Source organism: Dermacentor silvarum, chromosome 7 (assembly GCF_013339745.2).
Source record: "Dermacentor silvarum isolate Dsil-2018 chromosome 7, BIME_Dsil_1.4, whole genome shotgun sequence".
Taxonomy (NCBI): Eukaryota; Metazoa; Arthropoda; class Arachnida; order Ixodida; family Ixodidae; genus Dermacentor; species Dermacentor silvarum.
In genome coordinates this window covers 36,069,822-36,141,910 of record NC_051160.1, presented here as the reverse complement: position 1 = coordinate 36,141,910, position 72,089 = coordinate 36,069,822, and the positions used below count along the sequence as shown (strand labels likewise).

At 47.4% G+C, this 72,089-nt stretch overlaps 1 long non-coding RNA gene across 11 annotated transcripts; it reads left to right on the top strand.

Annotated features, from left to right (window-relative positions):
• The first annotated feature begins 57,864 nt into the window (after window positions 1-57,864).
• LOC125947293 (uncharacterized) lies at window positions 57,865-65,587 on the top strand. Of its 11 annotated transcripts, none has more exons than XR_007468163.1 (7): window positions 57,865-58,342; window positions 58,510-60,001; window positions 60,335-60,628; window positions 61,626-61,828; window positions 62,657-62,783; window positions 64,765-64,803; window positions 65,466-65,587. It is a non-coding gene; the product is annotated as an uncharacterized LOC125947293 (long non-coding RNA). The 11 variants fall into 11 exon arrangements; XR_007468159.1 differs by having other exon boundaries at window positions 62,657-63,611; XR_007468160.1 differs by lacking the exons at window positions 64,765-64,803; window positions 65,466-65,587 and adding an exon at window positions 65,260-65,447 and having other exon boundaries at window positions 58,510-59,006; window positions 59,171-60,001; window positions 62,657-63,611.
• Window positions 65,588-72,089: the final 6,502 nt, after the last annotated feature.

The window sequence follows — 72,089 nt, the reverse complement described above, 5'->3', positions numbered from 1 at the left end:
CTTCAAGTAGTGACTGGGACATGACTGCAGAAGCCGCACTGCAAGGTGTGGATGTGCTTCAGTTTTGTTATTTTAAGCCTCTTACTGACAAATTGTTGTTGTTTCATTTCTTTAGGGTCTGCGGCAGAGGCTTCGAAAAGCGGCTCCCACACATTGAAGTGCCCCGAGGAGCAGGGTGTGTACAGTGTCGACTTGTCTTTTTTCTCGAACTGAGTTGACTGTTGACCAAACCTCTACAGGTGGCAGCTCCCATGTAGCTGGTGAAGGAGTTCCTGCTGACTGCGTCTTGCTGGAGGAAACCTTGGGCAGTCGCTCAGTTGTCACAAAGGGAACATGTGTGACTGGTGAGTTTACTGTTTGCTTCAACACTTATGTTCACTTCAACAGACTATTGATATAGAGACTTCCGCAGGCTGCTCGCAAGATTGTTCCGACAGCAGTGTCCGAGGTACTGAACAAGCTTCACAAGACTCTCCAGAAGATGTGTCCTCCAACAGCTCCACGCCTGAGTGCCCTACAGCAAATGGTGATTATGCTGTTATTGCAGCTGTTTTCAATGTGCAATTTTATGTTTAGGACATTCTGAGCAAACTAGCACCAATATAATGTCATGGTGGGCTCTCAGTGATTTTCATTATTAGGGTGCCATTGTTAATGTTTTTTTTTTCAATTTGTGGAATCGAAAACTTTGCACCACAGAAAGTTGGGCACCTTGGGTAAAAAAGAAGCGAAGAAAGCGCTCGTACGGGATCAGTTGCTGTACGCTTTTAAATCAATTTTTGTTTATTGCAGTGCTTTCTTGTGTGCCAGCTGCAAGGTCTCCATCAAAGAAATACAAGCAAACCATTCGACGTCTGCAAGCCAAAGTAGCAGCACAGCGGAAAACTATCAAAAGACTGCTGAGGCAGCCTCACCGAGCACCGTCATCGACTTCAAAGGCCCTTGGCATTATCCGACCGCACGTCACCGAGGAGGTTTTTAAACTTCTTTCTGCACATGTTCGCTTGAGGCCCAAAGGCAAGGGCAAGCGGTTTCCCGCGTGGTTCAAGAAATTTGCTCTTCACTTAAACTTCCGTGGTCCGCGAGCATACCGATTTCTGGCTCCATATTTTTCTTTGCCCTCCCGGCGTTCATTAAGGAGGTGGCTAGCCAAGGTAAAGATGACTCCAGGCACAATTCCAGGAATCATTTCTTCCATTGCAACAAATACTCAAGCTTGGAATGAACGGGACCGAGTGTGTGCTTTAGTTTTCGATGAAATAGCACTCAAAAAGAATTTGTGTTATGATGCTGCACGGGACATTGTCCAGGGTTTTACAGATGATGGCACTGATCGCACTTCAACCATTGCTGATCGAGCAATGGTAGTTCTTCTTGTCGGTGTTTCGAAAAAGTGGGTTCAACCGGTTGCTTTTACTATAGGGCACACATCAACACCATCATCTGTTATGCATAACCTGCTGGTGTCACTCATTGTGGAGCTTAGGAGCATTAACATTGCAGTGAAAGCAGTCATTTGTGACCAGGGCAGTTCAAATGTAAGTCTCGCTAATCAACTAAGAGTGACTGTAGCAAAGCCTTTTTTTGAAGTTAATGGTGAGCGGGTATATTTCATCTTTGATGTTCCACATTTAATTAAAATAACGCGCAATAATGTGCAAGCACACAAGTTATATATTGGGGATGACATCTTTGACTGGTCCCACATTGTAAGCCTTTACCAATCCTCACATGAGTTGCGGTTGCGATTGGCTCCAAAGTTGACTGAAAGGCACATTCATCAGAAACCTTTTTCTAATATGAAGGTCAGCAGAGCAATGCAGGTCCTCAGTGCATCAGTTTCGATTGCTATCACGGCATTGGTGTATGCGAAAGTGCTGCCTGCCTCGTCCATCACTACAGCACAATTTTGTGATCGTATGGACAGGATTTTCGATGCCTTGAACAGCTCGAGTAAAAAGAAAACTTCGCAAAAGCTCCAGCATGCAATCGTGAAAGAGGATTCAGAGCTGATTGACTTCCTTCGAGGCCAGCCTCCCTGGATTGCATCATGGACGTTTGATGGCAGACGTCAACCACAAACCGTCGTTGGTTGGCAAATCACAATTCAGGCTATTTGTCAACTGTGGGACGACCTCTCCAAAAATTACAATTTTGAATACCTGCTAACACGCAGACTTCAACAGGATCCTCTGGAGAACATATTTGGCCACATAAGGCAAAAGCAAGGTTGCAACACCAACCCCAATGTAGCACAATTTATTTGTGGCCTGAAGCACATCTGCATAAGAAAACTCTTCAAACTGTCAGAATACGGAAATGTTGAGGATGATGAATGTGACCTCCTTCAGGAGCTCTCGCCATTCTCCCTCGCTAGTGCGTCTCTTGTGGATAATGAGGAGTGTGCACAGCCACAGCCTGACGACTTTCCCGCTCTAGACGATCTCTCTGAACTTGCGACCAACATTCACTCCCATATTATTGATGACTCCGCTACATATTATGTAGCTGGTTTTCTCATCAAATACTTTCTTCGGAATGCACGTGATACTTGCAGTTGCCCACAGATATTGATAGACGACAGTGAGACACTAAAGGGGACCCATCAGTATTTCACAATGCTCAAAGCATACCACGTCCGCAGCAAACTTTTCGGAAATCTAACTGTGCCATCGGAAGCAGCTTTTGAATACGTACAACAACTTGAATGTCACTTTCTTGCCATTATTGAGGCCACTGCACATCACCTGAAAGTGTCTGATGTTTTGTATCACCATCTCTCAAGTGTTGACGATTTTCATTTCTGCTCTGCTGGGTGTCGCGAGAAGTTTCTGAAAATGTTTTGCCGGGTTCGTTTATGTTGGCATGTGCGTTTTGTGAACCGAAACTTAGATAGGGTTAGGTTCCAGTCTTCAATTTCAGGTATACAGCTTGACAAGTTCAAAGCTTAGCAATTAGCGGCTGCTTTACACAAAAGCATTCAAGTTGAACCGAATCCTGCAATAGCTTTGTTATAGTCATTACTTCGTTACATCAGACCTCATTATGGCCCTCTATCAAGTTCAACGGGACTAACCACTCCTTCGTTATGTCCATTCTTTTGTTTACCCACTATGAAGAGTATGACCTTAAAAAGAAATTATGCTTGGTAGCCTCTCTGTATTTTTGTAGCATATGCGGGCGAAATCTGCACGTTAGTGTGGGTCGTCGGTCACTATGTGCACTTTATCTCTCCAGCTCAAGTAATATAACGATAGCAAAAGCGCGTGTTGAAATATATTCAAGCGGGTAAGGAACACAGTATGAAGTGGGCATGGTTCACATTTTCATGCCTTTCGTATATTAGCTTCTCGTCAACCTCCTCACCACGCCCATCAAAACTTTTCATAAGATTGTCCAAAACTGCAGCTGTTGATGGGGTTGCGGACGCTGCCCCTTTATTATCATAGCTTGTGAGTCATAGCGCACTGTGTACAGCCTTTGTGAAAAATAATGACAGTGTTAACGCACTGTGTACAGCCTTTGTGAAAAACAATGACAGTGATAAGACACTATGTACAGCCTTTGTAAAAAAATGAGTGATAACGCACTGTGTACAGCCTTTGTGAAAAACAATGACAGTGATAATGCACTATATACAGCCTTTGTGAAAAACAATGAGAGTGATAACGCAATATGTACAGCCTTTGTAAAAAATGATGACAGTGATAACGCACTGTGTACAGCCTTTGTGAAAAACAATGACAGTGATAATGCACTGTGTGCAGCCTTATTGAAAAATAATGAGCGAAAGTGGTTTTCTTCGGCTGTTAGCCCTCTGATACCGCTTTGTAGCACCAATTAAGGTCCACAATTTTGGATAAGTGATGACTACCATCTATTTCAACTTGGAAGCGTCACAGCAACGCCCAGACGCAAGTAACTTGGGCTCTAAGTTTTTGATGAGAGCGACACATAAGAAGAGGCAACAGGTCTGCAAGTGTTGTAGCATAAAGTCTGTCTTTCACATTGTGGGCAAGCTGCCCTACCTTTCCGAGGACGAACAGGCAACGTTGAAGCATCAAGTTCGCTTTTCTTTCTCATTTTGGGCAAGTTTCTCTTAAGAACAGCCAACACACTGTATTTTTGCTTTTCTGATATATTGTGTCGTGTGGTTTCTGTACGCTTTTTCTTTTCTGTGCATTACTTCTGTTAACCCGAGTCGTGACTCGGGACTTTATTGCTGTGTATACGTCACTTCTTCCTTCTTTATCAACTTTGTGCGCTGAGTTTTTGCCATAGATCCATATAGATCCTTACCCACTTGCCCAGTGCGTCATTCTTCACCAGCTTGTCGGCTACTGCCAACTCTAGCGATGTGTGCGTTGTCCGTGTTCTCACTCTATTTGTTAGAATTTATTTGTAAGTCTAGATGCATTTGTTGTCTACTTTCTATTTCTGTGCGATGTTCTTCTCATTTTGTGCTTTTTATATGCTCAGCCTCTACCTTGCCTTGGAATAAAAACATTGCGGGTACTTTGTCTCTTTGATTGATATATAGATTGACCGCTTGTTCCAAAAGAAAAGCGCGATGAATAAAGCCGTAGTGAATTATGATTACCTGCATATCTTTCTAATATAACTTAGTCGAAATAAAGATTACGTCATGACCTCAATTCGCACGCACAGTTTTGAGCTAAAACAAATAGGGAATCGCTAAATCAAAACGACAAACAATAGCATTGCTATTTGGGCGGAGAAAAGTGGTCTGAAATCATTAACTTTCGCCATAGCCAAACGTCGGTTGCGCACAGTAATCCAAAATTCGCGCCAGTGAAACCGAAACGGGAAGCGCAGGCCAGTTGCTCTCACCAACCACCAGGTGCGCTAGAGTCGATTGGGCCGCCGGGGTCTATGGGAGTGTCCACTCTTTACTTTTTTTTCTTTCTCTATGACTACGCCCCGAAGCGCACACGGACGCCCGCACCACGATGGCAATAAATACCCAGCCAATGACCCAGCATTAACGAAAGACTGCGCGTTTCTAACGCGTTTGTGCTAGCGCGTTACGGCCCGTGTAAGAAGCTGGTGTAAGACGCTGTGGCCTCTCCGCCTTACCCCCGTATTCATAAACGCTGATGGCGTAACGCGGTGCACGTTCCGGCATGTGTAAACGGTTGCGTAAGACGCTGTGGCCTCTCCCCCTTACTAGAGAGTACTGCACGTTTCTAACGCGTTTGTGCTAGCGTCCCCTTAAGCGGGAGATGGTGCAATTATAATGAAGGGCGCTGTTATAAAATAGGAATGACGTCACATATGGCGCGTGTCATTGGTGGAAGTCAATCGTTCGATTTAGTGCGGCGAGACTGGGCGAATTACACGGAAGATTCACGGTTTACCGATGATTCCCTCCGGAGCTTCGCCCACTCATCATCATTCACCCCATGGATATGCGGTGTTTTTTTTTCTCATAAAAGTAGACGTGGCTACCTACTACTACTACATACTACAGAGGAGGGACAGACCCACACCCTAAGGAGCTTCGCCCCTAAAATTATGGTGAGTGAGTGTGAGTGAGTATTCTCCCACACTGCCGACCTATGGCAGAGACACGCGTGCGCACCGTTGGCGTCCCCGCCGGCAGAACCATTTTCGCGCTTTCACGGCATTGCTGGTGCATACGGGACCCAAGATCTCCAAATACGCGCTGTGCACTTGGTTGCAAAATCGACCATTCCACGCGTTCACACCGTCGCGCTCCGATCAATCTGCTCTGCAGTGGAGCAAGGGCGGCGTTCCGCCTTCCGTTGTTAACATGATTGTTGGCTGTAAATTACCGTAAAACTTCGAACATGATCACCCCGTATAATCCGCTGTCTTTGAGAACTGCAACTTCCATTGAGATAAAATTTTGTGAAAGTTACCTCTGTGTGTAGCAACTATTGCTTTTGTAAAAAGTGTGCTCAAGAAGTGCTCGAAAGTGTTATATGCTATGAAGGTTTTCGCAGGCGTGAGTCATACGCGTACAGATTTAAGGCGTGTTTTTTATTAACAGCCCTATTGCAAAACCCAGTATCTAGTGCCCAGTGCCATGCGTGATTATGGGCCCAGTGTCGCGCGCTGGATGCTGGGACGCTGGCATGGCGCGGCATACTGGGAGGCACTGGACTTGTGGTACTGGGGCGAAATGCCGCTCTATAGCGAGAAATACGTGGTGCCTGGGTACCTTATATACTTTTTCGAACACAGAAAGAAGCAGAGAGCGTTGTAATGCAATAAAAAAATAAAAAAAGTAAAACTGCCCCGGCTTAAATTTAGGGTTAAAGTTGTAGAAAAGCACATCGGTTGATCACCATGCTCGTGCTTTAAAGTGTGCGGCAACATATATAGCGAAGGAATAGGTGAGCACTACCGTTCACGCTGTGACCCGCCATTTAATCTCACTTTTGAATCTCATATAGTCATTCGGATGTACCTACAGTGATGGAACTCGAGCCAATAATTTTGGCGCGAATGCAAATTTAGATACGCTGCTTACTGGCTTTCAGGAATACGATAACACACGCCCACTAGAAAATAACAGAAAATGTTGACCCACAAGGCTAACGCTCATCATATTTTCACACGGACCATTCAATTTTTATCGCTTTATTCCGCTTCATTATAATGATGTCAATTTTTAAATCGACAATTTGGGCATCCTTGTTTAGCTATATATGCAAATTTAGACTCTGTCTAATTGTGTTTCAGTACAGTGCATCTACAACGTCTTCCATAGATGTATATTTTTTGTTATTGCACCTCCGCATCCTTGAGCACCTTTAACGTAATTTCGCGAAGATAAGCTATTTTTTCGTAAAACTTCCTGCAACATTTGTAATATCGTAGAACGGACCCAAATTCATAAAGTTGACGAAAATTTTGGGCGAGGTGTTAGGCATGCTTTAGTCCAGGTCTCCAAACGCCGCTTCTACGTTCCGTGCCCAACATACCTGAGCGCGCAGCTCCCCCCATCATCCGACTTTCGTCACGCAGCACGACTTCCCAGTGTTGAGGAGTTGGCCTGCATCGTCGATGAAGTGCTTGCTCAGTAGCCGTAGCTTCCCTGATAAAATCCGCTACGGTGCTTGATGGACTGCGCACCAATCCGGCGAACGACTGTTCTTTTAGGCCGCGCATGAGGTAACTTAACTTCTTATCATCCGTCATGTTAGGGTCGGCTCTACGACACAGACGGAGCATGTCCTCAGCATAGGCGTATCTACCGGGGGGAAGAGGGTCACTTGCCCCCCCCCCCCCCCACTGTCAAAAGTGGGGAGGGGGAAAAGTTTGCCATCCCCCCCCCCCCACTTTTGAAAGCCGACACTGTCCAGCAAAACACAACTGAAGCAAAATTTAATTTCTTCTTTTCGGTAACGGGAGCCGATTGCCAATCAATACAGGGTTTTTTCGTGATGCTCCGCCAGTGCGTTTGAATCCGTGTACTCTTTGGCTACATCATTGCGGCGTTGTTGTGAGCTTGTTTTTAAGTTCCCAGTTCCGCCTTATAACACGCCTGGCAGTCTTGGCACGAATCTTTGTTGAACGATGCCAGGGTAATTTCTTTTTGTAAGGTGGTCTTTGACTCTGACGAGTTGCTGCGTTATTTTCTTGTAGAGGTGTGGCAGATTCGCAATTCGTAGCCTTTGAAAATCCTTGAAATCACTCGCCCGCCTCTCGTGCCTGAGGAAGTGAAGCCTCCTTCTTTGTTTTGCTTTCTCTGGCAGGAGGGTTAGCAGCACGCCTTTCTCCGTTGTTATAGGCTGGTCGGGATAGCCATTGTCGAGGAAGTCTTCAGCTCACCTTTTCGTGCGACAGCAGTGGAGCATAAAAGCGTAATGCGAAATATATAGGCGAAACTGAGAACTCAAAAGGAAGGATACAACAGCGCCGCTATGCTGTAACCAAGTGGCACACTGTGTCAAACGCACTGCCAGAGCATCCCGAAAAAACAGGACACGGTATTGATTGGAAATCGACTTTCGTCATCGAAAAGGATAAGAAATTATCATCCCGCTTGTTCCTTGGGCGCTATAACGTAAAATGATTCCAAACTATTTTGATTACAAACTCCTGACGTCAAATTTACGTAACAACCAACGCAAGCATCGGGCGGTGACCCGCAGCGTTGTCTGAACAACCCAAACAAACACTCACCTCGTGTATAGGAGGTCACCTTTGTTCGCTTTCAAAACCAATAACATTGTCTACACTCACCGGTTTTTCTTATCTAATTGGCTGCCAAGAGGCGAAGAGCACGCTCTAGTGGAGAGGGTTTCGATGGGGCCGAGCCAGCACAGTGAAAATAGATAACCGCATGAAGAGGGTGGTGCCGGGTTCTCCGATTGGTCCATTTCGCCTTACTTCGCTTGCAGTGGCTGGTCGAAAATCGCGGCGGTATGCAATGGAAGGATAAGAATGCCGCTAAAACGTATCCTCAGCAAGGAAGAGTTGGCAGAGCGATGTCGTATGCATGCCGAAAGGACTCAATAACGTTTTACTGCCCCGCAAAATGGTTTATCACGCACAAATAAATACATGCACCCCGGCAGGTGCGAGTAGCGAGGGCCTGAGCAATAGGCGGGCACCCATCTTCTATTCCTTTCGGAACGGGGCAGTCTGTGGCTATTCAGAAAAATTTTCAGTTTTGTTCGGCACATTAATGCATTTTTTCGCGTACACGTCACTTTAACGTGGTGAGTTTTCGCGGTTTTGTGAGGTCGCGTGGCAGACAGGCGAAGTGGGCGTAGCCAGATAACATTGGACCAATAGCAGAGGGCTAATGGTGAAAAGGCGTCGAATCAGGAATGATTATTTTTTTCTTTTGTGCGGTTGAATCATGCATAATCAGTGTGTACACGTTATATCAGATGGGGAGCTATCGCGGTTTTCGTGACGTCGCGTGACAAACAGGCGAAGTTAGGAGTGGCCTGAAAATGTTTTGACCAATCGTGGACGCTGATTGCAGAAATTGGAATCAAAACAGTTTGGGAATCATTTTACGTCATAGCGCCCCTTGAATGGTCTTGCATATAATCTACGGCACACACGATTGACCGGACACGGAGACTCCCCCTGAGCTATACGCAAACGCATTACGTCATTCGCCATGTATATAATAAAGACCGTCATGGTACCTCATTCATTGTGAACAAGGCACCCGTATTGGGTGCATAAACGCCAAAAACATTCTCGTTTTCCTTTTTTGTTTTTCGGTTGGCGAGTGCTCGTTTTCTTCAACCATCTCGCAGGTTTTATGCGTTATACACGGCATTTAGCTGTTTTTTTCCCGGTATCCTCGGCAAACTATGCGAGGAAAGTTGCTTATATTTCTTCGAAGTATGAAGCAATGTTTTGAGTAAAGAGCGATAAATGTTTATTCTGTGTAGGTTCATTACAGAGTTTGCAGAAAGTCACTCATTCAAGCATTCCAGGGTGCCATACTGCCACAAATGTAAATGTTTGCCAGACTCATAAAACAACTGCACGTTATAAGAACTTTAAATTTTGTCATAATATGTAGAATTTTGAGTGAGATGCGTTGCTAAACATTCACGTTCTTGCTTTAAATGGAATTACTGCAGATAATTACTAAACCCTTATTTTTCCATGTGCTTCTTGTGCATCATATGAGATTCGTAATTTGTTTCTCCGGTGTCCTCGGTGAGCTAAACAAGGCGTCTTCTTTACATCTGGGAAAAGCTAGGGGCATGGTATGGGTAATGTGTAGGGGATATTTCAAATGAGTAGGTTAAACGCGCCTTTTGCAGTAAATTACGTATGCAAGTGGTCCATAGCATTATTAGTGTGTTTTACCAGCGGTGTTAAACTTATACTGCTGCACTGGCATAATTACAACTGCGAACATAAGGGAACAACACGCCAAGTTTGTGTACGATGTTAAATGCGTGTTTATCAAACACAGTTTTGAAACATCGCGAGCAAGCATTTGAAAATATCACACTACTGTTATTGGAGCGGTAGCTATAGGTACAAACCCATAAAACGCCTGGTTCCGTCAATCTGACCTTCAAGCTCATCCAAGGTCAAACTGGGACCCCCACTACCGGCGGCTGCTGCATACGCCGCGTGGGCGCCCATATCTTGAAAGCGATCTGCGATGTGGACAAAGTGCGCCGAGTGCTGGTAGCTTCGTATGCGCTGTGCTCTCGACGCTTACTTCGTGTTGAAGCGAGACGCAGAATGAAGGTCAATTCGCTCGCTGCTGCTGCCGCGCCGAGCAACGTCTGTGTGTTGTCTTGCGGTGCAATTGCAAATGCGGTAGCTGCTGACGGCGCTCACCAGCATCTATGTCCTTTCTCAAAACAAGCAAAACTGTGCGATAGTTCGACAAACTTGGTTTAACCGCGTTGAACCACGGCAAATCTTTAGCCAGGTTTCCCAATGTCCCTAGAGAACTCTGCGTTTCAGAAATTTTATACTTTGAAGGAATAAGCAGCATTTTAAATGCAATGTGTCGCGAAGTTCTAACGTTAGTGGCTTATTTAGAAGCGTTACGAATAATTCTTGCACTCCCTTCTTTTTCTTGCGTGATATATTAGGCTCGCCTGGCGTTCTAAGAAAGGCAGCTTCTTTATGTTTGGTAACTGTGAGGACCAGGTAATGGGTGACGTGTAGGTAAAGCCTAAAATAGATAGGTAATCAAGAAATTCCCTATACAAGTGCTCTAAAGCGTGATGAGCGTGTCTCACGAGCGGGGCAGAATTGAGACCGCTACCCTGGCGAATGTTCTACGAAGTAACATGTGTGTTGATGAATTACTGGCTTTTTTAAAATTTATACCAACACGAAGAGCTCCAAAACATTACACGTGGGCATGGTTTCAAACGGAACGGTCATATAGGGGCAACGTTTTCAAGCATGCGATATAATTACAGGAAACTGAAACTTTTATTACAACTGCTCGAAAGAAACAGCTTCGCTGGAAATGGGGTAGTAATTCTCCAAAGTCGCACACATCTGCTGTCTTTTTTTCTTGTGAATTATTGCAAGTAATTTATGTGTATTTTGTTGCGTATGACCTCAACAATACTATTACGCTAACTAACGATACAATCGTGCTGTATACTTCAACACCAAATAGAATTCTTTGTCTAATTATTAAAATTGTTTGTAGAAAATGTGCTTTTTTATTATGGTGCGCCGTACTACTGCTACAGTGCGGGTTGAGAGACCTCCTTGAGGTACTCATTGCCTTAGTACCTGCATCATCTTGAAATTTTGTAAATTTCCAAGAAATAAATGCCAATTAAAGTAATTTCTCGGGCCCTCATGGTTCACCATGTGATTGATAAATATGCCAAATAAAAAAACTAACAGACGCCTTTTCCGGGCTCTATCACACAATATAATGATTTTCGCTATAATGATATATCTTGTGAGACAAGGTTTAGGCAGTCAGACTCTCATCTATTCTCTCGAGCGAGAGCCCCACTACCAGGCCCCAAAACGGTGATGGTGAGAATGTACAGATGCGAATATGAAGCGTATGAATAATGCTCCCACTAATTTCCCCGCGCACGCAAGCGGCCAGCTAGGCCGCGACTTAGCCAGGAGGGAGGCGCCGAACGAATCGCTTGAGACGTGAAACATGAACGATCTCCGAACCACGATAACGATGGTCGGAAGAAACCTCGATGGGACTAACGCGATAGTTCACTGGGGATGTTTGTTTATTAACAACGTAGGGGCCAAGGAACGCGATTCAAACTTCTCACACAAACCGGGTGTACGAATGGGCGTCCAAAGGAGCACTTCATCTCCAGGACGAAAGGTGACGTCGCGACGAGAGATGTCGTAACGTTGCTTGCGGTCTAGTTGACTGATGACTGTGTTGAAGCGAGCACAGTCCCGACATTCATCAAGTCGCGAGATGAACTGTTCTGGTATACTGGCCGAGGTGTTAGTTGGGGCAGTTAGAGAGCGGCGTCCATGGTGAATGTCGGCAAACGGCCGTAAACTAGGTAGAAAGGTACCCAGCACCCTGGGTAAAGGTACCCTGTACCCAGCAGTGTTGTGAGCAAACGTCACAAACGGTAAATGTTTGTCCCAGTTGTCATGGCTTGGCCCGATATACATTGATATCATATCTGTAAGCGTGCGATGAAATCGCTCTGTTAAGCCATTTGTCTGAGGATGGTATGCGGATGTCGTCTTATGAACTGTGCCACAAGCTCTGAGTACGTCTTCGATCATTTGTGACATGAAAGTCTTGCCGCGATCACTCAACAGTATACTAGGTGCACCATGACGCAGCACAAAGGCCTCCAGAAAGAAGCCGGCAACGTCTGAGGCCGAACTAGAGCGTAGAGGTGCTGTCTCTGTGTACCGTGTGAGGTGGTCGACAGCTGTAGTGCACGATCGATCGACGACCTGCTGGCGTTATGGGCAGAGGTCCGACCAGGTCAATTCCAACGATGGCAAAAAGTGTCTCGGGACATGGGATGGGCTGTAAAAGGCCAGCAGGAGGCGTAGTCGGTGGTTTCCGCCATTGACACAGGACGCAAGAAGCGACGTATACTTGGCCACAAAGGTAGACATGCCCGGCCAAAAGAAACAACTCCTAACACGGTGGTATGTTTTGTGGAAACCCAAGTGGCCCGCAGATGGGTCGTCGTGAAAGGCTTCAAGGATTTGTCTGCGCATCGAACGTGGAAGAACAGGTACCCAGCGGTGGCCGTCGGTGTTGTAAATGTAGCGATGCAGCACATCGTTGTCGAGCTTAAATAGCCGCAGTTGTCGACGTATGCATTTGGTGCAGAAATAGTGCCGCACAGGCGTTGGATGATGCTGCTGCAGTAGGGATCAGAACGTTGAAACGAGGCGAATTGAGTTCCGCTATTAGAAGATGACGCGTCAGTAACCGCTAGAGATAATAACGTAAGTGGAGACTTAGTCTCATTATCAAGTTGCGAGCAATGGAGAGACGTGCTCGAAGATAATAGTGGCAGGGGGCAACGAGACAGAGCGTCGGCATCTTGATGCTTTTTCCCAGACTTGTTGACAACGTCAAAATCGTACTCTTGTAAACGGACCACCCAGCGACCAAGGCGTCCAGACAAAGTTTTCATTGACGACAACCAGCATAAGACATGGTGGTCGGTTATGACTGTGAAGTGGCGTCCATAAAGATATGGTCGAAACTTTTGTATGGCCCAAACTGCTGCGAGGCATTCCTGTTCTGTTATCGAGTAGTTCTTTTCGGCAGCCGTTAATGCGTGACTGGCATAAGCAACGACTCTTTCTCGTGTAGTGGTATCACGCTGTAGAAGGACAACACCGATCCCATGGCCACTAACATCGGTGTGCAAACAAGTTGGTGCGTGCTCATCGAAGTGACAGAAGTGACTATATATATATATATATATATATATATATATATAGAGAGAGAGAGAGAGAGAGAGAGAGATGAGCAGGTGGTTTGCGGTTTGCCCCTTGCCCCCCCACTGGAGAAATAGTTGGTACGCCACTGATCCTCAGCGAACGTTGCTACGGTTTCATCGGGTTTCGGAACTGGTAACTCAATTAGCTGTTGGGCAAGGTCCCGTCGCTCGGCACACGCAAAGTTGTTAAGTAGATGCTGGTGTAAGTCACTGCACTTCGATAAACTGGCTTCTCGGTTTTCATACGACGTACAAACGCTATCGCGAAGAAAAAAATAAAAGTTGGTGAGCTTTTGTTTAGAATTCCACTCATTGATCCTGGCGACGCGCTCAAACTGGTCAAGCTAGTCTTCGACGTATTCAAAGGCACCACCGTGAAAGCGATCCGGAATACGTGGATGAAGAAGGTTCACCTGTGGCGGGCTGGACGAACGGATGCTTTCCGTATTCTGTGCCGGGCTGGTGTCGGCCAGCCCGCCACCTCCACCAGTGTCATGGTGCAACGAAAGTAGGAGACGAGGACACGTAATACAAGACCAGCTTGTTGTGGTTGCCTCCACACATGGCTCGTACCCCGAGGGCGGATTGGCCATATTGGGTTAATTGAAAAGTAAACCTAGGCCAACATTCAACGTGAAGTTATAGGCAACTAGTTGTTTTTTTAGTGCATGAGCGTAGAGACGTCTTCTTTGTCTTCTAATCTCTCCTAGGCTGACGCACGAGACGAAGTTTACAAAAGCCCCTGTCCTTGTCTTTGTCATCGACATAGAAGATACGCGGCAATATGCAGTACCCAGCAGGCGGACGCTGACATTTCAGCGTTAAGTAACATTCGAATGGCTCCATTTCCTGGGCACCTTCTGTGTAGGTGTGGTGGTTCGTGGGCCCAGGGACTCAGATACAGGAAGCAAACTCATAGACAGGACAAACATTTATCGTCGACAGTCGGCAACAATTACACTTACGAAGAGCTACAAAATACTGTACAGTTTTTATAGTGTCCACGCAGTCCACGACTCACGCGAGTTGTCACCGCGCGTGTCTCACTGACGATACGATGAGTCTGAGTATCTTCGTAAGGTCACTTACAGTACTTGATGTCGGAGGCGTCGGCGCTTGTAGACTTGAAGCGCTGTTTGTACGACGGAATCGTACAGGCGGCCAGCAAACGTGCAGATGATGAACTGCTCGTGCGACAGCACGGCAGGCCCACGCGGTCAGCAACGTTGCACCGTGGCCACGACCCCAGCAGGCGGTTGTGCCGGACCCTCTCACGTGGCTCGCCCGAGCATCACACTCGCGACAAAGGCCATCTAGAACCGCGGGGCTCGAACGCTCGTTCACCGCAGGAACAGCACCGACCCGTTCAGCCCGGTCCGCATCTCAGCTCTGGCCGCAACACAGGTTCACCGTAGGACACGCCAGTCTCGTCCCGGCTAGTCTGGTAGCACCGCCTCGGTCCGTGTTGTGCCTCAGGTCGAACCCGTACGCGCCCAGGCTAGCCTGGCAGCGCTAGCTCAGCCGTTTTTGTTCCGAAGGCCCCGAGCTCCCATGCACTTTCGTCATGAGCTCGCGCATTCACTTCTTCGTGGCTTCCGTTGGCTTCTTCCAGGCTGTCATATACTAGTTTCTTACTACACTTCCCCCAACTTCAGTACGTTGTACACACATATCTAACAGTTCCTGGACGTGCGATTCAAGTTCCAACACAAACTAACAACACATTACAAAGGACGAATCATCACACCATGATTATATGATGAAGCACAAGACGGTGTGTGTACAACGGCAATACGTCACGACTGTTCAGTGAATTCCGCGCGACTATAGTCTGCGCCGACATTGTCCACACCGGCTTAAATTTCGGCTTGTAGATGACACTCGGTCCGGACGACCTTCATGTTCCTGGAGCAGTCCTGTCCCTAAGCTTCGTGAAGACACATCTGTGCGTAAAACAAATGGCTTGTGTAAGTTTGTGGATTTCAGCACAGGCTGCGTCTTTCCTGGTGTTACATGTGGTACGTCACCGGTATAATCCAGGTTTGTTGCAATATCAATCGGCAGAGCTTTGATAGTGCCTGCGACCATCTGTTGGCTTAGTGACTTGCGCTCTACATATTTATTTAGCATATTTATATGAAAGAGCGTGACCTTATTTCCAACGCTGACGAGGCAATCGAGTTCACTACGTTTCTCAATAACTGGAAACGGGCCTTTCCAAGAGAGTACCAGTTTGTTTTTATCGGCTGGTAATAAGACTTACATCCGATCACCTGGAAAGAGTTCTCGCTTCCTCGCCTTCTTGTCATAATAGCCTTTCTGCTGCTTTCCCGCCTTCTCTAGTTCTTCGTGTACAAGTGCACATGTGCGTTCCAGACGTCGCCGAAGCTCGATCATGTAGGTATAAGTCGTCTTTGTCTCTTCGTCCAGGCGAACGTTTGTCCACAGCTCCTTGAAAACAGCCATGGCCCTCGAACATGTCGGCCATATAGTAGCTCAAACGGAGAGAACCCAGCGCTACTTTGCGGAAGCACTCTATATACGAACAGTAATGGCCCAAGGTAGCGGTCCCAGCTTTTTGGACGCTCTTGACACATGCGCCCTATCATACGTTTTATTGTGCCGTTAGTGCGCTCGACCAGACCATTAGCCATCGGATGGTAGAGCGTCGTAGGCAGTTGCTTCAACGACAGTAGTCGACTAAATTCTTTAATGACTGTCGACATGAAAGAAGCGCCGCGATCAGTGATGATCTCCCTTGGTATTCCAACGCGGGAGAACATTTCTAGGAGGCCCTCTGTAACCTGACTCGACTCAATTGTGGGTAGTGCAACTGCGTCGGGGTATCGCGTTGCAAAATCTACCATAGTCAGTATATAACGACTCCCTTTGTGAGAGGCTGGAGACAATGGACCGATGATGTCGATACCAACTCTCTTGAAGGGTATGTCGATGATAGGCATGGTGCCCAAGGGAGCGCGTCCCACCAGGTGACGAGGAACCATCCGTTGGACATACGTCACAATTCTTCACGAACCGTTTTGTGTCGGACTGGACACCGGGCCAGTAAAAGTCTCCGGTTACCCTGCTTACTGTTTTCGTGATGCCCTGGTGACCGGCTAGGATGCCTTCATGTGCTAATTTCAGCACTATTTCTCGCAGTTGTGTCACCACGAATTGCTCCAGTTCCTTTTGACAAGGTAATTTGTGTTTCCGGAATAGAAACCCGTCACGAAAGAAGAACACCATTTCCCGACGGTTCCACACGCTTTTCTTGCCAACAGCCTCGAAACAATTTTGGAGAGTCTCATCGTCCGCCTGACATTTCTTAAGCATCTCGCTTCCTACAAGGAAAGCAGGCAGTGACATCACAAGTAAGGTTGTGTCTTCCACGGTCCTTTGTGCCCGCTGCCCCTCCGTATGTTATCTCTGGTTCGGCAATCGTTTTTAACGCGTCATCTTGTAGCAACTCCTTGAGTTTCGCTTGGGTCGCTGTACGATCACCGGATACTCTCTGCGCCCCGTTATCACGATCATCTTTCACGCAGCTAATTCTCTGTCCTTGCTCGATCTTCATGCGAACATTAAAGTGAAGTTGTGACTCATTGAGTGGTAACGTATCCGGTAATGCCGCGCCTTTGATCTTTCCCAACATCACGTCATACATGGGGTCTGCCATGCATTTCACAAGTGCCTCACCTACAAAGAACGGGCTCCCTAAAAAGACTTCGGCTTCCGGGAGGTACCGCACACTATGATCCAGTAAATACACTGGGCTTGTTGTTCCAGTAAATTTCTCCTTAGGAACTAAGGCTTGTCGCCCGACAACCGTATTACAGCCGGGGTCCCGTAGCACTCTAACTGGGCTATTTTCCAGAAACCCTTTGGCAACGGGCAAGTTCCCGTTTCCACCAGCTGTAACACCTCGGCCCACCGTAGTGTTCACGACGGGAATCTTCTCGCCATCTTGTAGAACTACGTAACCCTCGTTGTCTGTTGAGCTTGCATCTGTTTTGTCTACAGAGACCATACATGGTGCTTCCTTCTTGTCTACCCTTCCGGTGGAAGACTTATCACGGCTTTGAGGCAACGTGTCATTTCGGTCATGCACTGGAAAACCTCTTCTGGTCCGCGACCAGTAGTCAGCTGCTCTATGACCTTTCTTGTCACACAAGAAACAACGGCTAGTGGTCTTCTCTGTTTTCCTCGCCGACTCCGACTTCGACGCTGACGGCCCTGTTTCTTGGGAATACGTTCTTTACTTAGGTGTGACAGCGTCTGCGCTTCCATAAAGTTGTCAGCGGTCTCACACAGTGAACTCAGCGTCTTGCAGTTTCTTTCCTTGAGAAATTTTCTGATTGCTGGAGAACAGCCTTTCATAAACTGCTCGCTTATTATTAATTCTCTCATGCTAGAATACTTTTCTCTGTCTTGCCCATTTCTAGCCAATGGTCAAAATAGCCGGAAAGTCTAGCAGCAAACTGCAGGCCTGAATCGTTTTCATCTGGCTTGGCTTGGCGAAATTTCTCCCAATAACCTTCTGCGGTGTACCGGAACCGCTGCAGTGACGCCGCAATTATCTGTTCATTATACAGCGCAACTGTCGGATCTAACCGGCCTATCACGGTTAGCGCCTCTCCGATCATGCATAGGCTCAGTGAAACAGCCCACATCTCACGGGGCCACCCTTGACACGTCGCGACTCGTTCGAACCGCTGCAGGTACGCGTCGAGGTCGTCGCGTGCCTCATTGAAGGGTGGTATCAGTTTATGAGGACTGCAGCCATCATATACACCTGTGGTGTTAATGTGAGATCCTCCTGGTTCATCAGCCTCAGTAGACTGTGACCTGTTCGTACTTTCCTGAAGTGGAAACTTCAGCTCTAGGATCTGCGGCTCCTGTTCTTGAACTTTCTGTTGCTGCTCTAAAAGTCTCTGTTGTCACTCTGCGTTTTCCTTCGCGACCTCCCGTTCCTTAGCCCGCTCGTCGGGATCTTACATGCACTCTCGCTCTAACCAGTCTCTGAGCTCAGCATTCTCAAGCCCTAGCTCTCGGCCGAGTGCAAATAGTTTTTCCTTTTCCATGACCCAGCTCCGTATCTGAGTAATTGCTTTGGATGTTAATAAGCAATCCTGGCAGACTCGCCAATTTTGGTGGTTCGTGGGCCCAGGGACTCAGATACTGGAAAGAAAGTCATAGACAGGACAAACATTTATCGTCGACAGACAGCAACAATTACACTTACGAAGAGCTACAAAATACTGTACAATTTCTATACTGTCCACACAGTCCACGACTCACGCGAGTTGTCACCGCGGGTGTCTCCTGACGATACGATGAGTCTGAGTATCTTCGTAAGGTCACTCATATTACTTGATGTCGGAGACGTCGGCGTTTGTAGACTGGAAGCGCCGTTTGTACGACGGAATTGTACAGGCGCCCAGCAAACGTGCAGATGATGAACTGCTCGTGCGACAGCACGGTAGGCCCACGCGGTCAGCAACGCGGCATCGTGGCCACGACCCCAGCAGGCGGTTGTGCCGGACCCTCTCAAGTGGCTCACCCGAGCATCACACTCGCGACCAAGGCCATCTAGAACCGCTGGGCTCGAACGCTCGTTCACCGCAGGAACAGCACAGACCCGTTTAGCCTGGTCCGCATCTCAGCTCTGGCTGGAACACAGGTTCACCGTAGGACCCGCCAGTCTCGGCCCGGCTGGTCTGGTAGCACCGCCTCTGTCCGTGTTGTGCCTCAGGTCGAACCCGTACACGCCCAGGCTAGCCTGGCAGCGCTAGCTCAGCCGTTTTCGTTCCGAAGGCCCCGAGCTCCCATGCACGTTCGTCACGAGCTCGCGCATTCACTTCTTCGTGGCTTCCGTTGGCTTCTTCCAGCTTGTCATATACTAGTTTCTTACTACACTAGGAAATTGTTTCTAGGGTGTGAAAGAAGTGGTGGTTAAATAACGTATTAGCCTGCAGTTGCCGCATCGCGATTCCATCCTCCCGGGTCACATGGTGGTGTGAGTGACGGGCAGCTAAGGCATCAACAGCTCGACGCGCTCTCGTGGGGCATCAACGTCTTGTACTACAGCGTTTCGCGCTATGCTTCATTGCACCGATGTCAACTACAGTTGAGTGTCACATTTTTTACAGCTTTAGCAGCGGTGGCGTTGAGCGCATCGCCACATACAATTTACGTTTCTATAGTGGCAAAACTAACGCGCTCAAATTGCTTCATAACTACCAAACCGCATACCGCACACATACTAAACGAGATGTCAAAATATACTACAATAACATAAATAAATACCAAATGCCGTGTCATTGTTAAGAAATTTTGGTTAGGGGATATGCACAACGGACACCTCAAAATAGCGGCACTACAAACTCAATACAACTTGGACGTTTATGGCTGGTCCAGTTCTACAACCCTCAGATTTGACCTTTATGAGAAACAGTACGTCTTAAACCTGTTCGTAGACTTCCCCGACTGAGGCTTAGCGCACCTCGCGACTAGCAACTGCTCTACTGTCTTTGTTGACATGGAGACACGGAACTGTGTGGGTAAAATTTAACCTTGCTAAAAACTCTTAGAAACTCTGCATAGCTATGCGAGAGTGTAAACACACCCGGTATAACTTTAGAATGAGTGGCGTATTTAGAACTGCAATCCACTTATTTGTTATCACAGACCGCACGCCGGTGCCTCCTCAGTGCGCTCTTGATACATTACTTCAGCATGAAGATATTCCAGCTAAGACTGCGGAACTCGGCTTCAATGTCACCCAGAGCCAAATCTATAGTTTGCCTATCTTCAAGTAGCAGCAGCAGTCGTTAAGTGCCGCTGCCACTGATCATAATCATGCCACGGACCAAATGATCGTTGTCTTTGAACACAAGCCAACGCATTGTCTTGCCAAAATGGCATCGTAAATGGGCCAGATGCCGCAGTTATAGCTATTCTATTTACCAACGCTCATTGCGTTCGCGAGTTTTAAACGCAGAGCATAGTTAAACAGATAAATGTTGGTGTCAATATGGTGCTCCTAAATGTGCGGATAATCGAGCACACTTGATAAAATCACAAAGCTTGGTAGGCACGTACGCTCAATTCCCGTTTCCTCATTTCAAAGTAAGTCCAGTTCCTCCCATGAATATGTAGTACGTCTAAATATCCGTAGTGGTACACTGGCACTCGTCTCACGAGCTCGGCGCATTCTGAAGTATTTAGAATTTTATTAACATCGCCATAAAGAACTCCCCTGCAAGAAAAAGACAAAACAGATTAGCACTTTGCAGTCAGAAAACTACTGCAATAATAATACCATTTGCGGTAGCTTTTTGCTTCCCGCGCAACTATCATTGCTTTTGAATGTACTCTTTATCGATGGTGTTTTTCGGGGTTTGTGACTCACTTCCACATCGATTCGCTTATATAATTTGTACGAGCTCGGTCATCAGCTGTCTTTCAATTCTGGCAGGTTTTTGTGCCACATAAAATGTGCCTGCGTGCTTGAGTGTTTCCATTATATATCTTCAGAGCCCCCGACTCGCCCCATTTCATATACTATATGTCTATATCAGTCTATGCGCCCACGATGACCTCTAAATTGGCAAAATGCGAGCAATATCGCATTACACTACGTACAGACCCACCGAGCTTTCTAAACGTTTAATACTTATCACAGTAAAATTCAAAGTGTAATAAGTACCTCTGATTTCCAAGCCTAAACACTGCTGCGGTAGACAAAAATGAAGCTGCACAAGTTCTACGAAAAGCGTAAATCTGATTTCATGCCTCAGATCTGTCGTCATTTCTGATAATGCTGTCGAAACTTTTGTCGAAGGCCCACAAACTATTGACGCGAAATAAGTTAGCACGTGATGACACTGGCCCCTTGAGGCGAGAACGACGAAGTTCATGGTTGCACGCGAGCTCTCCGAGGACCAGTCATTGCTAAAGGCAGCCGTTTTTTTGCCTATCTATCGCTGGTCAACTATTTTAGCTATACTAGCTGGGTGACATTTCTGGCGGAAGTGTTGGGTACGGTCGATGTTAAGGTCTCCGGAGCGTACCCCACACTATGCCCAGCGAGTAGTTTGGCCGAGCTTACTCCTGTGCACATGCGTACCAGCCGACGTCTCCAGGGACTCCAGCCACAGCACGGTCTGCTACCCGAACGAACAATAATGACGAACCAACCACCTCCTGCCGCTACTGCAGCATCGCACGTGGTCGTCAATCACACCCGGACGCCGAATGCGTTCCACGGAAGTGCTTCAGAGGACGCCGACGAATGGCTTGACCATTTTGACCGGGTTGCCAACCTCAACGACTGGGCCAAGGAGCGTAAGCTACGCTACGATTACTTCGCTCTTGAAGGTTCTGCGAAAACATGGTTTGATAACCACGAGGCGACACTGACGTCATGGGAAGAATTTCGTCGGCTGTTCCTCAATGCCTTCGCCAGGGCGGACAGGAAGGAGAGGACGGAATTAGCAATGGAGGCGAGAATTCAAGGCCCGAATGAGCGAGTGATGGCGTACGTAGAAGACACGAATCGGCTCTTGAGACGTGTGGACCCTTCTATGACTGAAACGAAGAAGGTGCGCCAGCTAATGCGCGAAGTCAAAGAAGAACTCTTTGCTGCCCTCATTCGAAATCCGCCGACGACACTTGCAGAGTTCCATGACGAAGCCACTAACATGGAAAAGGCCCTTCAACAGCGGGCCAGGAAATACAACCGTGACGCCGTGATTTCAAGGCAGCTCTTTGCCGTTACCCTCGATAAGTGCATACCCTGCCGTTACCCTCAAGTGCATACAGCATGGTACACCCCGCTCAATAAATGTACGTAAGCTTCAGGCCACCTCACTGCCCACCGCACATCGCCGAAGCAAGAACTAGGAAGAGCGACATCTGGCACACCACAGACTACAAGCCCCTTTGCCGGGCACATCTACAGAATGAGTCCTTATCGTCATGTGGTGCTCCATGGATTCTCGCCCAATGCACCTCATCCACCGACCTGGTGAGCGGCCGCCGGAAATAGAGTTTCGTCGCGAATCGTCGCAATGTTGATCAGCGATGGAACGAGCCCCGTTCGTCGTCTCCTACTCGTTACCTGTCACCATCACCAAGCCAAGCCTTCTCTCGCGACGCTCTCAGACGCCGCTCGCCTAGCCCGGCGGGTCGGAAAACTGAGTTCAGCGACCTCCGGAGGTGAGGCCGCTGACGTCGACGGTACGCAAGATCGTCCACTACGACAACGACGATGAAAACAGAGCGAAGCAGACGTACAGACGCCGTCAAACACCGTACGAGAGGTAGTAACGTCGAACATTCCCGTCACTGTAGACGACGAAGAAATAACGGCGTTAATCGACACTGGAGCGGAGACCTCAGTAATGAGCATGGACCTTGCCTGCAAGATGAACGTTTCTACCGAGTGGACTGGGTGGCAGATTCGCACTGCAGGAGGCCACTGCTAACCCCAGTAGGAAGATGCACAGCGCAAATGAGCATTCGTGGGTTTACGTACCTCGGAGAGTTCGTTATCCTCCCAAGCTGTTCGAGGGACCTAATTCTTGGAATGGAGTTTCTACAGGCTAATGGAGCCGTGATTAACTTACAAAAGTCGCGGGTAACGTTTTCGACGGCGCAGGCCTTAGCAGGGAGCAGCACTGACGACATGAATGACAACGCTTCAAGGATTGTCGACGAGAACATCACGGTGCCGCCAGGAGCAGCGTATTGACCCTTGTAACCTGCGACGCATTCGACGACTATGAGGGTATTGCCGAAGCAAATATCCTGCTGCTACTCGAAAGACAGATCTGCATCGCCCAGGGCCTTGTTCGAATACGGAATAAGTACTCGCAAGTTTTGTTGAAAAACATAATCCATGAGTATCAGCACGTCACTCCAGGTACAGCTGTAGCATTCCTGAACAACATTGCTGACTTTTCCGACGTCGGCACGTTACAAGTGACTTCACCGGATGCAACAACTCAGCCAGGCTGAGTACCCGCGTCCACATTATTGCTGACTTAGCAGATGTACAGAAGGATCAGCTGCTGGGCCTAGTGACAGAATTCTCGGGCTGTCTTTCCACGGAACTTAAAGTCCAACGCACTGCCGTTACGCTACACCGGATAGTTAGACGAGTCGGCGCGACCTGTTCATCAGCATCCATACCGCGTGTCACCTATGGAGCGGGCGGCGATTAGGCGTCAAGTTCAAGAAATGTTAAATGATGACGTCATCCAGCCGTCGACAAAGTCCGTGGGCATCGCCTGTCATACTAGTAAAAAAGAAAGACAACACACCCCACTTCTGCGTTGACTACAGACGGCTTAACCGAGTCACCAAACGCGACGTTTACCCCCTTCCACGGATCGATGACGCTTTGGACCGTCTGCGTCATGCTCAGTTGTTACTTCGTTAGACCTAAAGTCAGGGTACCGTCAAATCGAAGTGGACGAGCTTGACCGTGAAAAAACTGCCTTCGTGACTCCCGATTGGCTGTACGAATTTAAAGTCCTGCCTTTCGGTCTCTGTTCCGCTCCTGCTCCGTTTCAACGAATCATGGACACTGTACTCGTTGGACTAAAGTGGCAGACGTGTCTGGTGTACCTAGACGACGTTGCTATGTTTCCAGCACGTTCGATTAACATCTCGCCTGGCTACGAAGTGTCCTTACCGCAATACGCAAGGCAAACCTAACCATCAAGCCTGAAAAAATGTTGCTTTGGCTTCCAGGAACTCACGTTTCTAGGCCAGGGGGTCAGCTCCCAACATAGGTCGGCAGTGTGGGAGAAAGCTCACTCACACTCGCTCACCATAATTTAATCCAGGCCCCACACTCACTCACGTTCACGCTCACCTGCACTCACACTCACTGGCACTCACTCGCACTCACCTGCACTCACACTCACTGGCACTCACTCGCACTAACACTCACCTGCACTCACACACACTGGCACTCACTCGCACTCGCACTCACCTGCACTCACACACTCTCACACTCACTCGCACTCACCTCCACTCACACTCACAGGCACTCACACGCACTAACCTGCACGAACACTCATTGGCACTCACTCACACTCGCACTCACCTGCACTCACACACACTGGCACTCACTCGCACTCTCACTCACCTGCACTCACACTCACTGGCACTCACTCGCACTCGCGCTCACCTGTACTCACTCACACTCGCACTCACGTCCACTCACACTCACAGGCACTCACTCACACTCGCACTCACCTCCACTCACACTCACTGGCACTCACTCGCACTCGCACTTACCTCCACTCACACTCACAGGCACTCACTCTCACTCGCACTCACCTCCACTCACACTCACTGGCACTCACTCGCACTCACCTGCACTCACACACACTGGCACTCACTCCCACTCGCACTCACCTGCACTCACACACACTCGCACTCACTCGCACTCACCTCCACTCACACTCACAGGCACTCACTCGCACTCACCTGCACGAACACTCATTGGCACTCACTCGCACTCGCACTCACCTGCACTCACACACACTGGCACTCACTCGCACTCTCACTCACCTGCACTCCCACTCACTGGCACTCGCACTCGCGCTCACCTGTACTCACTCACACTCGCACTCACGTCCACTCACACTCACAGGCACTCACTCACGCTCGCACTCACCTCCACTCACACTCACTGGCACTCACTCGCACTCACACTCACTGGCACTCACTCCCGCTCGCACTCACCTGCGCTCACAGTCACTGGCACTCACTCGCACTCGCACTCACCTGCACTCACACTCACTGGCACTCACCTTCACTCACACTCACTGACACTCACTCCCGCTCGTACTCATGCCTTTGAAATGAGTGCGAGTGAGTGTGAGTGACTGCACTCATGAGTGAGTGCGCCGGCCTATGGCTCCCAAGGAGTACGACCAGACCCAGGAAAGCTCGCTGCTGTTCCCGAGTTTCCTCATCCTAACAACAAAACGGCTGTTCAGAGGTTCCTGGGCCTCTGCGCTTACTACCGTCGTTTCGTTGAAGGTTTCTCAAGGATTGCTGAACCTCTCACGGAGACTGACGCGACAAGATGTGCCCTTTGCGTGGACGGAAGACCAAGAGCAGGCCTTCGCCGAATTTCGCAAATGCGTCCAATCCGCTCCAGTGCTGGCGCACTTTGATCACACCGCGGCAACTGAAATTCCCACAGACGCAAGCTAGAGCACTGCACGGGCTCGCGCTTACCCGAAACTGCTGTACCCAGCCTGTGGGCCGGGTAGAGCAGTTTTTTCACGGGCTCGGGCCGGGCTTGGGCCGGGCTCGGGCACGGCATGTGCTTTTCAACCCTAGCCCGGGTCGGGCTCGCGTTTTTTGACGCGGGCCCGGGCCGGGCTCGGACTTCCTGGTGATGTGCATGTAACGTGCAAGCGAGTTTGCCTCGCGCGTCTCGACTCTGAAAAACATGCTTTTTTCGGTCTTTGGCCGGGTTCGGGCTGGTTTCGAGCCAGGATATGTCCGGGCTCGGGCCTAAGATAAAGGGGTGGCGGGCCGGGCCGGGAGGGTAACGTAGATTATTTCCGGACCCGGGCCGGGCCCGGGTCTCGCTATAAAACTTTTGGTCGGGCTCGGGCGGGCAGCCCAACGTGAAAACGGGCCCGGGCCGGGCACGGGCTGAAAAAATCGGCCCGTGCAGTGCTCTGACGCAAGCAGCGTAGGACTCGGGGCCATTCTGGTTCAATGGCAAGATGGCGCAGGACCTGTAATTGTGTACGCGAGCCGTAGTCTCATAAAAGTAAAGCTAATTATTCAACCACCGAAAAAGAATGTTTAGCAGTCGTGTGGGCCATCAGCAAATTTCGACCCTACGTATACAGCCAGCCATTTCGAGCCATCAGTGATCACCACTCGCTATGCTGGCTTGATAATCTACGAAATCCGTAAGGTCGCCTCGCTCGTTGGAGCCTCTGCGTCCAGGAATACGTCATAAATTGTTGTCTACAGATCCGCGGCCATAAGCATAGCGACGCTGACTGCTTGTCACGTTCTCCTATTCCCTTGACATCCTCCGACTTAGAGCTATATTGGCCGTTTCTTGGGGTCGTCGACGTGGTACGCATGGCTGACCGTCAACGTGCAGACTTTGGGCTGCTTCCAGTCATCCGATATCTCGAAGGAGCTGACGTTGTTGTTCCACGCCAACTTTCACGAGGATCGACGTCGTACTGCCTGTGGAACGATGTCCTGTACAAAAAAAAATTTCGAGAACAGCCAGGCAACGTTCCTTCTTGTCGTTCCGACGGCGCTGCGCAAGGAAGTATTACAGGCGTAATACGACGATCCCTGTGCCGGCCACTTTGGTGTTGCGAGGGCATTAGCGCGCATATGGCAGTAATACTACTGGCCACAGCTATTTTCGTCGGTTCAGCGCTATCTGCGAACGTGCCGTGACTCTCAGAGGCGTAAAGTCCCACCCGTCAAGCCTGTCGACCTCCTTCAGGCTTTGAATCCACCTCCGGCGCCGTTCAAGCAAGTGGGAATGGACCTTCTTGGTCCGTTCCCCACGTCATCCTTGCAAAACAAGTGAATAATCGTGGCAACTGACTATTTAACTCGCTATGCGGAGACTAAAGCTGTGCCGCAAGGAACTGCTGCTGAAGTCACCAGCTTCTTCGTCCACAACATTGTGCTTCGTCACGGTGCACCCACTGTACTCATTACTGACCGCGGTGCAGCGTTTACAGCGGAGTTATTGCAACAAGTCGTCACGCTGACGGACACCAACCACCAAAAGACCACAGCCTGTCACCCTTAAACTAACGGCTTAACAGAGCACCTAAACAGAACATTGGTCGACCTGCTCTCCTTGTACATTGATGTGGAACACAAAACATAGGGTGAAATTTTGCCATACGTCACGTTTGCTTACAAAACCGCTGTGCAGGAGACCACCGAATTTATACCATTCGAGCTCGTTTACGGACGTCGCGTTACAACCCCCTTAGACTCCATGCTCCCAGTAGACCACGGAACCACAGTGAATTACACCACTAAAGAGTTCGTCGGGAAAGCCAAGAAAGCTCGCCAGCTTGCTCGGAATCGCATCCGCACCCAGCAGAATACCGACGCCTACCGTTACAACCAACCCGACGGAACGTCCAGTACTCACCAGGCGACCACGTGTGGGTGTGGACACCTATCCGACACCGTGGGCTCTCAGAGAAATTTTTGCGTCGCTCTTTCGGCCCCTATCAAATTGTACGACGCCTCAGTGATGTGAACTACGAGGGGGTGCCTCAAAGCTGTGATCCTGGTTCGAACCGACACCGTCCCCGTCGAAATCACGGCAGCTGAGATCGTCACAGTAGTCAATACGATGCTATGCAAACAGCACTGGATGTGATGAGGTATCTTCGTTTATAATAAAACAATGCATAGACATACTTTGCGTTCCATTTGAAAATATTTTTAATGATGCACTTTACACAGCTACGTACCCAGATCCCTTAAAACTTGCTAAAGTTGTTCCTATATACAAAAATGGAGACTGAAACCTTCCTGAAAATTACCGTCCAATATCTGTCGTGAGTGCCATTAATACAGCTTTTGAAAAACTCATCACGAAACGGGGCATAAATTTTGTCGAAAGAGAATCATTGCTAATACCTAGTCAGCATGGTTTCAGGAGCAAGAGGTCAACCGCCATCGCTATATTATCTTTCTCTGATATTGTAAACACATGCTTAAACAATATTATGATCGTATTAGGTTTGTTCATTGGCATTAAAGAAGCTTTCGATACTGTAAATCATAGGAGATTACTTGAGAAACTAGAACGTTACGGCTTCTGTGGTGTGTGTCTAGAATTTTCAGAAGCTACCAGTATCTCACCAATAGACAACAAGAGGTACGATTTATCGATGTCGAATCAGATTTTCTGAGGTCTCAACGGGAGTCCCCCAAGGATCAGTGTTGGGACCCATATTATTTTCATTGTACGTGAATGATCTGCCGTTGATATTGTGTAATTTCACTCCTGTCATGTACGCGGTTGACATGGCACCCATTTGCGCACACGAGTCTACGCCTGTAGCGTTTCGCATAGCTAACGAAGAAATAAAGCTTATCAGTAATTGGTTTCACGCTAAAAAGCTGCTACTGAACGCAAAGACAAAATATATGTTAATTCATTCGTCACACAAGGCTACAACCTTCGATTCAAGCGTGCTTCAGGGAGAAGGAGACCCCATTAAACGTGTGAATAGCATCACATATCTAGGTGTTGTAATAGACCATCATTTAAACTGAAAAATGTTGATTCGCTATGTAAAAAGCTCAGCAGTGTTTACTTTGTGATATTTAAAGGTCGCCAGTTTTTCGATGTATCAACTTTGAGAACCATCTATTTCGCTCTTTTTCATAGTCAGATATCTTACATTATAGATTCGTGGGGCCATACGTATGATTCTTACCTAAGGCCACTTGTAGTGCTGCAGAAGCGAGCAATTCGTTTTATGTCAAGTTCAAGTTATACAGCCCCAACCACGCCGCTGTTTAACAAATATAAAATCATGCCCCTTAAACTGCTTATAAACTATCCTTCCCAGTCTAAGAGCTTGAAGAAGTATTCAAGCTCTTAGACTGGGAAGGATTAGGAGTGAGGATCGATGGCGAATATCTCAGCAACCTTCGGTTTGCAGATGACATTTTCCTATTGAGCAACAATGCAGAGGAATTACAACAAATGATTGAGGACCTTCATCGAGAAAGTGCAAGAATTGGGTTGAAGATGAATATGCAGAAGACAAAAATAATGTTCAATAGCCTGGCAAGGGAACAAGAATTCAGGATCGCCCGTCAGCCTCTAGGATCTGTAAAGGAATATGTTTATCTAGGTCAATTACTCACAGGGGACCCTGATCATGAGAAAGAAATTTACAGAATAATAAAATTGGGTTGGAGTGCATACGGCAGGCATTGCCAAATCCTGACTGGGAGCTTACCACTGTCGTTGAAAAGAAAAGTGTACAATCATTGCATTCTACCGGTGCTAACATATGGGGCAGAAACTTGGAGGTTAACAAAGAAGCTCGAGAACAAGTTAAGGACCGCACAAAGAGCAATGGAACGAAAAATCTTAGGAGTAACGTTAAGAGACAGGAAGAGAGCGGTGTGGATCAGAGAACAAACGGGGGTTGACGATATTCTAGTTGACATTAAGCGGAAGAAATGGAGCTGGGCAGGCCATGTAATGCGTAGGATGGATAACCGGTGGACCATTAGGGTTACAGAATGGATACCAAGAGAAGGGAAGCGCAGTCGAGGACGGCAGAAAGTCAGGTGGGATGATGAGGTTAGGAAATTCGCAGGCGCAAGTTGGAATACGCTAGCGCAAGACAGGGGTAATTGGAGATCGCAGGGAGAGGCCTTCGTCCTGCAGTGGACATAAATATAGGCTGATGATGATGAAACTATAAAACTACAATTATGGTGTATAACTGTATAATTAACAATTGTACACTTCACTGCTCATCATTCATGTCTTCCCGGTTCTCAACAAGAGGCTACAAAGCCGGGAGCTTCTTGCAGCCTGTTGTAAAAAATGTATACGGCAAAAGGCGATTTCCTAGCCTTGGTTGTACTCTGTGTAACAGTCTTCCTGTGCACCTAAAACAAAGTAAATACTTTTTGTTTTAGCTGAAATACCATTACAAAGACATGTAGTAACGTTGAATTATAATTACCATACAAGAAGTCTTCTACCTGCATAAACACACAACTGTTGAAATTGATATTGTATAAATAAAAATCTGTATTATATATGTATGGATCCAAACTAGCTTGATGCTAAGGATCCAGATACTGCTCATGTATTTTCATCATTTTTATCGTTTTGGCAAATAAATTCAATTCAATTAAAAAAAGTAGTCCACGTAGTACGGATGAAGCCGTACTATGAACGCGAGGGATAAGCAACCCTCACAAACCGCTTCAGCATTGTGTACATTCCTGTATGACTTTTCTTTTTGTTTGTTTTTTCATGTTGGCACTCTTGCCCATAGTGCTCGCCCACTGCCCTTGAAGCGACCGGGTCGGTCGCTTTTGAGAGGGGAGCAATGACGCGAAATAAGTTGGCGCGTGATGACACTGGCCCTTTAAGGCGAGAACGACGAAGTTCATGGTTGCGCGCGCGCTCACCGAGGACCAGCCATTTCTCAAGGCAGACGTTTTTTTTTTTCAATCTGTCGCTGGTCAACTATTTCAGCTGTACTAGCTGGGTGACAATATATCCAAATAGTGTTCAGCAACCATTGACCCATGAATGGATCTCTTCGCAGAAACTCCATGCATACCAATGCTTTTGTGGGCTAGATTTATATTCTTTCCAGATCTATGGTGAACAGCACAAGCAAAACCTTAACAATCTGATGCTGTAAACCTTACTAAATAAGTTAAATGTATTAAAACACTGGCGTTCTTTTTGAGCATATACCACAAAACAAATCTGCTCTCAGAAAAAATTATGTTTACAAAGACACAATGAGGTGCTCCTGCTGAGCAACTGCACCGGCGTCTTGAAGCAGTGTCGGCTTTGCAGACAACACAAATGCACAATAAAGCAAGAACCGGGACGCGAGAGCGATAACGAGCGTGGGAGTGCTGCAACCGTTATGATACCTAGGGGTGCAAATACATTGTACATTACGTAACCTTTCAACTAAACATTCAGCACATAATTCTCGTACTTCTTAAGTATGGATGCAACATTTCCGAAAATATCGAGCAGCAGGAAAGGCAGTTTTTTTTTCTTTCTTGATGATTTCGTGATGTTAAAAAATTTCAATTCCGGTAAGATAGCTTACATTTATAATTCCAGCAAAAAACGTAGAGACCGCGAGGACAAAGGAATGAGCGCTTTGCTTTCTAGGAAAGATTCGTACTCTGATAACTGAGAAAATAGTCATTCAGTGTGCGAATCACTCTCGTGGGAAACATAGCATTAGAATTGACAGCGGCTGCTTCCTATCAAAGTTTGACTGTGTGTAGACGAGTTTTATAACATCACTCTATTTCAGCCTGTTTCATCAATTAATCAGAAGGGAAAATTTGTTATATGATTAAGAAAAGTTACTACCTATATATTTGGACCAATAGCTAGTGACAGTTCCTATACAAAAATGGTTAGCAATCTTGTACAAACTCTTACTGATATTAAATACAGATAATTACTTTACATAAGCACTAATCAGTAATCAGTATTTTTTCATGAAAAACCACATAATCTATATCAACAAAAGAAAAAAGACAAAAGAGACATGAAATAGGGGCAGTACACAAAATTAAAGGTACTTCAAGTTCAAGTCAATGCTTGGTCAAGTTTTATTTAAAGGGGTAAGTCATTCCAGATCTTATCACCTAAAAATTCGATCAACATTTTAGCGTACACATTGAAGCTCGTAGGGATATTAAGATTGCAGTCGCTTGCGTGTCGTATGTTTAGCGATAGGAAAATAAAGATGTAACGAGGCACAGGTGTGTTAGTGTTTATCAGCTTGTTTACTATGCAGAAAATCTTGTTCCGTGTTGTAGTAAACGATGGCATACGCACTCTCTCAAGGAGAGTAACACTGGGATGGAGCACCGCGGATAAAATGACATGCAGGGTCCTCGGAATAACGGTGCCACTTAGGTTGCGTACGTTTGGTCACGCGATTCGCAACAATCTTAGCTATTGTTGCGAATCGCAAGGATGTAGTTATCGCACAGTGGTCGCAAGAATTTAGTTATCGCTGCCGCAAGCTGGCTCTTGTTCCCCCAGGTCCCTTGCGTCACGTTCTTACAAAACGCGAGGTCTGGCGAAGTGTCGTGGCATGCGTGTTGCCTATGCGGGTGGGCGGCTGTTGCGTGTCGCTTAGCAAGGTAAGGCGCAGGTCAAGCACGAGTAACCATAGCTTTTTGCCACGGGGGTTTGTGTGCATGTAGCCTCAGTCGGGATGGCGTGCGTTGAAATCGCCGAGCACGAGCAGTTGCGCGTCGCCGGTGAGTGCTAGCATTTCGCGAAAAAGACGAGAGAAATTTTCTACGTCTGCTCTGCGAAGAACAATAAACGTTCAGAACGAATAGCGACCGGCGCGCGCGTTTTCGTGGTATGATTTCGACGAGTGTGTGTAGGATGTCTGTGTACTCTATATCATAATGTGTGGCCGTGAGGTTGTTGCGTACGAGCGTGAAAGTGCACGGGGAGCCATGCGGGCTGAGCTGCTGGTAGGCCTCGTAGCTATAGGAAGGGTGGCTGGGGCGGACGTTTCTTGCAACGCGATGACGTCCGGCATCGGTTCCAAGTTCGCCTGCGGGTCGTTTTGCAATTTCGGCACGAGCTGCTGCAGGTGGCTCCATTTTTCGCGTTACCCCCTGCAGTTTCACTGCCATGCGATCAGTTTATTCCGAGGCATGGTTAATCCATGGGAGTGACCCCTTGTGGCGTGGAGGGGTGACTGTGCGATGAGGAGTGGTGGCGTCCAAGATGCTTATGAACGCTAGCGAACGCATTTTCTGTGTATTGCTGTAGAGCGTTGCGCGAAGCGTGCGTGTTGGCGATTGCTTTTTCTAGATTTGCGAAGCGGGCGCCTATGGCCTGTTGCATGGTATTGAGACGGGTCTTGAATTTCGCATCTATGGCATTAAAACGGGCTTCGAGCTTTGCGTCGCTGGCCTGAAATGCTTCTACAGCGGCTTTCGTGACAGCCGCAGTAATGTCTGCGTCTATTTGAAGTGGCTCAGTCGAATTTGAAAAATTTTAATTAAATTAGGGGATCTACGCGCCAAAACCACAACCTGAATATGAGGCACGCCATACACTCTTACGTAAGGTTAACGTTAACGGTGACGTTTAATAAAGGGGCATATTCTCACAAATTCGTGCACCTATAAAGAAAAATTACATAGTAACCTTTATTTAAGTAAGCTTTGATTAAGGGGCGTACTCTCAGAAATTTGTAACCTATAAGTTGAAAATAAAATTCTAACCTTTACTCATATAAAGTTTAATAAAGGGGCATATTCTCACAAATTTTGTACAACTATAAAATAAAACACTACGTGTACCAATACTAAAGGTTACTAGTATAGTAACATTTAGTATATGTACACGTAGCCTTTTTGTATTGTAACCTTTCGTATAGGTATACAGTCTTCCAGGGCTTCACGCGTGCGTCCTTCTGCGCATGTCCATGAATTTAAGACTATAATTCTTCGGCCAACCACCAAACTTCACCGCAATGCATTAGCGTAACTCATTGAGCAGAACTTCATAAAAATTCTACTTCAAATGATCGGCCGAATTTCTGCAACTTTCGGTTATCAACATCAAGAGGATACTCTCTTCTGAAAATATAGGCATTTAAGGCACTTAGTCATAACTTCTCTGCTGCCTTATATTAGCGCTTTGCTCAAGGTTAAAGCACTGCTATAACTCAGCAGGTATATTACGACTAAGTGTCGTAAGAGCTTATGTTATCGGAAAAAGGTATCCTATCGACGTAGCTAACGGAAAGTTCTTGAACTTCGGCTGATCTTATGAAATACAATTTTTCTGAAAACGCTGCTCAGTGAGTTACGCTAGTGCCCTGTAGTGAAGTTCAATGAATGGCCGAGGGAGCAATGTACAAAAATCATGTGCATGCGCAGAAGGACAGGCAGGTGAAAACGTGCAAGACTATGCCTATACGAAAGAAAACAAAAAAAAAGATTCATAAAAATGGCCGCAGGGGTTATGCCCAAATTTTTTGGACATGACTCATTCTCGAACACTGAAAAATATTCAGGTCTTAAGACAAAATGACATTTTATTGCTGTGAAAGCTTCATAGCGGCGACAGACAGCATTTGCGCGATAGTCAATACAATTATTTGGGGACAAAGTGTTACTAATTACTTTTTTCATTTCTTTGAGGGACATGTAATTGCATATTGAAGGCAGCCTGTACTGAAACCACACAAGTTTGCCATAATTGTGCCTGGCACCAGTTACGAGAAATTGAATCTGCAATGAAGTACGTTGCTCTTTCAGTTATTATTTCTGCACAACCTGCAAAAAATTCTGTAAATATCTGAGCTGGAACAACAATTCATTTAATTCTGTAAATATATCAGCTGGAACAGCAATGCATTTTATGGCATGTTCGCAGTATGTGTTTTTCAAGCAACCGGAATGGAGTGCTGATTGACCAGCTCTGCCGTTAACCACGGTTGTTTATTTACATGATAATCAGTCAAACATTGGTAATATTCCTGCTAATGATGATTTTAGGAGTTTATTGGCATAATTCCTACTAATAATTATTGCTGAAATTCTGTTGCGATGACGATATATAAGTTTTTCAGCAAAAATCAACATTTCGTCTCAAATTCTCTTTTTTTTAATATTCTAGGACAGTCTGGTTCACAACGTATAAACCTTTGCCACCTTGCCATTTTACAGCGCAGGTCATTTACACAAGGCAGCTTGCAGGAATTAGTATAGAATGCACGATGCATCAAGATAGTTGTACCTTTTGGAATAAGCTGGCACATACTTGGTAATTTTAAGATTAAATGTGCAAAACACAAAATAATTGATGAAATACACAGTATGTTGCTTTTTATAGGTGAATGCATTGCATACAGGTTCGACCCGCAACAAATTTCTTTGCTGCGGACCATGTGCAAAGTTTTTTCCAAAAGGAACATGTCGTCATCACATGATAGTGAGATTTCTAATAATTATATTTTGCACAAGTGGAATGCACTTCTGAAAAGGTGCCACATTTCAGAATGAATACTCATTTCTGCATGCAACATTTCCTGTATCGAAAAAAATATGGAGGTATGAGACGGCAGCACCAACATTCTGGAAATGATGTGAGTAGCAGCTGAGAGAAGGAAAGCTGACACAAAACATTTAGTGAAAATATCATGATTACTTTATTTGCATATAAAAAACAAGGTAACTCAAAGCTTTCCCTTCACAAGCAAAAATACATGTTGCCTTGCTCTGTTTTCTTCTTCACGGCCATGATGCAATAATGAAAAAACCTATGAGTGCAGCGCTGCCTGGCAGCACAAATTTCTACAGCATCACTAAGAATGGGGCAAAACAGAGAAATGTTGAAGGTTCGTCTACAATATGTTCAAATACAAGTACAAACAAGTTTTAGACTATCGCGAGGAAGATGATCTCATCCCTGTTGCGAGCACAATCATGTCTGTTTGCTGTTAGTATGTCAGTTACTAATTCGCAGATCTCCTTGCTGTTTAGTGGAGCCTACAAGGACAGAAAAGTAATCTTACAATCTCATAGTTACTTGTTAGCGTCGCCCTACAAATAACAGCTATTAACATGTAATGAAAAAGGCATAAATAAACCACAGCAGATGAAAAACTACAAGAGAACAAATAATTAAACACGCCTAAGGTGAATTAACCTTTGAGTACCTCTTATCCCTGTCGTTGAAAAGAAAAGGGTTCAACCATTGCATTCTACCGGTACTAACATATATGGGGCAGAAACTTGGAGGTTCACAAAGAAGCTCGAGAATAAGTTAAGGCCCGTACAAAGAGTGATGGAACGAAAGATCCCAGTGATCCCCAAATATCCATTGGATGTACCACAGAAGACCAAATATCCATTTAACGACGTCCAGTTTACATCTATAGTATGTTCGACTAGTACGTGGCAGTCAAGAGTCATCCATGCAGAGGACGTCGAATGTCCTTATGATTTGGACATCTCTTGCACATTCAAAGCTCTCGTGCGTTGATCGTACATTGTGCGTTATGAGTAGATGCACACACTATGCCGCAGAAATACAGGCAAATTGTCTCTAATGCCTAACAATGGGAAGCTAGGAGAGCAAACGCATTTAATTAATTATTTTGCAATTTAGCACGACCTTTGCCCGCACTGCTGGAGGTCTAGTAACGTTTCTGCCGGACAACGCGTGCAAAATCCAATACTTTCGCCATTTTTTCGCTATGCTTTCAGTCTCGGTTACGTCATTTTCTTTCTCATACAAAGATGCTTTATTTTTCAGTTATATCTATTAGTACACTGTTGAAAATACGTAACCTTTAACTTGCTGATGTATTACGACAGTTTATAAAGAAAAATAGAAGCTTGAACTCGCAATAGCTTTGACTTCGCATCACCACTGATATCAATTCAGCAACATGCGCCTCGATGCAAGTGCGCAGCAATGTTCCAGGCGCGAGCAGCGTGTGCTTTATTTGTGTCTTTTCGACTTTTGTGCGGTTGACCATGGCCCAAGTACGTATATACTAGGCAGAACTGTACAGTTGTGTGCTGAAATTTAGAGCTGTGCTTCTGACTGCTATTTGTGGTACGTTTGTTCGCCTTGCGGAGCGCTTACGGGAATATTTTGGAGGCAATGTTTTGATGGTTAATTTTCGCACATGTTTGTATCGCTTGGTTTCCGGCGCTCCTCTTCAAGTGTCGGGGATATTTCTCATTTGCAATGCCTATCGCTAATATCCCTGTCACACAGGCACTCGAAAGTGTTTTGATATTTTGAGCAAAAAGATTTCTCCCGAAAAAGAGTTTCGCCCGCAGACACACGACAGGGAGCGATCTTTTTTTCAGAAGCGGTCTTTCCTGGAAGAGGAGTTAGCCGATGTCCTTTACGGCCGAAAAGGAGTAGCCTCGAAACCAGTGGGCATGAGCAATTATCATATATTAAATAAAGCAATCGCATGCGTAATTTTCTGTCGCCTAGGTTCATCATAAAAAATTAATTTCATGTCTCGCAGAAGGTGTAGTAAACCCAGTAATGCTCATTTTCTTCTTTACTCTCGTAAGCAGGTCAAACGGGCTGGGGATGTCACGTGATGACGCTCTTTAAACTACTACAATAAATCTTTATATTAACGTTTCCTACGTTAAATTTATTTGAAAAACATGTAAACAATAAGTTTTCACTTTATATTTCGAGATACATTTTTTTTGGTCGATATTGTTTCGAACGCTAGCGCCGCGCTTTGGGTAGTGTGTCCAGAAGGAAACACTAAAAGGAGATCGTCGGCGCCGTGTGTCTGCTGCGCAACACCTCTTCATTCATAAGTCTTTCAGCTTGGTAAAAGACCGCTTGCGTAAAATAGTTTTTGCGTGCTCGTGTGACAGAGGTATAAGTCTCTGGCAGCATTATGTTATTGGCACTTTTGTGATCCGAGAAGCTGCCTGACCAAGTTGCCTATCAAGATGAACATTCCATCTCTGGATTATGCTTGCGTGGAATTTATTTTACCATATATTTTTCAATGCAGCTATAAAGTACTGGCTTTCTACCTTGAATCCGGTGGCCCCAGAAGCAGGTGCTGGCAAACAGGCCGTGCACTTTTGGTCATTAATTAGTATGTAATACCCCAGTCACACGGGCATACCGAAGATCCTTTGAAGTTAAGGAGCATAGAGCTTTCAAAGGAACATTAGTTCAAGGGATATGTATCAGTGCTACACGGTCGCCAGGTGGTCTCCACTGAAGCTTTTGACAGAAACCGCAACGTATTCTAAAACGCAAAAGTGACGAGAAAAAACAACACGAGGACACTTCGATGCGTAGCAGCCGATAACCAAATCGCACATGGCACCCATTTTGCTCACGAGGGTTGCAATGTGTGCTTGTTGGTAACGCATCTTGGAGGGTTAACGGTAGCGCTATTAAATGTACGAACTGGACTTCGATAACAAGCACTGTTGGAAGTTAGCGCCGTGTGTGTTCCTGTGTGTCTTCTTTTGTTCTGTCTTTTAATCGCGCTACCGTTAACCCTCCAAGACCCATTTTGCGTCGGTGTTGCCGATTGGGACAAGCCGTGCCGGCACTGTTGTACCGGCCCATTCGTCATTGAGACTGCGGGTGTCACGAAAGTCTTTAGTGCTGATAAACTTCTATAATATAGTTAAATTTGTTTTTAACAGGTAAAAATTTAACTTTCGTATTTATACAGAATTTTGTTTTCTTCTGTCGGACGCCCTCTAGGCTCAAAAGTATTCCTTTGAGATTTCAAAGGACAAACGCTGACTCCCTTGACTCAAAGCTCCCTTCAACTAGGCCTCCTTTGATGCGCCCATGTGACAGCGTGCGTCTTCCCTTGAAGTAAAGGATATTTGATTCAAAGGACTTTGAAAGTGCCCGTGTGACTGGGGCATAATACTACCTCTTACTGATCAGTTTTATTCTTTTTAATTATAATTGTGGCACTGTGCCTACTAGTCATTTTGTGCCTACTCGTTAGTCATTTTCTGCCTACTGGTTCTTGTGTTTTAATGAAGTTTCATTTTCAAGAATCTGTTTTTGATTACGTGTTTTTTTTTAGATCCACGTTTAACCTGTTTGTATACAGCGAGAACATGTAATGAATAATTTCATACATGTGCGTGGCTGGGGGCCGATCATTTTTTGTAATAAAGCTTTATCATTTAGTTGTATAAATAAAAACGTAACATTGGTATGACATTGTGAGTTTCACTGGTGCGCTTTACCTAGTGCTTACTGAACTCACTACTTTTCATTTATCCATTGCAGGATTTGTAATGATGCATAATGATCAAAATGCGGATTTACGGTTTTGTTAGTACAGTTTTCGCATTTTGATGAGCGCTAGAACTATATATAAAAGTTGACAGTCACTTTAGCGAACACTGAAGACGATGAAGGCAGAAGCCTGCGCACTTACGAAGCATTAATTAAATTATTTGTCATTCTCATTCGCATGCGTTGTTACTTCTATTGTTTTCTCCTACCGAAGTTGTGGGCTCGAGTGCCTTAATTACCTGTGCCTTAATTAACTTCGTCATAATTAACACGAATGATTGCGGGCTCTACTCCCACCAAAGGTCGAGGGTTTGAGTGCCTTAATTTTATCTTAATTAACTTTGTCTTAACACCAAAAGTCGTGGGTTCGACTTCCACCAAAGGTCGAGAGTTCGAGTGCCTTATATAACTCTGCCATAATTAACTTGCCTTAAGTAACTTTGCTCTAATGAACACCCAAGGTAGTGGGTTCGACTCTACCTTCACCACGTCAAATGGAATCCAACTTGGAGATAATTTGGAGATGTGGCCGGTTCGCCCATATCTCCAAGTGGTTTCGACTCCCAACGAAGGCCGTGGGTTAGAGTGCCTCAATAACTCTATCTTAATGAACTATGCCTTAATTCGCTTCGACCTAATTAACACCAAAGGTTCAACACCAAAGGTTCAAACCCCAATTTTGGTGCCATTGAATTTTGGTGCTGCAACGCTGGACATCGGATTTTTCGACCATTGAGCCATCTAAGGATTCCCCCTTAATAATTAAGTGTTGCAATTTATATTTTCACATTCACACGTTTACACGTTAACAAAACATTTCAAGCAAAGTCACCAGCTACATGCCGACAATGGGAGTAACTGTGCCATTAGTGTGCCTCAGCAGATGTACCATCGAGGACAAATTAAATGCGAACAGCGGAGTGTGTGGCCGAAGCATAACTAAAGGTATACTGTGCATGTCGTCAGCCAGTCGGTGTGCACGTGCGTGGGGATATAGTTCTCGAGGAAGAGTGCAGCGCTGCTCGCCCTATTGCGAGAAACGTCACCCGTATTTTGTCCGAAAGTTGTTTTCTCATCTCTCCTCAGCAGTGCCATACCCACCTGGCAGTACAGTGTTATGGTCACTAGCACCATCGCTACATTGTAGTGTGATATAGCTGGCATGCACCCAGCTTGCTGATGTGCATTGCTTTGCTTTTGTTACCACCATCAAAGCGGCCAGTGTCTAATCGTAATTTGAATAGCACGAAAAATGTATTGCATTGGATGCGCAACAACAGTGCTAGTCACCTTAAAAATAATCACAGATACGAAGGGCACTGCAATGGCGGGGTGAGAATACAAGCTTCAAACAAAACATAGGTGACGTTATACGCACTAGGACAAGCAGCCCCGCACTCCGCATCGAAACCACATGCATGTGTACAATCATCGCTGGCCGACGCCACACACTGTGCTTTTAGTTACGTTTTGGCCACACACTCTGCTGTTCGCATTTCATTTGTATTCGATAGTACATCTGCTTTGGCACTCGCAGGTATACAGCTCATTATAGCGTCAGCAGGAAAGATCCACTAGATGTTCTATGGACCTCCTGCATCCCGAAAAAGAACATTAGAGGTTACTTATGTCCAGCTGCGACATCCTTTCAACGTTACAGCAACGTGATCTGGATGGGACTTAAGTTATCCATGGTACGTATTTGTAATGTTGTTTGGAGAAATATAGATATCTATAGGATGTGTGCAATGTCTCAAACATGATGTTCTATGGACATCTATGGTACATTAATGGTTCACTGGGATGTTAGGCCTAACGTTAAGAGACAGCAAGAGAGCGGTGTGGATCAGAGAACAAGCGGGGATAGTCCATATTCGAGTTGACATTAAACGGAAAAAATGGAGCTAGGCAAGCGATGTAATGCGTAGGCTAAATAATCGCTGGATCATTAGAGTTACAGAATGCATACCAAGAGAAGGGAAGCGCAGTCGTGGATGGCAGAAAACTAGGTGGGATGATGAAGTTAGGAAAATTACAGGCGCAAGCTGGAATCAGTTAGCGAAGGACAGGGGTATTTGGAGATCATAGGGAGAGGCCTTCGTCCTGCAGTGGACATAAATATTGGCTGATGACGATGATGATGATGATGAAGGTGAATATGTTGTTCTGTCTAGGAAGTGTCCGTAACAATAAAAAAATTACACCATCTTCCCGTAGGGGAACCCTGAGTAGTATGCGAAGCATCCATGGGGTCGACTCAAGTTCCCATTAGTTTTCAGATCAGCCTGTCGCCGCTGCCGTTTCGTGGCAACAGCTCGAGCCCTCTTCTCCGCGGCGCTGTCTATGGCGCTGACGCTGGCGCTGTCCGTGGCACTTATCGCGACGTTGCGGGAGGAGAATGAGAGGACGAAGTGAATGATGATGAGTGGGCGAAGCACCGGGGGATCATTCGGGCAAAACGCCGGAAGCGTTCTCCGGAAGCCGAAAGCTGGCTTCCGCAACCGGAAGCGGAGCCGGAAGTGGAACCGGAAATGGAACCGGAAGTGGAACCGGAAACGGAAACGGAAGTGGAACCGGAAGCGGAACAGGAAGCGGAACCGGAAGCGGAACCGGAAGTGGACGCCGCATGGCGGAGGGAGTTAGGGAGGGAGTGACATAGGCCCGAGATACTTCGGGGCTATGTCACATAGATACTTCGCATCTAAAAATTCAAGGTTAAAAAATTCAACGAAAATGAATTCTCAAGTCAGTTCGTACTCCCCTCCAGTACAAGTACAAATAACAACACCGCAATAACGTGACAGTTTAACCGTCAAAACGCAATATCAAGTGATAAACTGATTATCAGCACAAAACACCAGTTCCATGCATGATGTCAATGTTGTGCATCCACACAAAAGTGCCACATAAACTTGAGATTTAAGAATAACCAACACAATGACTGATAGTCATACAAAAAAATACGATAAAAATGTGGTTGATCCCTCTTATATAGGAATCGGTATAGAACACGAAAGTGAAACGTGTCTTCACAGAAGTAGTGTAATGTTTATTGCACATTGATATATAATGTCTATTGGTGTTTTGTGGCTAAAGCGCCCTTAGGCGTTGATGCACCCACGCTGATGCCTGGTGGCACGTCTCCTCCATCACGACTACCAACGTCGATGACCATGAGCAACCGTCGTGCATATGGAAGCTGCACTACGCTGCACACGCTAGCACAACGCGAAAGACGAAGCACGTAACTGACACACTAATACAACGCGCAAGACAAAGCACGTAACTGAATCGTCACCGAGTCAAATCAGCGCGTACAGCGCGTCGTAATTGCAGCCTCCGCGATCAACTTCAGAAACATTTTCAGAGCTAATTGCGGAGGCCACGCTCCGCTGTGCTGAGTACGGTGAACGCCACCTAAGTGGCGTTGGTAGTGCTTCTTGATGCCAGCGTCCCTTCGAATGCTGGCATCGAGGCGTCGTAGTGCTGAGACCACCGAAGCGTTCACTGTCGGTGCGCGTTAGTGTCATAATGCAGTACTTCTCTTTTCTGCTCGTAGGCGGCGGCACCACCCCGAGCAAGAGCGCGGGTACACGGAGGAGTGTTAGATATATAAGGCGCGTCTGTGTAGCTCTGCAAATGCGTTTGTGGCGCAATGGGTTAAACGCTCGGCGATCTATCGTCGCGGACCGAGAGGTCGTGGGTTCGATTTCCAAATTTTGCATGTTTGTGGAACTTTTTCTTCTGGTTTCTTTCTTTGTATTATGTTCTGTGACGTATTTCCGTGACGGAAATACGTCAGTGAAGTCTTGGTGGACCCCGGCATAAAACACTTTCGTGTTAAAAATAATAGTACGAGCATGAGCATGAATTGACGGCGAAATATACGACAGACACACACCAGCAAATAAATAGTTGAAAGCATTGCTTACCTAGACCACATTTATTGCTGTCTTCGGCATTCATTACAGCAGTCACAACACAACCGATGCTCACCACTGTCAGACAAGTAGAGATGGGTCGCTCAGGAGCGAGCCGGATCTTCTGAGCGTCTCATCTTAATTACCTTAACCCTAATTGCGTTTGATTAGGCTGATCGATTGGTTAATTATTTATTTATTCATTGATCTTTATTACGCTTCCTTACCCTTCAGCAGTCTTAAAGAGTGTTCTTTAGGCTTAATTAGTTCCATTGTAGGTAAGCTTATCAGCCTTTATTTAACTTAATTACAGTTAATACCTCTTCAGTACTCACTATATATATATATATATATATATATAGTCCTATTCACAAATCTCAGTAGTCATACGTAGTGATAAGGCATTCTCATATGGGACCCCATGTATAGCTATGGAACACATCGTGTCAGGGACGGACATGTTTCCGAGAGAAGCCGCCCTAGAATGCTTACACACTAAATTTTCCGACAGAATGAAGCCTGCGTTGATATCTTTTGGAAGCAATAGCACGCAAAGTACGAAAAGAGACGCGCTGCAGATTGCAGCGACGGACGCCCGTGCCTTAGCCGGAACTACGCAATACCGCAGCATCTAGTTGCTGCAAAGTGGGGAAACATACCAAGTTTTGTTTTAATATTGGAATAGCGGTGCTCAGCTAGGTCAAACAGATGTTTAAGAGAACTTTATTACAACAAAAACATTTCTGAATATACATGGGCACTTGGCTTCGTGTACAATAAAATATTCAAATACTTATGACACTGGCCCATAACTAATCGACACACATTAACAAAAAAGTTGTCGCAGTTTCACCTGAAAGGCGAAGCATCAATTGCGATAGCAAACTTGTAGACAGCTATACGGAGTAATGAGAGTAGCTTTATCAGCTGTATAAACTTGGCCATGCAGCAGCATCGTGTAACTGTGGTGTAACTGTTGTGTAATATGTTTAGTTGAGTTGTCATGTACGAGTTTTCTACATGCTGACATTTAATCAGTAAATATGATGGGTGTAGTGATAAGTGTTACTGGGAGATGTATCGATGCTACTACCGCTTGTAGTTCTGGTGTGGTCGTATCAGTGTTTGAAATTGATTCACTTTGTATCGTCCGAAGGGTGTGATCTACCACTGCTATAGCAGTACCTTTGTCTTGAACACTAGCACCTGCATAGTAATATGTTCCACGAGTTTTGCGCTCTATACATCTTTTGAAGTATGCTACTCGCTTTGTCCGCCTAGCCTTATTAATCACAGCGTGCATGTGTCTGGGGAGAGGTGCGATCTTGAGCAGTGACCTAGTTTGCGGTGGAAGTGACAGTGTGGCTGGTACGGGTGTGGGTGATGGTTGAAAGCCCCCACTGTGAAGTATGTGTCTACCCTGCGCAGTCTGTTGGAGTCGGAGTTCTTGCATCCGTTTGTGAATGGTGATTATTTCGGTGATGGTATTGTGACATCCCGTGTCGGTAAGCAGTTATGTGCTCCTGCTGACGGGGAGTCCCAATGCTAGCTTGGTAGCCTTGCGAATTAACGCATCGATGCGTGCCGTATCTTGTTTGCGGAGATTGGTGTAAGGCAAATGATATCGAAGTCTGGATATCAGTAACGCGTCGCATGGCGTAGCATGTCTGCTTCTTTTAGTCCCTGGTTTCTATTAGATACCCTTCGCATCATGTGAAGAACTCGCTCTCCTTGCCTAAGCAAGTGTTGTATAGTTGCGGCGGGGCCACCGTCTTTCTGTACATGGAGCCCTAGAATCCTTAGACATTTGCGCTGAGGTATGGGTGTGTTCTCACACATAATTGTGATGCATGGGGGTTTCCATCTGGGTTTGTGCACTAGGAGAAGTCCTGATTTTGCCGGAGCACATCGAAGTCCAATTTGTGCCGCCGCAGCTTGGACGTTGTTGAAAGCCTGTTGAAGGGCGTCTTGTATTATACCTGGGGATCCTCTTTTTTTTTTTTTCAGATCGTGATGTCATCGGCATAAATTGTGTATTTGATGTCTGGAACTTGTTGTAGTGCCCTGTGTATTCTACACATGGTAAGGTTGAACAACGGGGGGGATATGACTGATCCTTGCGGTATACCTTTCTGAGGGTGCGGGTAAGCCTTTGACGTCATGCTACCTACGCTAATCGTGAAGGTGCGTTCCTTCAGAAAGCTACGAATGTAATTGTATAGTTTTGTGTCACATGCAGTAGCTGTAAGTTCCTGTGACACGCTGTCATGTGTCACATAATCGAAAGCCTGTCGAAGATATGTTGAAAGGATGGCTCTTAGTTGGGCCATGCGGGGTTCTCGGGTGATATCTTCATGTAGTTGGAGCAACGCGTCCTGTCTAGATATGTGCTGCCGGTATCTTATAAGGGAGTATGGCAAATATGCCGTTCTATATAAATGTGTGCGGAGCCGATTCAGTATTATACGCTCTAATAGTTTCCCCACACAAGAGGTAAGAGAAATTGGTCTGAGATTTTCAACCGCTAGGGTTTTCCCGGTTTCGGTGTGAACACTATCCTAGCTGTCTTCCATTCCTGTGGGAGCTGACCTGTATCCCATTCTTTGTTCATTTGTTGAAGGAGGAATTCATAGTCGTCATTGGTGAGATTTCGAAGCTGCAATGTTGTGATTTGATCGGGCATGGGACTTTCACTGGATTTTATCTCAGCTATCGCTTGCTTGAGCTCCTCAAGTGTAATTTCCCCACTAAAGTTAGGGTTCGTGGGCTCGGGGCCTGTGTAATTGGCATACTGAGGTTTATTTACATGCTCTGGCTAGGTGCTTATCATGTAGTTTTTTTAATAGATCCTGCGGTGTTCGGTAGCCATCAAGCAGCTTGCGGAGTGAACTTGCTGTTTCGGTTTTGGTGTGCGCTGGGTCTAAAAGAGCCCTTATAAGGTGCCAGGCCGACCCCAGATGTAGTGTATTGTTCAGATTGCCACAGTAGTATGGCAGTTTTCGAGGGTGAGATGGTCTGAATGCGCAGCAATCTGTTTGTTTAGTAGCCCTATGCGCCTTCGGAGCCGCCTATTCGTTTTTTTTCTTTTCCATCGTTTTATCAGGCCCTGTCTCTCCTCCCACATGTGAAGAAGATGCGTATCTATGTAGGGTTAGTTTTCTGTTTCACTAATTGCTGTGGTATGTGCTTTCACGCGCATCTTCAGACTCGCTCCATGACTGTAGTGTATGCTCCGTTATATCTCCCAATTGTTCTTTTCTAAAGCTAGTCCAGTCTGTTAAGCAGCGCTTGCGTGCTCTTCCTTTATGTGTGCTGTACTATTTTTATCAGGGTATGGTCACTGGAAAGCGTGTCGTCTGTATTGGTCCACAATAAATTTATGGGGCCCTCAAGTAGTCGTAGATCTGGGGTGGTGTCGCGCTCAACAGAGCTGCCGTGTCGCGTGGGTGATCCGAAATCGCTTAGCAACGTGAAGTTTTCCTGTTGTATGATCCGGTTTTTGGGTATTTTTAAGTACCCCGAAGACGTATGGGCCGTGTTAATATCTCCAGCAATAAATGTATGAAATGTCTTGCAGGGCGCATATGTGTTACTTTCGTGAGAAAATCTGCTTTCTGTTTTCGTGAACTGTACACATTTGTTATGAACAGGTGATCAGAGCTACTTGGCGTATTTGTTTGTGTGGGATATATCCTAATGGTTAGGCTTTGCGGTGTGTTATGAACATGTGCTGCCGTGAGGTCTTTACGAACCATGATAGCGATCGGCGCATTTTCTTCTTGGGTGCAGTAAGTTCTGTAGCCTCATAAGTTGGGTGTGTGGTTTGCTTCCTGAATGAGCAAAACATCTGGGTGATGATCGTGTGCGGCAATGTACTGCTTGAGCAAGCCTCGCTTCTTACAGAAGCCCCTGCAGTTCCACTGCCACACAGTGAGATCGTTGGTCATGGTGCTGTCACTCATTTTTGATTGCATTCGGTGAGGGGTATGGAGATGTGCGCGCAGCGCTTGTTTGCTTACGTGACCTAGTAAGTTCTGCTTCGTCGTAGCGTATCAGTTTGCTGCTGCACACGTCCAGTTGTGCTGTTATTGGCTGGTGTGCCATTTCTAACTGTGGCATGAGTAGACTGTCTAACTTCCTGGTTATAATGGTGTCGATGAGGGATTCGATCTTTGGCATAAGGCGCGTCATGAACTCTTCTAAGGCCGCTGTAATCTTAGCATCTATCATGGCATCTAACTGTTCAAGGCGCTGTTCGAGTGTCTGAATCGTTGTAGCTTGGCATCGTGCTCGTTTCGGTGCCGGCGATTGTGTATCTACATCAACCTCTTGTGCAGGCAGTGCCGTTTCGGCAGTAGAATTTGTCGGGTTGTCTGTTCTTGTCGTGTCCATGCTGTCTGATGGCGTGACCGCTGTGTTGGATAAAGCTCGTGCCTCTTGTGTATTAGGGTGTGGCGGCGCGACTTTCGTTTTCATAAGAACGTGACGATAGTCGAGTGTTGCTTGCTTTGTGAGTGATTTAACAGTACGGGGTGAAGAGGGGCCATGGGAGGGAGGGGTGTGGAGTGGCTGGCTCACCTTAGCTTCCCTTGTTGTACTGGGGCTCCCAGAGAGGGCCTTCACAGATGCTATAGAGGTGTTGCGCACTATGGGTCCCTGACAGTGTGGCCGGTTCTGCTGCGGCTTCTACTGCGGCTACTACTGGGGCTCGTGTTGCGGCTCCTGTTGCGGCTCCTGTGGAGGTTCCTGTTGCGTTCTGGGCTCTGGCTTTCCTCTCGAACGATGACGACTTTGTGGGTAGGTGCAGGTGGTGTTTCACCTTGAACATAGATCTCTGGGTTGGCATGTTGTCTATGTCTTAGTCGCTTGAGGTAGGCTGCCCGGTGCACCACTTGTCTGCTGCCTTACGGGTCTCGCAATCTGGATCATCTGCCGCATGGTCCTTTCCGCAGTTGGGACAGCCAGGTTTGCAGTCGTGTGCGCTGTTTGAGTCGGTCGTTTTGTGTCCACAAATCTTGCAACGGTTAACATTGCTGTCGGGGCAGACATCTACTCTGTGGCCGATAGCTAAGCAGGCGGTGCAAAATTGGTCTCGGGGTCGGTGTGTAACGCAGCGGAGGATGCCCCCTCTGTAGATAAATTCATATGGGATGTACGTGCCTCGAAACGTGACGAGGGCCGTTGCGGGGACACCCATCGTGTGTGCACTAAGTATTTCATAGTTGGGAGCCCGGAGTCCGTCCATTAGATCCGCCGATGATGTGTTGGGTTTGATATTGCGTACAATTCCCTTGCATGAGTCAGGTGGCGGCATGGCATAGATCCTCGAAGGGTACGTTTGATTGTCGTAGGTGAATGATTCAGCGTTTTGCAACTTCCTGGCTGCGGCTACATCGGTACATTCTATCACGCCCAAGTTCTTCTCATTGCGTATTCTGAGGGTGGTCGAGCTTGCTTCAGAATTCGTGAGGTCTGCCGATAGAGCCAGACAAGCGTGCATATCTTGTGGACGGACGACCGCTAAGTTAAATCCTGCTGGTGGCCGCAAGATAAGAGTCAGGAAATTCTCGGGGTTGGGCTTACTTTTGGGTGTGCGTGAGGCCTTGAAGGTCCAGCCGTCGGCGTCTGTAACAAGTTTAGGAGCCATGCTGTATCGACGCGGCGTGCGTCGGGGCCGCGCTCGCAAAAGCGTCGCAGCGTTCCCTGTTCTTCGTCAGGGTTAAGCCAGGCGATTCTAGTGCAACGTCGCCGGAGAAATGGTTTGGGCAGGCCGGCTGCCTTCAGACTTGATCCACTTGGTTTCCAGATGTAAGGAAGTCTCTGCAAACAAATTTCGGTGGGAATAATGTCGATTTGCGGCATAAATAGGGCGAAATGGACGGAGCGATGTGGAGTGGCGTCTGTTCGCTGTGGCGACCGGCGTCGCCCCCCGGAAAATGACGGAGCTCGATGCGGATGCGTCCATTGGCTCCGGGCGCCAGCAGCGTTTTCCCCGCCAGCTATGGAAGAAGTGACGATGAACGCGCGAGCGTTCCTCGCGTCCTCGTGCTTACACCGAGAGACACCGACGCTCAACCTAGAAACGGGTACCTAGGAGCTGCGCTCTAAAATAAAACAAAATACCCCACTAAGTTATAAATTTGACCTATTTTACTGCTTTTTTCTTTCCGCATGGTTCTGCGATTCGGTGGACGCACTGGCATCACGCTCCGCAATTTCCATAATTTTCGTGTGGTCCAGTTCTTCGAACCTACGAAAACGCACCTCATTCGTTCCAGGAAGTCAAGCGGCGCCCAAGGAGGCCAGAATTTTAGCCCTTGGACCATTTTAAGGGAATTACGATAACCTACAACCTACAACCAAAAGTGAGCCAGTGTAAACCTATCGACGAGTAGCGAGCGGCGGCAGCCGCGACCCCGGCTGCGATTCTGGCACGACGCCGACGCCGTCTCAACCCAATGCGTTTCAACGGGGAGAGCTTCGACCAGCCATGTTTCCGACACCGAAGAGCGCATGGATCGCACGGAAACCCGATCGCACCAGACGATGACCACCAAAGCAGGGATAAGCAAATCACCGTCCACCAACAACAACGGTGAGAATACGGCGGAGAAACACAATCCAGAGCCAAGGAGGGATGGACCATGGTTGTGTCCAACAAGGAAGAAAAACTTTACCGCAGAGAACGTGCGCAGGAAGCCCGGAAGAACCGGGAGCACCGGAACAGCTTAGCACTCATCACAATACCGGGGTATTGCACACGTTTAGGCAATAGTGTAGCGACGGAAACAACCCCAGATCTAGTTTTTTCGAGCCATTCAGAGGAAACCCGGTGGAAAATTTCGAGGGAATTAAAGCGGAGCTTTGTACCTCTACCAGCCAAGGGTTCTGTCGTGTCCGTCGTCGTAAGCAAAAAACGATCCCGACGAACCGCTAACAATTGCAGGTATAGCAGTATAGCTTACTTGAATTCAGGCATTCAGCGTACAACTAAGCACTCGTTTTCGCAAGAAAAACCACAAAAACAAGCTTCAAAGTGATGAGCCAACATGATGGATGATAAGGGCTGCGGGCAAACAACGGAAACAGGCTCGGCGCGGTCCGTAAGATTAGATTGCAGCTGTTGCAAAGCTTATGCAGCTGCTTGAAAGAGCGTTGACGTCATTCCAAGCCCTTCCAGCCTAGTAACTGCTTCGGTTCATTTTCTAGACTACCCCACTATGGGGTAGTCTTGTAGTGTATATCACACCGATCATAAAGCAGTAGTGAACATTGTTGTGAAGTAAATAATAATAAAGGCCATGGTTAAAGTTACCTTGTAGTGTGTGAAATATCCAAGTGCGCCACAGTCACCATGAGGGTGGCGTACTTTCCAACCACCTTCACAGGGTGGATTGGCGGGCAATTTTTTTTAGGCAGTGACCATAACGTGGTGTCGCTAGGTCTGAATGTGCCAAACATCATTGAGACATTGAGATAGATCCAACAAGATTCCCGCCGGGAAAATACGGGCAACAACGAACTGAGTAAGAACGATCCATTCTTGTAGCGTCGTAGCAGTAAGCCAAGGTGGCCTGACTTTCGTGTAGTAAACGCGAAGAACTAATGTAGGTGGAACTAAGGACATATTTAATGTTTGCTAAGTAGGCTGTATCCGTGTTAGTATTTCTACTTAATGTAGTAGTTTGAGTCAGTTTTATTTCAAGTTTTGGGTTTTATGTGAAATTAAAATCTGCTTGCTGTGTTGCCAGCGTCTCCCAACCTCATCTCTTAACACCCGCACGCCCTCGAGATCAGTGACAAAAACACACGACAATTGGTTGGCCCCTCTTCAAGAGCTTTTTTTTCTCAAAAAACTGCTGTCTCTTGGCCTCCTCTGTTACGAACTGGACTCTTCTTCTGTGACATGCGTACTACTTCTTGTGTACTCGTGGCTCACTCGTCACCACCACATTTTCGCGCACCATTCACATTTCACCACTTAATTCACTGCACTCAATTGTTCGCAATGTTCACTAGTTCATTGTACCAAAACCTCTGCATGTATACACTTGTTCACAACACACATTTGTGAAAACTAACACCTTAACTGTCCGAGGGCATTCCTAAATGATATTCTTTTGTATCCTAACCGTTGCACCAGCACTTCTTTTTTGCGCCTTTTTTGGAACTCTCATGCTTGCCTACTTTCTTTCTGTTTCCTTCTGTCTCCTACGCCAGCACATTTCTTGTGCCGCTTGGAATGGTTCTGCTTTAACTCTGGCTTCATCTTTCTCATTGATGCGCAGCTTGTCTCATGCACCCTCTTTTTCTTAGACCGTCTTGCTTTCAATTTCCTTTGACTTTTTACCCTTACACGTCCTGTGCAAGTTCTTCCTACCCTTACACGTTGCCTTACGTCTGGGGCGATTTGGGTATCTGCCGGCTTTCTCATTGCTCTGTTTCTCGGAATCAAAGTGCCTCATTATGTCCGGTGCCTGGCGATCTCTGGAATCATTTTCGATTACTGACTCACCATCGTTCCGAAGTGAATCTATTTTTTTCTCTACTGCCCTTTGCTCCTCGTTTATGCAAACCTCGATCTGTACGTCAGCTAACCTCTTATCCTGTTCACTCTGCATCAAGTGTTCCTCAGTGGTGAGCTTCTCCTATCTAATCGGGAGCTATCTAATCTGCCAACTACTTCTGGCATCTTTCTGATGTCAGGCAGCTCTGCTACGCTAGCAGTCCTACTCTGTATTTTTAACTCAGCCTCACTCGCTTTCATTTTCAATGCATGTAGCTGTTCTCGCAGCATCTTGAGCTCTTTCTCTTGGCGCTTCTTGCTCTCTGCGTAGGCTTTTTTAGCTACCGCGCGTTCTGCTAATTGAACAGCCTCGACGCGTTTTCTTTCATCCTCAATTAATTTGAGGCCCTGCTCCTTTTTGAGCTTCTACTCACGGATAGTCGCCAATATCGCCTCCCATTCCACCTCTGCAACTCCCGAGCGTCGGTGACTGGGCTGAAATAGAATCCTGGAACGGATCCTGGCAAGCTCGCCAATTGTGTGTTTTTGTCACTGATCTCGGGGGCGTGCGGGTGTTGAGAGAGATGAGATCGGGTAAAATGAAAAGGAAATTAAATGATCGGGAGTTGAAGTAAAACTCACTTAAACTAATACATAAAGTAGAAACATTAACACTGATACAACCTCCTTAGTAAACACTAAATATGTCCTTAGTTCCGCCTACATTAGTTCTTGGCGTTTACTACACGAAAGTCAGTCCACTTTGGCTTACTGCTACGACGCTACAAGAATGGATCGTTCTTACTCAGCTCGTCGTTGCCCGTATTTTCCCGGCGCAAATCTTGTTGGTTCTTTCTCAATGTAGTTTTTCTTGCCGACTGTCGCATAATCGTTGCTGCCTTGAAGTCGGCCCGTCAACTTGTTCAACTCGGATGCTGATGTCTCGAACTCCGTCGGTGACGCGGCATCTCGGCCCACCCGGTTAGGCCAAAGACCGAGGTACGCCGCAACTTATTCTTGAGTGCCGACGTGGCGCCCTGGGGAATATCGAACGCGCTAGTCTGCCGAAGAAGGGGGATCCTCTCTGCAGTGCCCGGCCCTGCCGTGTGATGCTGCAGTTAGTCCAAGGAGCCTCGTTCGAACGTCTCCGAGGTCGACGGCTGCACCTTGGACTGCCAGTGCCACGGACTCGGCCGAACCTCCAAGTCTCCCGTCGCCAGAGCGTTGCTGACGATGCAACCTTCCTGGCCCAGAACCCCGTCGATAATCACCGCTCAACGTCTCTTCACCCTCGATTACGCCACGGGTCACGCGTCTCGAGGTCACTTGCCGTTCGGAACGCTCCGTTCACATCGTCCTCTTTCTTCTCTCGGCCCGCGTGCCTCTTACTCATGACAAGGAGCAAAGCGGGAAGGCAGTGCGGGAGGCATGCTTCTACTCTGCCAACAAAGGTGGTGGTGTACTTTGCGCCGGTACGGGCTGTCGGTGTTGTCGCGCACAGCGTATCTCGCAAGCGATCTCCACGTGGCTCTGACCTTTGTATGCGCTGTCCTTTACCGCTCAGTTTCCGTTGAAGTGATAGACCGCACGAACCTTCGCTCGCTGCGGCGGCCGCGCTTCCCCACGCCATCGTTTTGACAGTGATTGTCTGCGGTCATCGAGTGTGATCTATTCATGTTTGCTTGTGCGCGCTGACACCAGGCTTGTTAATTCAGTTAGGAAGCGAATGTCTCAAGTTTATGCAGCCGATAAGACGCACCATGCCAGAGATCCCTACTCCTTATAGCTCTCTACTAATTTGCTATCGCAATTGATGCTTCGCCTTTCGGGCGAAACTGCGACATTCTTCCTTGGTCTTGTTCCGGTAAAGACGTGGCCTACTGGCTGTCATTGTTCTTTCGCCCGTGGCATTACTGGTGGAGGGTGCTGGGTAAATGCACTTTCAGTCCTAAAATTCCACAGTGATTCCTAGCACCTTAAAGCCACAGCTCCTAAAGCAAGAAGCAGTCGCCGCCTGCAACGACTACCACCCGAATTCGGCACCTTGTCATCGAGACTGGAAATAACGATATCAACAACCACTACAAACCAGGCGAGCCAAACCCACGATGCCCAGTCTTGTCTCCCGCATGTTTTTCATGCGCCAAGCACACCATGCCGTTCCATGGAGACACTTTTCAGAATGTTCAAGACTGGCTGGACCACTTCGATCGGGTTGCTAGCATCAACGAGTGGGATGATGTTCGCAAGCAGCGGAGAGTTTATTTCGCTATAGAAGACTCTGCGAAGACGTGGTAAGAGAACCACGAGCGTTCCTTTGCGACATGACAAGGGTTTAGCCGACAGCTCCGCGATGCATACCGAAACGCCAAAAGAACGAAGAGAGCTGAACAAGCTATCTCTTCTAGGAACCAGCAGCCCAATGACAGAGTCTCGATGTTTGTCGAGGACACGCTTCGTCTTTTCAGACGCGCAGACTTGGCAATGTCCGAGGAAAAGAAGATGCGACATTTAATGCGTGGAGTCAAAAAACAGCTTTTCGCCGGACAGGTATGCAATCCACCAACAACCGTGGCCGAGTTCGTGAGTAAGGCAACCACGATGGAGCGTACTCTCCAGCAGCGGTCCTCACAGTACGAATATCACGACAGCACGGCTACTGTATGCTCTCATGGGTCAGACAGCGAGAAGCAGGCCCTCGCAGACTTCATACGAAGCATTTTGCTTGATGAACTGCGGCAACTCCAAGCAGTGGCACCATTGGGCCCCAACCACCTATGACAGCACCTGCGGACGTCATCCGGGGTGAAATCAGACAGATGGTGCAACCACTCGCACCACCAAGACCTGAGGTCCCCATCCTAACATATGCGGTGGCATTCAGGGATCCTGCGCCACCTTCTTTCGGTCCCATCATGCCGACAGTGGAGCAGGCTGCACACCTGTTCCCGGACACCTCTTCGCATCCGCTATCCGGCTCAAGGTACCCGAACGTTTGAGCAAGGTAGTGCGTTGGGCGAGTTGATGCATAGTTAAATGAATGGATTGTGGCGCAAGAAAAAAGAGGGTAAACAAAGAAGGTGACAGGATAGGGCGCCAAATTTTCAACTAGTTTTATTTCCAGCACATCACCCATATATATCTATTTCCAAACATATGTGCACAGAGACATGGCGCAGCACGTGCCACAAGCTACCTCACTGCGCTATCCAAAACGAACAATCATTTTGTAGAGGGAAAGAGAAGGCACACTGATACAACCATCACAGTTCTTCCTTATGTGATACGCCTCGAGCAATTCACGTGCTAACACTTCGCTCATTCTTCCTATCACGCGCGTGTCATGAAATCGTGGAGCACAGCAATGCGAATCACAATGGAACTGCACGTGTAAATACACGCCATTTTTAACGATAAAACATGCTCCCTTAAGCGGTCATTAACACAGCGGACTGTTTAGCCTATATACGACTTGCCACAGCTCAACGGAATTTCGTATACGACGCCCACCCTATAACGCAGTACCGGCTTGCTGACGTGCTTCTTTCCGCGTGGAAGCTTGGCCCTTTAGGAAGAAATGCGGGCGCGAAGCTTAGACAACTTTTTAGGGGCCGAGAAAACCAGCGGAACGTCATGCCTGTTAGCTGTTTTTTTTTTTCAAATTGTGGGTGATTTAATGCATGTAAGGCAGAACCAGTGGTCTCTTCTTCTGCATGGCCTCAGGCGGTCTAATGCACCCTTTCTCTTTCTGGAGCAAAGATTCAGTCACACTGGTTATGACCACCGAAGGCAAATCGGCTGCAACCAACCTCGAGATCTGTTGCTGAAAACTGTCGTCCGTTGGGTGCTTGCAAGACTTTAAGGCAGACCTTAGACACAGTGTCGCGATAGCTCTTTTCAGTTTTAGAGTGTGCGTAATCATAAGGTAGAAGGTCCTTACGGGAGCGGGGGCTGTACCTCCAGCACGTATGAGTAGTGGAACGGCACAATAGAACGGCAAGTGGGAACCTGCCATCCCATTGTGCTTCGCATGACTGTGTCCCACGGTTTGATGACACGCGCGTTATAGGAAGAAGCAGAGAAGTCTTAGCATGTGAATTGTTCGAGGCAAATCCCATAAGAATAAAGAGTTATAGTTCTATCAATGTGCCGTCTGTTTCCCTCTACAAAAGTGAATGTTCGTTTTTGGATAGCGCAGTGAGGTAGCTGTGACACGTGCTGCGCCAAGTCTCTGTGCGCATATGTTTGGAAATAGATACAAATATATTTGGGTGATGTGCTGGAAATAAAATTACTCGAAAGTTTGGCGCCCTATCCAGCCTCCTTCTTCGTTTCCCTTTTTCCTTGCACCACAGTCCATTCGTGTACCCGAACGTACATACTTATCAACCACCTGGCTCAAGAGAGAACACTACTAAGCCAAGTATATAGCACTCGTCGGATGACCGTCCGCTCTGCTACGACTATGGCGAAGCGGGTCACGTATACCGCGACTGCCAGTACCAACGTTACTAGCCTAACTTCAGTTGTAAAACTCGGCGGCGTTGCGCGGAACCGCCACCCGTCCGCGCCTTCGTGGCGGTGCCGTCGCGCCCAGCTTCACTTCCCCACTAGCCGGCTACGCGAACTGGCCGGACGAAACACGCGGTGCAGCGTGGTGTATTCTGTGGTTGGTTGTTGACGGCGGATTTCAGGAAGCATGTAATCCGCGAAACTGTAGCCTTCGCCGCGTTTGTTAAGGATATTAGCAGACGATGCCTACGTGCTGCGTTCCTGACTGCAACAAGCGGCTATCGAACGATGTCGATAGTTCAGCGCGCCAATTCTTGTGTGTTCCCAGCAATGCGACACTTTGCTCGGCGTTGAACAGAGCGATTCCTCGTGTCGACCGGGAACTCTCTGCGAAATCCATGGTGTGTGGTTTACAGCTTTCATGAGCAGGACATCTTAAAGTGTTTGTGCATATTGCCACACCTTGCAACATGTGGGACATAATTAGAAAGCCGAAGACGCGCGCTAAGCGCCATGCGCCGGCACCTGCTTTGACGGGCGCCAGCGAAGAAGCAGACAAAGTTACTCCGATCTACGCGCGGGTGCCTGAGCTTTGCGTTTGTTCAGCTGGCGGTCAGAGACTCGACGCTCAACGCCTCAACGCTTCAGGTCGTCTGTTCTCCTAGAACGTGACATTTCTGGTGGAGGTGCGGGGTAGCCCTCGACCTATGCAACAGACCCCTCCTAGCAGCAAGAACATCAGCGCCATACCGGAGCTTACCCCAGTGCACCGTGCCAGCCGGAGAATTCGGGGACTGGCCCCTGAGATTGTGCCTTCAACCATTAGCACAATGGCTGCGGTGGAAGTACGGCGACAGTACCAAATCATTTAACGTTCCAGAGCCCGCGAGTGCCACGTTCTTTCCACGGCGACCTTTATGAAGAGGTGGAAGACTGGCTGGACGACTTTGAACAAGTAGCAGATTGCAACGAGTGGGACGACCGAGCGAAATTAAAGAATGCGTATTTCAGCCTCGAGGACGGTGCTCGCTACTGGTTCCAGAACCGCGAAGAGGCCCTGACATCATGGCGTGAGTTACGTCGGCGGCTCTTGCACACGTACTCGAGCCCCGATCGCCGAGAGCGAGCAGAACGGGCCCTCCAATCGCGTGCTCAGAAGCCATATGAAAGTGTTCTGATGTACGTTGAGGACATGACACGTCTCTTGAGCCGAGCCGGCCCTAGCATGCCGGAATACAAGAAGCTCCGTCATTTGATGCGGGGTGTCAAAGAACAGCTCTTCGGCGGGCTTGTTCGTAACCCGCCGAGGACGGTTACCGAGTTCCTCGCAGAAGCCGTTGCTATGGAAAAGGCGCTGCAGCAGCGGTCGAACCAGTAGGACCGGCAAGTGAATGCTGCTTCGACAACCATCGGTCTGGGAGCTGCACTTCAAAAATGTGGGCGCTGCTCTTTCACCTTGACTGTGAAATTGTTTCGCAAAATGCAAAAAAGCGGGAATGCACATGCACTGAGGTCTCCTTCGGTATGAGTTCTGTTGCTTAAAACTGAGAGGTCGCTGTGCCTTACTTCGTAAATTAGGCCACAGTAACTGCACTTCGAAAATCTGGGCGCTGCTCTTTCCCCTTCACTGCGAAACTGTTTCGCAAAATGCAAAAAAGCGGGAATGCACATGCCCTGAGGTCTCCCGCGGTATGAGTTCTGCTGCTGAAAACTGAGAGGTTGCTGTGCCTTACCTCGTAAATTAGGCCACAGTAACTGCACTTCGAAAATCTGGGCGCTGCTCTTTTCCCTTGACTGTGAAACTGTTTCGCGAAATTCGAAAAACCGGGAACGCACAAGCCCTCAGGTCTCCCTCGGTATGAGTTCTGCTGCTGAAAACTGAGAGGTCATTGTGCCTTACTTCGTAAATGAGACCACAATAAATGCACTCGGAGAATCTGGGCGCTGCTCTTTCCCCTTGACTGTGAAAGTGTCGCAAAATGCGAAAAAGCGGGAATGCACATGCCCTGATGTCTCCCTCGGTATGAGTTCTGCTGCTGAAACTGAGAGGTCGCTGTACCTTTCTTCATAAATGAGACCACAATAAATGCACTCCGAGAATCTGGGCGCTGCTCCGTCCTCTAAACTGTGAAACTGTTTCGCAAAACGCGAAATAGTGGGAATGCACATGCCTTGAGGTCTCCCTCGGTATGAGTCCTGCTTCTGAAAACTGAGAGGTCGCTGTGCCTTACTTCGTAAATTAGGCCACAGTAACTGCACTTAGAAAATCTTGGCCCTGCTCTTTCCCCTTGACTGTGAAACTGTTTCGCAAAATGCGAAAAAGCGAAAATGCACAAGCCCTGAGGTCAACTTCGGTGTGAGTTCTGCTGCTGAAAACTGAGAGGTCGCTGTGCCTTACATCGTAAATTTGGCCACAGTAACAGCACTTCGAAAATCTTGGCCCTGCTCTTTCCCCTTGACTGTGAAACTGTTTCGCAAAATGCGAAAAAGCGAAAATGCACATGCCCTGAGGTTTCCTTCGGTATGAGTTCTGCTGCTGAAAACTGAGAGGTCACTGTGCCTTACTTCGTAAATTAGGCCACAGTAACTGCACTTCGAAACTCTGGGCGCTGCTCTTTCCCCTTGACTGTGAAACTTTCGCAAAATGCGAAAAAGCGGTAGTGCACATGCCCTGAGGTCTCCCTCGGTACGAATTCTCCTGCTGAAAACTGAGAGGTCGCTGTGCCTTACTTCATAAATTAGGCCACAGTAACTGCACTTCGAAACTCTGGGCGCTGCTCTTTCCGCTTGACTGTGAAACTTTCGCAAAATGCGAAAAAGCGCGAATGCACTTGCCCTGAGGTCTCCCTCGGTATGAGTCCTGCTGCTGAAAACTGAGAGGTCGCTGTGCCTTACTTCGTAAATTAGGCCACAGTAACTGCACTTAGAAAATCTTGGACATGCTCTTTCCCCTTGTCTGTGAAACTGTTTCGCAAAATGATAAAAAGCGAAAATGCACATGGCCTGAGGTCTCCCTCGGTATGAGTTCTGCTGCTGAAAACTGAGAGGTCGCTGTGCCTTACTTCGTAAATTAGGCCAAAGTAACTGCACTTCGAAACTCTGGGCGCTGCTCTTTCTCCTTCACTGTGAAACTTTCGCAAATGCGAAAAAGCGGGAATGCACATGCCCTGAGGTCTCCCTCGGTATGAGTCCTGCTGCTGAAAACTGAGAGGTCGCTGTGCCTTACTTCGTAAATTAGGCCACAGTAACTGCACTTCGAAACTCTGGGCGCTGCTCTTTCCTCTTGACTGTGAAACTTTCGCAAAATGCGAAAAGGTGGGAATGCACATGCCTTGAGGTCTCCCTCGGTATGGGACCTGCTGCTGAAAACTGAGAGGTCGTTGCGCCTAACTTCGTAAATTAGGCCACAGTAACTGCACTTCGAAAGTCTGGGCGCTGCTCTTTTACCTTGACTGTGAAACTGTTTCACAACATGCGAAAAGGCGGGAATGCACATGCCTTGAGGTCTCCCTAGGTATGAGTTCTGCTGCTGAATACTGAGCAGTCGCTGTGCCTTACTTCGTAAATTAGGCCACAGTCACTGCACTTCGAAAATCTGGGCGCTGCTCTTTTCCCTTGACTGTGAAACTATTTCGCAAAATGCGAAAAAGTGGGAATGCACATGTCCTGATGTCTCCCTAGGTATGAGTTCTGCTGCTGAAAACTGAGAGGTCGATGTGCCTAACTTCGTAAATTAGGCTACAGTAACTGCACTTAGAAACCCTGGGCGATGCTCTTTTTCCTTGACTGTGAAACTGTTTCGCAAAATGCGAAATAGGCGAATGCACATGATCTGAGGTCTCTCTTGGTATGAGTTCTGCTGCTGAAAACTGAGAGGTCGCAGTGCCTCACTTCGTAAATGAGACCACAATTAATGCACTCGGAGAATCATGGCGCTGCTCCGTCTTCTTGACTGTGAAACTGTTTCGCAAAACGCGAAATAGAGGAATGCACATGCCCTGAGCTCTCCCTCGGTATGAGTTCTGCTGCTGAAAACTGAGAGGTCGCTGTGCCTAACTTCGCAAATTTGGCCACAGTAACTGCACTTCGATACTCTGGGCGCTGCTCTTTCCCCTGGACTGTGAAACTGTTGCGCAAAATGCGAAAAAGCGGGAATGCACATGCCCTTAAGCGTCCCTTTGTATGAGTTCTGCTGCTGAAAACTGAGAGGTCGCTGTGCCTTTCTTCGTAAATGAGACCACAATAAATGCACTCGGAGAATATTGGCGCTGCTCCGCCCTCTTCACTGCGAAACTGTTGCGCAAAACGCGAAATAGGGGAATGCACATGACCTGAGGTCTCCCTTGGTATGAGTTCTGCTGCTGAAAACTGAGAGGTCGCTGTGCCTCACATCGTAAATGAGACCACAATTGATGCACTCGAAGAATCATGGCGCTGCTCCGTCTTCTTGACTGTGAAACTGTTTCGCAAAAAGCGAAATAGAGGACTGCACATGCCCTGAGGTCTCCCTCGGTATGAGTTCTGCGGCTGAAAACTGAGAGGTCGCTGTGCCTTACTTCGTAAATTTGGCCAGAGTAACTGAACTTCGAAACTCTGGGCGATGCTCTTTTTCCTTGACTGTGAAACTGTTTCGCAAAATGCGAAAAAGCGGGAATGCACATGCCCTGAGGTCTCCCTCAGTATGAGTTCTCCTGCTGAAAACTAAGAGGTCGCTGTGCCTTACTTCGTAAATTAGGCCAATGTAACTGCACTTCGAAACTCTGGGCGCTGCTCTTTCCCCTTGACTGTGAAACTTTCGCAAATGCGAAAAAGCGGGAATGCACATGCCCTGAGGTCTCCCTCGGTATGAGTTCTGCTGCTGAGAACTGAGAGGTCACTGTGCCTCACTTCGTAAATGAGACCAAAATTAATGCACTCGGAAAATCATGGCGCTGCTCTTTTCCCTTGACTGTGAAACTGTTTCGCAAAATGCGAAAAGGCGGGAATGCACATGCCTTGAGGTCTCCCTAGGTATGAGTTCTGCTGCTGAATACTGAGCAGTCGCTGTGCCTTACTTCGTAAATTAGGCCACAGTCACTGCACTTCGAAAATCTGGGCGCTGCTCTTTTCCCTTGACTGTGAAACTATTTCGCAAAATGCGAAAAAGTGGGAATGCACATGTCCTGATGTCTCCCTCGGTATGAGTTCTGCTGCTGAAAACTGAGAGGTCGCTGTGCCTTACTTCGTAAATTTGGCCACAGTAACTGCACTTCGAAAATCTGGGCGATGCTCTTTTTCCTTGACTGTGAAACTGTTTCGCAAAATGCGAAAAAGCGGTAATGCACATGCCCTGAGGTCTCCCTCGGTACGAATTCTCCTGCTGAAAACTGAGAGGTCGCTGTGCCTTACTTCATAAATTAGGCCACAGTAACTGCACTTCGAAACTCTGGGCGCTGCTCTTTCCGCTTGACTGTGAAACTTTCGCAAAATGCGAAATAGCGCGAATGCACATGCCCTGAGGTCTCCCTCGGTATGAGTCCTGCTGCTGAAAACTGACAGGTCGCTGTGCCTTACTTCGTAAATTAGGCCACAGTAACTGCACTTAGAAAATCTTGGCCCTGCTCTTTCCCCTTGACTGTGAAACTGTTTCGCAAAATGCGAAAAAGCGGGAATGCAGCTGCCCTGAGGTCTCCCTCAGTATGAGTTCTGCTGCTGAAAACTAAGAGGTCGCTGTGCCTTACTTCGTAAATTAGGCCAAAGTAACTGCACTTCGAAACTCTGGGCGCTGCTCTTTCTCCTTGACTGTGAAACTTTCGCAAATGCGAAAAAGCGGGAATGCACATGCCCTGAGGACTCCCTCGGTATGAGTTCTGCTGCTGAAAACTGAGAGGTCGCTGTGCTTCACTTCGTAAATGAGACCACAATTAATGCACTCGGAAAATCATGGCGCTGCTCCATCCTCTTGACTGTGAAACTGCTTCGCAAAACGCGAAATAGAGGAATGCACATGCACTGAGGTCTCCCTCGGTATGAGTTCTGCAGCTGAAAACTGAGAGGTCACTGTGCCTTCGTAAATTAGGCCACAGTAACTGCACTTCGAAACTCTGGGCGCTGCTCTTTCCTCTTGACTGTGAAACTTTCGCAAAATGCGAAAAGGTGGGAATGCACATGCCTTGAGGTCTCCCTCGGTATGAGACCTGCTGCTGAAAACTGAGAGGTCGTTGTGCCTAACTTCGTAAATTAGGCCACAGTAACTGCACTTCGAAACTCTGGGCGCTGCTCTTTTACCTTGACTGTGAAACTGTTTCGCAAAATGCGAAAAGGCGGGAATGCACATGCCTTGAGGTCTCCCTAGGTATGAGTTCTGCTGCTGAATACTGAGCAGTCGCTGTGCCTTACTTCGTAAATTAGGCCACAGTCACTGCACTTCGAAAATCTGGGCGCTGCTCCTTTCCCTTGACTGTGAAACTATTTCGCAAAATGCGAAAAAGTGGGAATGCACATGTCCTGATGTCTCCCTCGGTATGAGTTCTGCTGCTGAAAACTGAGAGGTCGCTGTGCCTAACTTCGTAACTTAGGCTACAGTAACTGTACTTAGAAACTCTAGGCGCTGCTCTTTCCCCTGGACTGTGAAACTGTTTCGCAAAATGCGAAAAAGCGGGAATGCACATGCCCTGAGGCCTCCCTTTGTATGAGTTCTGCTGCTGAAAACTGAGAGGTCGCTGTTCCTCACTTCGTAAATGAGACCACAATTAATGCACTCGGAGAATCATGGCGCTGCTCCATCCTCTTGACTGTGAAACTGTTTCGCAAAACGCGAAATAGAGGAATGCACATGCACTGAGGTCTCCCTCGGTATGAGTTCTGCAGCTGAAAACTGAGAGGTCGCTGTGCCTTCGTAAATTAGGCCACAGTAACTGCACTTCGAAACTCTGGGCGCTGCTCTTCCCTCTTGACTGTGAAACTTTCGCAAAATGCGAAAAGGTGGGAATGCACATGCCTTGAGGTCTCCCTCGGTATGAGACCTGCTGCTGAAAACTGAGAGTTCGTTGTGCCTAACTTCGTAAATTAGGCCACAGTAACTGCACTTCGAAACTCTGGGCGCTGCTCTTTTACCTTGACTGTGAAACTGTTTCGCAAAATGCGAAAAGGCGGGAATGCACATGCCTTGAGGTCTCCCTAGGTATGAGTTCTGCTGCTGAATACTGAGCAGTCGCTGTGCCTTACTTCGTAAATTAGGCCACAGTCACTGCACTTCGAAAATCTGGGCGCTGCTCTTTTCCCTTGACTGTGAAACTATTTCGCAAAATGCGAAAAAGTGGGAATGCACATGTCCTGATGTCTCCCTCGGTATGAGTTCTGCTGCTGAAAACTGAGAGGTCGCTGTGCCTAACTTCGTAAATTAGGCTACAGTAACTGTACTTAGAAACTCTAGGCGCTGCTCTTTCCCCTGGACTGTGAAACTGTTTCGCAAAATGCGAAAAAGCGGGAATGCACATGCCCTGAGGCCTCCCTTTGCATGAGTTCTGCTGCTGAAAACTGAGAGGTCGCTGTTCCTCACTTCGTAAATGAGACCACAATTAATGCACTCGGAGAATCATGGCGCTGCTCCATCCTCTTGACTGTGAAACTGTTTCGCAAAACGCGAAATAGAGGAATGCACATGCACTGAGGTCTCCCTCGGTATGAGTTCTGCAGCTGAAAACTGAGAGGTCGCTGTGCCTTCGTAAATTAGGCCACAGTAACTGCACTTCGAAACTCTGGGCGCTGCTCTTTCCTCTTGACTGTGAAACTTTCACAAAATGCGAAAAGGTGGGAATGCACATGCCCTGAGGTCTCCCTCGGTATGAGTTCTGCTGAAAACTGAGAGGTCGCTGTGCCTTCGTAAATTTGGCCACAGTAACTGCACTTCGAAACTCTGGGCTCTGCTCTTTTTCCTTGACTGTGAAACTGTTTCGCAAAATGCGAAAAAGCGGGAATGCACATGTCTTGAGGTCTCCCTAGGTGTGAGTTCTGCTGCTGAAAACTGAGAGGTCGCTGTGCCTTTCTTCGTAAATGAGACCACAATAAAAGCACTCGGAGAATCTGGGCGCTGCTCCGTCTTCTTGACTGTGAAACTATTTCGCAAAACGCGAAATAGAGAAATGCACATGCCCTGAGGTCTCCCTCGGTATGAGTTCTGCTGCTGAAAACTGAGAGGTCGCTGTGCCTTACTTCGTAAATTTGGCCACAGTAACTGACCTTCGAAACTATGGGCGATGCTCTTTTCCCTTGACTGTGAAACTGTTTCTCAAAATGCGAAAAAGTGGGAATACACATGCCCTGAGGTCTCCCTCGGTATGAGTTCTGCTGTTGAAAACTGAGAGGTCGCTGTGCCTTACTTCGTAAATTAGGCCACAGTAACTGCACTTCGAAAATCTGGGCTCTGCTCTCTTCCCTTGATGTGAAACTATTTCGCAAAATGCGAAAAAGCGGGAATGCACATGCCCTGAGGTCTTCCTTGGTATTAGTTCTGCTGCAGAAAACTGAGAGGCCGCTGTGCCTTACTTCGTAAATTAGGCCACAGTAACTTCACTTCCAAACTCTGGGCGCTGCTCTTTCCCCTTGACTGTGAAACTGTTTCGCAAAATGCGAAAAATTGGCAATGCACATGCCCTGAGGTCTCCCTTGGTGTGAGTTCTGCTGCTGAAAACTGAGAGGTCGCTGTTCCTCACTTCGTAAATGAGACCACAATTAATGCAATCGGAGAATCATGGCGCTGCTCCATCCTCTTGACTGTGAAACTGTTTCGCAAAACGCGAACTAGAGGAATGCACATGCCCTGAGGTCTCCCTCGGTATGAGTTCTGCTGCTGAAAACTGAGAGGTCGCTGTGCCTTCGTAAATTTGGCCACAGTAACTGCACTTCGAAACTCTGGGCTCTGCTCTTTTTCCTTGACTGTGAAACTGTTTCGCAAAATGCGAAAAAGCGGGAATGCACATGTCTTGAGGTCTCCCTAGGTGTGAGTTCTGCTGCTGAAAACTGAGAGGTCGCTGTGCCTTTCTTCGTAAATGAGACCACAATAAATGCACTCGGAGAATCTGGGCGCTGCTCCGCCCTCTTCACTGTGAAACTGTTGCGCAAAACGCGAAATAGGGGAATGCACATGATCTGAGGTCTCTCTTGGTATGAGTTCTGCTGCTGAAAACTGAGAGGTCGCAGTGCCTCACTTCGTAAATGAGACCACAATTAATCCACTCGGAGAATCATGGCGCTGCTCCGTCTTCTTGACTGTGAAACTATTTCGCAAAACGCGAACTAGAGGAATGCACATGCCCTGAGGTCTCCCTCGGTATGAGTTCTGCTGCTGAAAACTGAGAGGTCGCTGTGCCTTACTTCGTAAATTTGGCCACAGTAACTGAACTTCGAAACTATGGGCGATGCTCTTTTCCCTTGACTATGAAACTGTTTCTCAAAATGCGAAAAAGTGGGAATACACATGCCCTGAGGTCTCCCTCTGTATGAGTTCTGCTGTTGAAAACTGAGAGGTCGCTGTGCCTTACTTCGTAAATTAGGCCACAGTAACTGCACTTCGAAAATCTGGGCGCTGCTCTTTTCCCTTGACTGTGAAACTATTTCGCAAAATGCGAAAAAGCGGGAATGCACATGCCCTGAGGTCTTCCTTGGTATCAGTTCTGCTGCAGAAAACTGAGAGGCCGCTGTGCCTTACTTCGTAAATTAGGCCACAGTAACTGCACTTCCAAACTCTGGGCGCTGCACTTTCCCCTTGACTGTGAAACTGTTTCGCAAAATGCGAAAAATCGGCAATGCACATGCCCTGAGGTCTCCCTTGGTGTGAGTTCTGCTGCTGAAAACTGAGAGGTCGCTGTGCCTTACTTCGTAAATTAGACCACAATAAATGCACTTCGAAAATCTGGGCGCTGCTTTTTCCCCTTGACTGCGAAACTGTTTCACAAAAAGCGAAAAACGGGAATGCACAAGCCCTGGGGTCTCCCTCGGTGTGGGTTCTTCCGATGAAAACAGAGGTCGCTGTGCCTTCGTAAATTAGGCCACGATTAATGCACTTGGAAAATCTGGGTGCTATTCCGTCCCCTTGACTGTGAAACTGTTTCGCAAAACGCGAGAAAGCGGGAATGCACATGCCCTGAGGTCTCTGTCATGAGTGAGTGGACAGCGTCAAAGCACTGCGTTGGAGCGTCTGCTTCAAACACCATCGGGTCGCCGACAGAGGAGACGATGTTGGCGGGCGGTGGCACGAGCGACCGGACGAGGGAGAAAGAGAATCGACCAATCAGTGGTGGACACGAAACCACAGGCTGTGGTACGAGGAACGAGCAGAGAGAAGTAGAAGAGACTGGGACGCTCGAAGTGGGATCGCTCGGAGACGGGGGTGCAAAGATCGCTGGTGTCGAGGTCGGTGTCGTCGGGGTCCAGACTCGAACCCGAGAGCCTCAACAGAACCAGCACGACCCCGGCTGTCCCTGGAGAGATCCGCCGAGCGTAGGGCTCGGTTATTCCTGCGGCAGCTGCTGCTGCTAGTGTTTCTGTTTCTGCTGGCGTTCGTGTTCCTGTTGCTGTTCCTGTTGGCGTTCCGGTTGATGTTGGCGTTCCTGTTCCTGCTGGCGTGCCTGTTCCTATTGACGTTCCTGTTGCTGTTCCTGAGCCGCCGTGCGGAGAGCAGAGGTCACCTGGGGGTGACCAGAGGCCTGGAACGACGCTGGCGAGAGGCGCCAGGGCGAATCCGCGAGCCGAGAACCAGTACGTGCACCGCTCAGCAGTAGCGGTTGCACTTGGACGGCCTTCGACTTCGACAACCTTGAACTCGGATGTCCGGGGTTGGTTCTACCGTGCGTCCGCGTCCCTCGTATGCCACTGCCCACCACGTCACTACTGCCGTCAACGCAAGTGCTAGTGTACGCCGTCAACGCAAGTGCCCGAGTAAATAAGACTCGATGATTTTTGTTTCTTTGTTTTAGATTGAGACTCTTCTCGCGTGGACTAACGGGGTCAATTGTACTTTTGGTTTTTAGGTACTTTCTGTGTGCTGTATAGCGTTTTTTTTTCTCCTTTTTCTTGCATTGAATATTAAGTTTGTTTTGAAAAAAATGCCTTCGTTTTCCCTGAACTGAGGCTTTGCCTCAGTTTGACAATTCACACCCGAGGAACCTGACATCACAGTCTCCCTCGGTATAAGTTCTGAGTATGAGTGTGAAACGGAGAGGTCACTGTTCCTTACTTCGTAAATTATGCCATAATAAATGCACTTGGAAAATCTGGGCACTCCTCCGTCCCCTTGACTGTGAAAATGTGTAGCAAAACGCGAAAAAATTGGAGGACGCTCAAGCTTCGCCTTTAAGTGCAGAACGCGATAGCATTATCGGGACCCGTTCGCATCGCATCGTTCGCCTCCGGCAAGTAGGCTTCATTCACTGCAACACAGAACGTGGGAAAGCCAGCTTACAAAGACCAAGCTTACACCGATCCTCTTAAAGTCGGCTTCACTTTAAACAAAAATGCATTGCTGGGAAGACGTTTTTCCAGGGGCAATATAAGTCGTCTAATATAAAAATGTGAAGGCCCTAAGTCCTTTATTTTTATTTTATTAATTGTTTGCTAAGGCAAACGTATTTGGCAGGCCAAGTCCCAATTTGACCGACCGAGGGTGCTAGCGCCATCTGGATAAGATTTTCGCAAGTAGGCTGCCCGAGTGAGCCGGAGTTTTATGGTAGAATTTCTGGGGGAAAAGAGGTGTTTGAGGTTCCTCGTAACACAATTATGTTTTCACGTACATAGAAATAACCGTCCGACGCCACCATGTCTGTGGGTTGTGCTTAAGTTGTACTTTACCAGTTTTCTAATGGGTTTCATTTTGAGAAATTCAATTTTTGTTGGTCAAGACCCTGCACCACAACGAAGGGCCTGCGTGGTAGGGGTGGTTCGAAATGATTTTCTCCTGCACTAACACCTTGCGGTTGCGGTGGTTGCGGAGTTTTTCCACCACGGACGGCGCCGACGCCGGATTTTCTGCGACACGGGGCCTTAACGCTATCGCGTTGAAAGCGCGAATGCACACGTTGAGGTCTCCCCCACTCTGCCTTTTGCCGCTAAAGCTGGTAGATTGCTGTGCCTTCCTGTGTTAATTAGGCCACAATAAATGCATTTGGAAAATCTGGGCGATGCTTCTTCCCCCTGACTGTGAAAATGTTTCGCAAAACGCGAAAAAGCACGAATGCCCACGCTGAGGTCTCCCCCTGTCTGCCTTTTTCCGCTGAAAACTGATAGATTGCTGTGCCTTCCTGTGTTAATTAGGCCACAATAAAAGCATTTGGAAAATCTGGACGATGATTCTTCCCCCTGACTGTAAAAATGTTTCGCAAAACGAGAAATAGCACAAATGCACACGCTGAGGTCTCCCCCGGTCTGCCTTCTGTCGCTGAAAACTGTGAGGTTGATACCAACAGTGATGTCTATGTATGTACGGCCCAATCACACAAACTGGGACACCGTTTCACAACTAATTACAGTCTCTCCTTCTTCGTGTACGGTCGTGCACAGTCCTTCGTCTTGGACACTACACTCCTTTCAGCAGCTGCTGCTCCATTCGCGTCCCTTCCAGAACAATGTGCTGCTGGCATGGCCTGCTGTCGTGAAATTCCCCGCGGCAACACCGCTACCATTCAGGACAACAGGAAAGTTCGCTATGAGGTGACGCGTCGCGTTCATTCATTCCACCCAGGTGACGAACGGCTTTTGTGGACACTTGTTCGCGCACCGGCGCTCTATGAAATATTTCTTCGAAGATATCTCGGCTCATAAACAGTTTTTCAAAGGACTTCGGCTGTTAACAATTTTTTTCTGTGTCGTCACAAAACTCTGCGCATGCGCATTACGTTGTACCTTTCTTCTGGGCTAGTAGCGGAGATCGTAATAAATTAGCTGTGAGATGTAGCGTCTGTGGTATCCTCCGTTTCGTTCTTTTCGTTTTATCTTATTTGTGATGCAAGTGCTTCCCGAATATCGACGAAACAGCCCAAGGACAAGCTATCTTAGTTACAGCGAAACGTGAAGAGAATAATCCTTACAGCCGCGAAAAAGAACTCATTGTGGTCTTTGCTAGAAAGGGCGACGCAGCAGCAGGGACTAAAACATTCAGACCAACCTAACAACGATCGTCGAGCGCAGTTCCTGGCAAAGCGAATCTCACGACGGGTCCCGACTATACATCGCAAGTGCTGACATCAACTCGGCTGACAAGAGCTTCGCATTGGCACAGCTAGGTGAAGCCATTACCGTTGCCATAGCACAGACGGACGTAGAACCGCACTGCGTACCACGTCCACAGCCACATTACGTAAATATTATGAGCGTCTCCTTTGAAACGGGTGGTGTTGTAAAGACATCTGTTGGTCAGACTAACCACTTCTATGTTCGGCGGCGAAACGGCTCGAACTGGCCACTTTTATTTTTTTAGGATATTACTCTATGGCTCAGGTGGCTTCTTAAAAACAAGGTCCTTCTCGACGAGTTATCCCCACTTTTCCGTATCGAGTACGTCTTTCGTACGTTAATCCAGGAGAAAGTGGTGTCTAAAATATATAATCGCCGTTCTCGTATATATGGAACCAGTGGTATATTTGCTCCCTATGGTATCACTGAGTGGAATAGGTATAGGAACCTGAAGTACTAGTTTCTGAAGCGAATCTTTCTTTGATCACTATTCCATGGCTTCAGCGGGGTCGGTCGGTCGGTCTGTCGCTGATCCGGTTTTTGCCGTATAGTTTTCTCCTCACTCTTAATAGGAAAAGTGCGTCCAGCGGCGGAATTCGATCCTTGGTCCCCCAGTGCAGCAGCCCGATGTTCTAACCAGTAGGCCACGATCGCACGTATTCTCATGCCAACTTGGACTAGCTCTTTAAGATAGTCTCCACATGATGATTTCCATACAATGTCACAAACACAACTGGGTATTGGCCACAAGGTGGTCGGTACATATGGAACCAATGCCAACTCCCTATTTCAAATCATCATCCCTTAATGATAATTAGGATTTCCATACTATACGGCACATACCCACAAAGGGTGGTTGGGCCAAGAAGCGTGTCCTTGTGTTCATTATAATGATGGTTACCATGCCTTGGCACGCACCCAAAACGGGGGCTTTGCAAAGAAGCAGGCTGAACATATCGTAGAACTTGTATTAATACAACAACTACGCACTTTGAGATAATGAGCGCGTGTTAATTATGATTCCCATATAATGGCTCATACACACAACTGTAGATCGGCCAAGAAGCATGTCCACGTGTTGATTATGTTAATTTCCAGACTACGGAAGATACCATCCGCGGGAGATTGACCATGAATGAGGCGGTGCCATATAGTTCCAACGCTAATTAACTATTTCATAGGATCGCCCCCCTTTGATGATTTTAATTTCTATATTATAGTCATACGCTCAACGGCGAATCGGCCAAAAAGCGCCTGGTACAATTAAAATATATAAGAACTAAATAAATGCAAGCCAATATAAGATTTGCTACATTGCATAGCTAGAGTGCGTGAGAGCACACGCGTGTGCCAACTTCCTTTGCACCGAAGACGCACGGGCCAAATAGGCAAATTTGTAACATTTTATTCACTGTTTCATGAAAGCTTCGCTTAACATAAGCTTAACATAAGTTCCAACGTGTTGGAGCTGAATAATTTTTCAAGCGCAGCTTGTATTGCCTCAGAGGTGTCGGTGCCGTTGTAGGTGTGACTGCAAAACACCCGTCTCGCGTAAGTGATGGGAAACGGCGGGAAAGGTTAGAAACAGACCACTGGTGAAAAGAGTTGGAAGATCCCTAGGCATATTCTTATGAGATGAGAACGCGAAAGCGTTTCTTTTGGCTAAGTTGTTGTTAGGAAAGGGTGCGGCAATGTGGTGTTGCCTCATTCTTCGCGTTCTCATCTCATAAGAATATGCTTAGGGATCCTCTACCTTTTTTTTTCCTTTTTTTTTGTTTCTTTCTTCTTCGTAGTTGGTGAATTCGTTGTAGAGCGTACACGTTTCAATTCACGGTCGTCCCTTCTGTCTTCCTCGTCGAGGGAGAGCTTCGTCGACGAGTCTTCTGCCGACGCCGACACTAAACCTAAAACCTCGACATCAGATTAAGTGCCGCTACTTGTTGCAGAATCACTATCCATGCTGCTGCGACAGTACCTCAACAGAAACTGAAGGCAAACAGACTGCGGGCGAGGGCGCGCTCCTTTTGTAGATGCTACGTCGGTGACCACATGTTGACCGCGCCGACTATTCCAATCCGCTTTCCTTCTCCCCTTCGAGTCAGGGCTTCCTCTTCTGCAAGGTGTGAGAACATTTAGGTGTTGACAATGCGCGCGCGCGAGCGGTCAGAATATGTTTGGCAGTGCGAGTAGCTCTGCTGCGAGCCGATAGATGGCGCCGCGGTCAGCGGTCTCAGATTAGCGGCGCCGGCGGCTTGACATTGCACTGCCTACCCTAAATTTTCGTTCTTAGTGGAGTGAAAGAAATTCGTTATTTCAGATTAAAGTGATAAGTTTGCCAGGCTTAATGCTTCGCTAACATGAAGGTTCCTTGTTCAGGGCGTGAATGACGTGAACACGGATCGATCGAGCAGCACTCAAAGCCCACTCAGGTTACGCTCGCGTGCACAATTTGTTTCGTCCTTACTAACCGTTCATCCAAGCCCACGTTAGCCACGTGCCCAGCCTTAGCCCACGTGCTACCCCTCGATCAAAAGAAAATAGTGAATGCACCGGAAAATGTATTTCATGCTTATCGCTGCTTCCATTCACACCCAGAAAACCGTTCAAGAATCGTTGCGCGAATTAGTGTGGCCGTGATATAAATTAAGAAATGAAACGGCGCAAGCTTACGATATGCAACGCACTACAGCAAGTGGCTGTTCATGGCTCACATCAGCGATGTAAAAACTATTTCAAATGGGAATTTATTAGGCGGGAGGAAGGCAGGTGTCTTATCATGGATTACAGCATCACCAATACAATTTACTGGTGAAAACCTGAGCAAATGCATTTTTGTTCCAATTCCAATTAACATAGACCCTGTATATCATTCATTTGGCTTTCGTCCATTGAGGACTGAATGGCTCTTGCAGGATCTAAAAAAG